The following is a 60,948-nucleotide window of genomic DNA, read 5'->3' on the forward strand; positions in this document are numbered from 1 at the left end:
CTAGTCATTAGTAATATACCTCTGGTGAACTAGTCCTTAGTTAGTAATACACCACTGGTGAACTAGTCCATAGTAATATACCCCTGGTGAACTAGTCCTTAGTTAGTAATATACCACTGGTGAACTAGTCATTAGTAATATATCCCTGGTGAACTAGTCCTTAGTAATATACCCCTGGTGAACTAGTCCTTAGTAATATACCCATGGTGAACTAGTCCTTAGTAATATACCCCTGGTGAACTAGTCCTTAGTTAGTAATATACCCCTGGTGAACTAGTCCTTAGTTAGTAATATACCCCTGGTGAACTAGTCCTTAGTTAGTAATATACCCCTGGTGAACTAGTCCTTAGTTAGTAATATACCCCTGGTGAACTAGTCCTTAGTAATATACCCCTGGTGAATTAGTCCTTAGTTAGTAATATACCCCTGGTGAACTAGTCCTTAGTAATATACCACTGGTGAACTAGTCCTTAGTTAGTAATATACCCCTGGTGAACTAGTCCTTAGTTAGTAATATACCCCTGGTGAACTAGTCCTTAGTTAGTAATATACCCCTGGTGAACAAGTCCTTAGAAATATACCCCTGGTGAACTAGTCCTTAGTCAGTAATATACCCCTGGTGAACTAGTCCTTAGAAATATACCCCTGGTGAACTAGTCCTTAGAAATATACCCCTGGTGAACTAGTCCTTAGTTAGTAATATACCCCTGGTGAACTAGTCCTTAGAAATATACCCCTGGTGAACTAGTCCTTAGTTAGTAATATACCCCTGCTGAACTAGTCCTTAGTTAGTAATATACCACTGGTGAACAAGTGCTTAGAAATATACCCCTGGTGAACTAGTCCTTAGTTAGTAATATACCCCTGGTGAACTAGTCCTTAGAAATATACCCCTGGTGAACTAGTCCTTAGTTAGTAATATACCCCTGGTGAACAAGTCCTTAGAAATATACCCCTGGTGAACTAGTCCTTAGTTAGTAATATACCCCTGGTGAATTAGTCCTTAGTTAGTAATATACCCCTGGTGAACTAGTCCTTAGAAATATACCCCTGGTGAACTAGTCCTTAGTTAGTAATATACCCCTGGTGAACAAGTCCTTAGAAATATACCCCTGGTGAACTAGTCCTTAGTTAGTAATATACCCCTGGTGAACAAGTCCTTAGAAATATACCCCTGGTGAACTAGTCCTTAGAAATATACCCCTGGTGAACTAGTCCTTAGTTAGTAAAATACCCCTGGTGAACTAGTCCTTAGAAATATACCCCTGGTGAACTAGTCCTTAGAAATATACCCCTGGTGAACTAGTCCTTAGAAATATACCCCTGGTGAACTAGTCCTTAGTTAGTAAAATACCCCTGGTGAACTAGTCCTTAGAAATATACCCCTGGTGAACTAGTCCTTAGAAATATACCCCTGGTGAACTAGTCCTTAGTTAGTAAAATACCCCTGGTGAACTAGTCCTTAGTTAGTAATATACCCCTGGTGAAATAGTCCTTAGTTAGTAATATACCCCTGGTGAACTAGTCCTTAGTTAGTAATATACCCCTGGTGAACTAGTCCTTAGTTAGTAATATACCCCTGGTGAACTAGTCCATAGTAATATACCCCTGGTGAACTAGTCCTTAGTTAGTAATATACCCCTGGTGAACTAGTCCTTAGAAATATACCCCTGGTGAACTAGTCCTTAGTTAGTAATATACCCCTGGTGAACTAGTCCTTAGAAAAATACCCCTGGTGAACTAGTCCTTAGTTAATATACCCCTGGTGAACTAGTCCTTAGTTAGAATATACCCCTGGTGAACTAGTCCTTAGAAATATACCCCTGGTGAACTAGTCCTTAGTTAGTAATATACCCCTGGTGAACTAGTCCTTAGAAATATACCCCTGGTGAACTAGTCCTTAGTTAGTAATATACCCCTGGTGAACTAGTCCTTAGTTAGTAATATACCCCTGGTGAACTAGTCCTTAGAAATATACCCCTGGTGAACTAGTCCTTAGTTAGTAATATACCCCTGGTGAACAAGTCCTTAGAAATATACCCCTGGTGAACTAGTCCTTAGTTAGTAATATACCCCTGGTGAACTAGTCCTTAGAAATATACCCCTGGTGAACTAGTCCTTAGTTAGTAATATACCCCTGGTGAACAAGTCCTTAGAAATATACCCCTGGTGAACTAGTCCTTAGTTAGTAATATACCCCTGGTGAACAAGTCCTTAGAAATATACCCCTGGTGAACTAGTCCTTAGAAATATACCCCTGGTGAACTAGTCCTTAGTTAGTAAAATACCCCTGGTGAACTAGTCCTTAGAAATATACCCCTGGTGAACTAGTCCTTAGAAATATACCCCTGGTGAACTAGTCCTTAGTTAGTAAAATACCCCTGGTGAACTAGTCCTTAGTTAGTAATATACCCCTGGTGAAATAGTCCTTAGTTAGTAATATACCCCTGGTGAACTAGTCCTTAGTTAGTAATATACCCCTGGTGAACTAGTCCTTAGTTAGTAATATACCCCTGGTGAAATAGTCCTTAGTTAGTAATATACCCCTGGTGAACTAGTCCTTAGTTAGTAATACACCACTGGTGAACTAGTCATTAGTAATATACCCTGGTGAACTAGTCCTTAGTTAGTAATATACCACTGGTGAACTAGTCCTTAGTTAGTAATACACCACTGGTGAACTAGTCATTAGTAATATATCCCTGGTGAACTAGTCCTTAGTTAGTAATACACCACTGGTGAACTAGTCATTAGTAATATACCCCTGGTGAACTAGTCCTTAGTTAGTCATATACCACTGGTGAACTAGTCATAAGTAATATATCCCTGGTGAACTAGTCATTAGTAACATACCTCTGGTGAACTAGTCCATAGTAATATACCCCTGGTGAACTAGTCCTTAGTTAGTAATACACCACTGGTGAACTAGTCATTAGTAATATACCCCTGGTGAACTAGTCCTTAGTTAGTAATATACCACTGGTGAACTAGTCCTTAGTTAGTAATACACCACTGGTGAACTAGTCATTAGTAATATATCCCTGGTGAACTAGTCCTTAGTTAGTAATACACCACTGGTGAAATAGTCATTAGTAATATACCCCTGGTGAACTAGTCCTTAGTTAGTAATATACCACTGGTGAACTAGTCATAAGTAATATATCCCTGGTGAACTAGTCATTAGTAAATATGAACTAGTCCTTAGTAATATACCCTGGTGAACTAGTCCTTAGTAATATACCCCTGGTGAACTAGTCCTTAGTTAGTAATATACCCCTGGTGAACTAGTCCTTAGTTAATATACCCCTGGTGAACTAGTCATTAGTAATATACCCTGGTGAACTAGTCCTTAGTTAGTAATACACCACTGGTGAACTAGTCCATAGTAATATACCCCTGGTGAACTAGTCCTTAGTTAGTAATATACTGGTGAACTGGTGAACTAGTCATTAGTAATATATCACTGGTGAACTAGTCCTTAGTAATATACCCCTGGTGAACTAGTCCTTAGTAATATACCCCTGGTGAACTAGTCCTTAGTAATATACCCCTGGTGAACTAGTCCTTAGTTAGTAATATACCCCTGGTGAACTAGTCCTTAGTTAGTAATATACCCCTGGTGAACTAGTCCTTAGTTAGTAATATACCCCTGGTGAACTAGTCCTTAGTTAGTAATATACCCCTGGTGAACTAGTCCTTAGTAATATACCCCTGGTGAATTAGTCCTTAGTTAGTAATATACCCCTGGTGAACTAGTCCTTAGTAATATACCACTGGTGAACTAGTCCTTAGTTAGTAATATACCCCTGGTGAACTAGTCCTTAGTTAGTAATATACCCCTGGTGAACTAGTCCTTAGTTAGTAATATACCCCTGGTGAACAAGTCCTTAGAAATATACCCCTGGTGAACTAGTCCTTAGTTAGTAATATACCCCTGGTGAACTAGTCCTTAGAAATATACCCCTGGTGAACTAGTCCTTAGAAATATACCCCTGGTGAACTAGTCCTTAGTTAGTAATATACCCCTGGTGAACTAGTCCTTAGAAATATACCCCTGGTGAACTAGTCCTTAGTTAGTAATATACCCCTGGTGAACTAGTCCTTAGTTAGTAATATACCACTGGTGAACAAGTCCTTAGAAATATACCCCTGGTGAACTAGTCCTTAGTTAGTAATATACCCCTGGTGAACTAGTCCTTAGAAATATACCCCTGGTAAACTAGTCCTTAGTTAGTAATATACCCCTGGTGAACAAGTCCTTAGAAATATACCCCTGGTGAACTAGTCCTTAGTTAGTAATATACCCCTAGTGAATTAGTCCTTGGTTAGTAATATACCCCTGGTGAACTAGTCCTTAGAAATATACCCCTGGTGAACTAGTCCTTAGTTAGTAATATACCCCTGGTGAACAAGTCTTAGAAATATACCCCTGGTGAACTAGTCCTTAGTTAGTAATATACCCCTGGTGAACTAGTCCTTAGAAATATACCCCTGGTGAACTAGTCCTTAGAAATATACCCCTGGTGAACTAGTCCTTAGTTAGTAAAATACCCCTGGTGAACTAGTCCTTAGAAATATACCCCTGGTGAACTAGTCCTTAGAAATATACCCCTGGTGAACTAGTCCTTAGAAATATACCCCTGGTGAACTAGTCCTTAGTTAGTAAAATACCCCTGGTGAACTAGTCCTTAGAAATATACCCCTGGTGAACTAGTCCTTAGAAATATACCCCTGGTGAACTAGTCCTTAGTTAGTAAAATACCCCTGGTGAACTAGTCCTTAGTTAGTAATATACCCCTGGTGAAATAGTCCTTAGTTAGTAATATACCCCTGGTGAACTAGTCCTTAGTTAGTAATATACCCCTGGTGAACTAGTCCTTAGTTAGTAATATACCCCTGGTGAACTAGTCCATAGTAATATACCCCTGGTGAACTAGTCCTTAGTTAGTAATATACCCCTGGTGAACTAGTCCTTAGAAATATACCCCTGGTGAACTAGTCCTTAGTTAGTAATATACCCCTGGTGAACTAGTCCTTAGAAATATACCCCTGGTGAACTAGTCCTTAGAAATATACCCCTGGTGAACTAGTCCTTAGTTAGTAATATACCCCTGGTGAACTAGTCCTTAGAAATATACCCCTGGTGAACTAGTCCTTAGTTAGTAATATACCCCTGGTGAACAAGTCCTTAGAAATATACCCCTGGTGAACTAGTCCTTAGTTAGTAATATACCCCTGGTGAATTAGTCCTTAGTTAGTAATATACCCCTGGTGAACTAGTCCTTAGAAATATACCCCTGGTGAACTAGTCCTTAGTTAGTAATATACCCCTGGTGAACAAGTCCTTAGAAATATACCCCTGGTGAACTAGTCCTTAGTTAGTAATATACCCCTGGTGAACTAGTCCTTAGAAATATACCCCTGGTGAACTAGTCCTTAGTTAGTAATATACCCCTGGTGAACAAGTCCTTAGAAATATACCCCTGGTGAACTAGTCCTTAGTTAGTAATATACCCCTGGTGAACAAGTCCTTAGAAATATACCCCTGGTGAACTAGTCCTTAGAAATATACCCCTGGTGAACTAGTCCTTAGTTAGTAAAATACCCCTGGTGAACTAGTCCTTAGAAATATACCCCTGGTGAACTAGTCCTTAGAAATATACCCCTGGTGAACTAGTCCTTAGTTAGTAAAATACCCCTGGTGAACTAGTCCTTAGTTAGTAATATACCCCTGGTGAAATAGTCCTTAGTTAGTAATATACCCCTGGTGAACTAGTCCTTAGTTAGTAATATACCCCTGGTGAACTAGTCCTTAGTTAGTAATATACCCCTGGTGAAATAGTCCTTAGTTAGTAATATACCCCTGGTGAACTAGTCCTTAGTTAGTAATACACCACTGGTGAACTAGTCATTAGTAATATACCCCTGGTGAACTAGTCCTTAGTTAGTAATATACCACTGGTGAACTAGTCCTTAGTTAGTAATACACCACTGGTGAACTAGTCATTAGTAATATATCCCTGGTGAACTAGTCCTTAGTTAGTAATACACCACTGGTGAACTAGTCATTAGTAATATACCCCTGGTGAACTAGTCCTTAGTTAGTAATATACCACTGGTGAACTAGTCATAAGTAATATATCCCTGGTGAACTAGTCATTAGTAACATACCTCTGGTGAACTAGTCCATAGTAATATACCCCTGGTGAACTAGTCCTTAGTTAGTAATATACCACTGGTGAACTAGTCCTTAGTAATATATCCCTGGTGAACTAGTCCTTAGTAATATACCCCTGGTGAACTAGTCCTTAGTAATATACCCCTGGTGAACTAGTCCTTAGTAATATACCCCTGGTGAACTAGTCCTTAGTTAGTAATATACCCCTGGTGAACTAGTCCTTAGTTAGTAATATACCCCTGGTGAACTAGTCCTTAGTTAGTAATATACCCCTGGTGAACTAGTCCTTAGTTAGTAATATACCCCTGGTGAACTAGTCCTTAGTAATATACCCCTGGTGAATTAGTCCTTAGTTAGTAATATACCCCTGGTGAACAAGTCCTTAGAAATATACCCCTGGTGAACTAGTCCTTAGTTAGTAATATACCCCTGGTGAATTAGTCCTTAGTTAGTAATATACCCCTGGTGAACTAGTCCTTAGAAATATACCCCTGGTGAACTAGTCCTTAGTTAGTAATATACCCCTGGTGAACAAGTCCTTAGAAATATACCCCTGGTGAACTAGTCCTTAGTTAGTAATATACCCCTGGTGAACTAGTCCTTAGAAATATACCCCTGGTGAACTAGTCCTTAGAAATATACCCCTGGTGAACTAGTCCTTAGTTAGTAAAATACCCCTGGTGAACTAGTCCTAAGTTAGTAATATACCCCTGGTGAAATAGTCCTTAGTTAGTAATATACCCCTGGTGAACTAGTCCTTAGTTAGTAATATACCCCTGGTGAAATAGTCCTTAGTTAGTAATATACCCCTGGTGAACTAGTCCTTAGTTAGTAATACACCACTGGTGAACTAGTCATTAGTAATATACCCCTGGTGAACTAGTCCTTAGTTAGTAATATACCACTGGTGAACTAGTCCTTAGTCCTTGAGTTAGTAATACACCACTGGTGAACTAGTCATTAGTAATATATCCCTGGTGAACTAGTCCTTAGTTAGTAATACACCACTGGTGAACTAGTCATTAGTAATATACCCCTGGTGAACTAGTCCTTAGTTAGTAATATACCACTGGTGAACTAGTCATAATTAATATATCCCTGGTGAACTAGTCATTAGTAACATACCTCTGGTGAACTAGTCCTTAGTAATATACCCCTGGTGAACTAGTCCTTAGTTAGTAATATACCACTGGTGAACTAGTCATTAGTAATATATCCCTGGTGAACTAGTCCTTAGTAATATACCCCTGGTGAACTAGTCCTTAGTAATATACCCATGGTGAACTAGTCCTTAGTAATATACCCCTGGTGAACTAGTCCTTAGTTAGTAATATACCCCTGGTGAACTAGTCCTTAGTTAGTAATATACCCCTGGTGAACTAGTCCTTAGTTCGTAATATACCCCTGGTGAACTAGTCCTTAGTTAGTAATATACCCCTGGTGAACTAGTCCTTAGTAATATACCCCTGGTGAATTAGTCCTTAGTTAGTAATATACCCCTGGTGAACTAGTCCTTAGTAATATACCACTGGTGAACTAGTCCTTAGTTAGTAATATACCCCTGGTGAACTAGTCCTTAGTTAGTAATATACCCCTGGTGAACTAGTCCTTAGTTAGTAATATACCCCTGGTGAACAAGTCCTTAGAAATATACCCCTGGTGAACTAGTCCTTAGTCAGTAATATACCCCTGGTGAACTAGTCCTTAGAAATATACCCCTGGTGAACTAGTCCTTAGAAATATACCCCTGGTGAACTAGTCCTTAGTTAGTAATATACCCCTGGTGAACTAGTCCTTAGAAATATACCCCTGGTGAACTAGTCCTTAGTTAGTAATATACCCCTGGTGAACTAGTCCTTAGTTAGTAATATACCACTGGTGAACAAGTGCTTAGAAATATACCCCTGGTGAACTAGTCCTTAGTTAGTAATATACCCCTGGTGAACAAGTCCTTAGAAATATACCCCTGGTGAACTAGTCCTTAGTTAGTAATATACCCCTGGTGAACAAGTCCTTAGAAATATACCCCTGGTGAACTAGTCCTTAGAAATATACCCCTGGTGAACTAGTCCGTAGTTAGTAAAATACCCCTGGTGAACTAGTCCTTAGAAATATACCCCTGGTGAACTAGTCCTTAGAAATATACCCCTGGTGAACTAGTCCTTAGTTAGTAAAATACCCCTGGTGAACTAGTCCTTAGTTAGTAATATACCCCTGGTGAAATAGTCCTTAGTTAGTAATATACCCCTGGTGAACTAGTCCTTAGTTAGTAATATACCCCTGGTGAAATAGTCCTTAGTTAGTAATATACCCCTGGTGAACTAGTCCTTAGTTAGTAATACACCACTGGTGAACTAGTCATTAGTAATATACCCCTGGTGAACTAGTCCTTAGTTAGTAATATACCACTGGTGAACTAGTCCTTAGTTAGTAATACACCACTGGTGAACTAGTCATTAGTAATATATCCCTGGTGAACTAGTCCTTAGTTAGTAATACACCACTGGTGAACTAGTCATTAGTAATATACCCCTGGTGAACTAGTCCTTAGTTAGTCATATACCACTGGTGAACTAGTCATAAGTAATATATCCCTGGTGAACTAGTCATTAGTAACATACCTCTGGTGAACTAGTCCATAGTAATATACCCCTGGTGAACTAGTCCTTAGTTAGTAATATACCACTGGTGAACTAGTCATTAGTAATATATCCCTGGTGAACTAGTCCTTAGTAATATATCCCTGGTGAACTAGTCCTTAGTAATATACCCATGGTGAACTAGTCCTTAGTAATATACCCCTGGTGAACTAGTCCTTAGTTAGTAATATACCCCTGGTGAACTAGTCCTTAGTTAGTAATATACCCCTGGTGAACTAGTCCTTAGTTAGTAATATACCCCTGGTGAACTAGTCCTTAGTTAGTAATACCTGGTGAACTAGTCCTTAGTAATATACCCCTGGTGAATTAGTCCTTAGTTAGTAATATACCCCTGGTGAACTAGTCCTTAGTAATATACCACTGGTGAACTAGTCCTTAGTTAGTAATATACCCCTGGTGAACTAGTCCTTAGTTAGTAATATACCCCTGGTGAACTCATTCTTAGTTAGTAATATACCCCTGGTGAACTAGTCCTTAGTTAGTAATATACCACTGGTGAACTAGTCCTTAGTTAGTAATATACCCCTGGTGAACTAGTCCTTAGTTAGTAATATACCCCTGGTGAACTAGTCCTTAGTAATATACCCCTGGTGAACTAGTCCTTAGTTAGTAATATACCCCTGGTGAACTAGTCCTTAGTTAGTAATATACCCCTGGTGAACTAGTCCTTAGTAATATACCCCTGGTGAACAAGTCATTAGTAATATACCCCTGGTGAACTAGTCCTTAGTTAGTAATATACCCCTGGTGAACTAGTCCTTAGTTAGTAATATACCCCTGGTGAACTAGTCCTTAGTAATATACCCCTGGTGAACTAGTCATTAGTAATATACCCCTGGTGAACTAGTCCTTAGTTAGTAATATACCCCTGGTGAACTAGTCCTTAGTTAGTAATATACCCCTGGTGAACTAGTCCTTAGTAATATACCCCTGGTGAACTAGTCATTAGTAATATACCTCTGGTGAACTAGTCCTTAGTTAGTAATATACCCCTGGTGAACTAGTCCTTGGTAACATACCTCTGGTGAACTAGTCCTTAGTTAGTAATATACCCCTGGTGAACTAGTCCTTAGTTAGTAATATACCCCTGGTGAACTAGTCCTTAGTAACATGCCTCTGGTGAACTAGTCCTTAGTAATATACCCCTGGTGAACTAGTCCTTAGAAATATACCCCTGGTGAACTAGTCCTTAGTTAGTAATATACCCCTGGTGAACTAGTCCTTAGTTAGTAATATACCACTGGTGAACAAGTGCTTAGAAATATACCCCTGGTGAACTAGTCCTTAGTTAGTAATATTCCCCTGGTGAACTAGTCCTTAGAAATATACCCCTGGTGAACTAGTCCTTAGTTAGTAATATACCCCTGGTGAACAAGTCCTTAGAAATATACCCCTGGTGAACTAGTCCTTAGTTAGTAATATACCCCTGGTGAACTAGTCCTTAGTTAGTAATATACCCCTGGTGAACTAGTCCTTAGAAATATACCCCTGGTGAACTAGTCCTTAGTTAGTAATATACCCCTGGTGAACAAGTCCTTAGAAATATACCCCTGGTGAACTAGTCCTTAGTTAGTAATATACCCCTGGTGAACTAGTCCTTAGAAATATACCCCTGGTGAACTAGTCCTTAGTTAGTAATATACCCCTGGTGAACTAGTCCTTAGAAATATACCCCTGGTGAACTAGTCCTTAGTTAGTAATATACCCCTGGTGAACTAGTCCTTAGAAATATACACCTGGTGAACTAGTCCTTAGTTAGTAATATACCCCTGGTGAACTAGTCCTTAGAAATATACCCCTGGTGAACTATTCCTTAGTTAGTAATATACCACTGGTGAACTAGTCATAATTAATATATCCCTGGTGAACTAGTCATTAGTAACATACCTCTGGTGAACTAGTCCATAGTAATATACCCCTGGTGAACTAGTCCTTAGTTAGTAATATACCACTGGTGAACTAGTCATTAGTAATATATCCCTGGTGAACTAGTCCTTAGTAATATACCCCTGGTGAACTAGTCCTTAGTAATATACCCATGGTGAACTAGTCCTTAGTAATATACCCCTGGTGAACTAGTCCTTAGTTAGTAATATACCCCTGGTGAACTAGTCCTTAGTTAGTAATATACCCCTGGTGAACTAGTCCTTAGTTAGTAATATACCCCTGGTGAACTAGTCCTTAGTTAGTAATATACCCCTGGTGAACTAGTCCTTAGTAATATACCCCTGGTGAACTAGTCCTTAGTTAGTAATATACCCCTGGTGAACTAGTCCTTAGTAATATACCACTGGTGAACTAGTCCTTAGTTAGTAATATACCCCTGGTGAACTAGTCCTTAGTTAGTAATATACCCCTGGTGAACTAGTCCTTAGTTAGTAATATACCCCTGGTGAACAAGTCCTTAGAAATATACCCCTGGTGAACTAGTCCTTAGTCAGTAATATACCCCTGGTGAACTAGTCCTTAGAAATATACCCCTGGTGAACTAGTCCTTAGAAATATACCCCTGGTGAACTAGTCCTTAGTTAGTAATATACCCCTGGTGAACTAGTCCTTAGAAATATACCCCTGGTGAACTAGTCCTTAGTTAGTAATATACCCCTGGTGAACTAGTCCTTAGTTAGTAATATACCCCTGGTGAACAAGTCCTTAGAAATATACCCCTGGTGAACTAGTCCTTAGTTAGTAATATACCCCTGGTGAACAAGTCCTTAGAAATATACCCCTGGTGAACTAGTCCTTAGTTAGTAATATACCCCTGGTGAACTAGTCCTTAGAAATATACCCCTGGTGAACTAGTCCTTAGAAATATACCCCTGGTGAACTAGTCCTTAGTTAGTAATATACCCCTGGTGAACTAGTCCTTAGAAATATACCCCTGGTGAACTAGTCCTTAGAAATATACCCCTGGTGAACTAGTCCTTAGTTAGTAAAATACCCCTGGTGAACTAGTCCTTAGTTAGTAATATACCCCTGGTGAAATAGTCCTTAGTTAGTAATATACCCCTGGTGAACTAGTCCTTAGTTAGTAATATACCCCTGGTGAAATAGTCCTTAGTTAGTAATATACCCCTGGTGAACTAGTCCTTAGTTAGTAATACACCACTGGTGAACTAGTCATTAGTAATATACCCCTGGTGAACTAGTCCTTAGTTAGTAATATACCACTGGTGAACTAGTCCTTAGTTAGTAATACACCACTGGTGAACTAGTCATTAGTAATATATCCCTGGTGAACTAGTCCTTAGTTAGTAATACACCACTGGTGAACTAGTCATTAGTAATATACCCCTGGTGAACTAGTCCTTAGTTAGTCATATACCACTGGTGAACTAGTCATAAGTAATATATCCCTGGTGAACTAGTCATTAGTAACATACCTCTGGTGAACTAGTCCATAGTAATATACCCCTGGTGAACTAGTCCTTAGTTAGTAATATACCACTGGTGAACTAGTCATTAGTAATATATCCCTGGTGAACTAGTCCTTAGTAATATATCCCTGGTGAACTAGTCCTTAGTAATATACCCATGGTGAACTAGTCCTTAGTAATATACCCCTGGTGAACTAGTCCTTAGTTAGTAATATACCCCTGGTGAACTAGTCCTTAGTTAGTAATATACCCCTGGTGAACTAGTCCTTAGTAATATACCCCTGGTGAACTAGTCCTTAGTTAGTAATATACCCCTGGTGAACTAGTCCTTAGTAATATACCCCTGGTGAAATTAGTCCTTAGTTAGTAATATACCCCTGGTGAACTAGTCCTTAGTAATATACCACTGGTGAACTAGTCCTTAGTTAGTAATATACCCCTGGTGAACTAGTCCTTAGTTAGTAATATACCACTGGTGAACTAGTCCTTAGTTAGTAATATACCCCTGGTGAACTAGTCCTTAGTTAGTAATATACCCCTGGTGAACTAGTCCTTAGTAATATACCCCTGGTGAACTAGTCCTTAGTTAGTAATATACCCCTGGTGAACTAGTCCTTAGTTAGTAATATACCCCTGGTGAACTAGTCCTTAGTAATATACCCCTGGTGAACTAGTCCTTAGTTAGTAATATACCCCTGGTGAACTAGTCCTTAGTTAGTAATATACCCCTGGTGAACTAGTCCTTAGTTAGTAATATACCCCTGGTGAACTAGTCCTTAGTAATATACCCCTGGTGAACTAGTCCTTAGTTAGTAATATACCCCTGGTGAACTAGTCCTTAGTTAGTAATATACCCCTGGTGAACTAGTCCTTAGTTAGTAATATACCCCTGGTGAACTAGTCCTTAGTAATATACCCCTGGTGAACTAGTCATTAGTAATATACCTCTGGTGAACTAGTCCTTAGTTAGTAATATACCCCTGGTGAACTAGTCCTTGGTAATATACCCCTGGTGAACTAGTCCTTAGTTAGTAATATACCCCTGGTGAACTAGTCCTTAGTTAGTAATATACCCCTGGTGAACTAGTCCTTAGTAACATGCCTCTGGTGAACTAGTCCTTAGTAATATACCCCTGGTGAACTAGTCCTTAGTTAGTAATATACTCCTGGTGAACTAATCCTTAGTTAGTAATATACCCCTGGTGAACTAGTCCTTAGTTAGTAATATACCACTGGTGAACAAGTCCTTAGAAATATACCCCTGGTGAACTAGTCCTTAGTTAGTAATATACCCCTGGTGAACTAGTCCTTAGAAATATACCCCTGGTGAACTAGTCCTTAGTTAGTAATATACCCCTGGTGAACAAGTCCTTAGAAATATACCCCTGGTGAACTAGTCCTTAGTTAGTAATATACCCCTGGTGAACTAGTCCTTAGTTAGTAATATACCCCTGGTGAACTAGTCCTTAGAAATATACCCCTGGTGAACTAGTCCTTAGTTAGTAATATACCCCTGGTGAACAAGTCCTTAGAAATATACCCCTGGTGAACTAGTCCTTAGTTAGTAATATACCCCTGGTGAACTAGTCCTTAGAAATATACCCCTGGTGAACTAGTCCTTAGTTAGTAATATACCCCTGGTGAACTAGTCCTTAGAAATATACCCCTGGTGAACTAGTCCTTAGTTAGTAATATACCCCTGGTGAACTAGTCCTTAGAAATATACACCTGGTGAACTAGTCCTTAGTTAGTAATATACCCCTGGTGAACTAGTCCTTAGAAATATACCCCTGGTGAACTAGTCCTTAGTTAGTAATATACCCCTGGTGAACTAGTCCTTAGTTAGTAATATACCACTGGTGAACAAGTGCTTAGAAATATACCCCTGGTGAACTAGTCCTTAGTTAGTAATATACCCCTGGTGAACTAGTCCTTAGAAATATACCCCTGGTGAACTAGTCCTTAGTTAGTAATATACCCCTGGTGAACAAGTCCTTAGAAATATACCCCTGGTGAACTAGTCCTTAGTTAGTAATATACCCCTGGTGAACTAGTCCTTAGTTAGTAATATACCCCTGGTGAACTAGTCCTTAGTTAGTAATATACCCCTGGTGAACTAGTCCTTAGAAATATACCCCTGGTGAACTAGTCCTTAGAAATATACCCCTGGTGAACTAGTCCTTAGAAATATACCCCTGGTGAACTAGTCCTTAGAAATATACCCCTGGTGAACTAGTCCTTAGTTAGTAAAATACCCCTGGTGAACTAGTCCTTAGTTAGTAATATACCCCTGGTGAAATAGTCCTTAGTTAGTAATATACCCCTGGTGAACTAGTCCTTAGTTAGTAATATACCCCTAGTGAACTAGTCCTTAGTTAGTAATATACCCCTGGTGAACTAGTCCTTAGTAATATACCCCTGGTGAACTAGTCCTTAGTTAGTAATATACCCCTGGTGAACTAGTCCTTAGTTAGTAATATACCCCTGGTGAACAAGTCCTTAGAAATATACCCCTGGTGAACTAGTCCTTAGTTAGTAATATACCCCTGGAGAACTAGTCCTTAGAAAAATACCCCTGGTGAACTAGTCCTTAGTTAGTAATATACCCCTGGTGAACTAGTCCTTAGTTAGTAATATACCCCTGGTGAACTAGTCCTTAGTTAGTAATATACCCCTGGTGAACTAGTCCTTAGAAATATACCCCTGGTGAACTAATCCATAGTTAGTAATGTATCCCTGGTGAACTAGTCCTTAGTTAGTAATATACCCCTGGTGAACTAATCCATAGTTAGTAATATACCCCTGGTGAACTAATCCATAGTTAGTAATATACCCCTGATGAACTAATCCTTAGTTAGTAATATACCCCTGGTGAACTAGTCCTTAGTAATATACCCCTGGTGAACTAGTCCTTAGTAATATACCCCTGGTGAACTAGTCCTTAGTTAGTAATATACCCCTGGTGAACTAGTCATTAGTTAGTAATATACCCCTGGTGAACTACTCCTTAGTAATATACCCCTGGTGAAATAGTCCTTAGTAATATACCCCTGGTGAACTAGTCCTTAGTAATATACCCCTGGTGAACTAGTCCTTAGTAATATACCCCTGGTGAACTAGTCCTTAGTAATATACGCCTTGTGAACTAGTCCTTAGTTAGTAATATACCCCTAGTGAACTAGTCCTTAGTAATATACCCCTGGTGAACTAGTCCTTAGTTAGTAATATACCCCTGGTGAACTAATCCTTAGAAATATACCCCTGGTGAACTAGTCCTTAGTAATATACCCCTGGTGAACTAGTCCTTAGTAACATGCCTCTGGTGAACTAGTCCTTAGTAATATACCCCTGGTGAACAAGTGCTTAGAAATATACCCCTGGTGAACTAGTCCTTAGTTAGTAATATACCCCTGGTGAACTAGTCCTTAGAAATATACCCCTGGTGAACTAGTCCTTAGTTAGTAATATACCCCTGGTGAACAAGTCCTTAGAAATATACCCCTGGTGAACTAGTCCTTAGTTAGTAATATACCCCTGGTGAACTAGTCCTTAGAAATATACCCCTGGTGAACTAGTCCTTAGAAATATACCCCTGGTGAACTAGTCCTTAGTTAGTAATATACCCCTGGTGAACTAGTCCTTAGAAATATACCCCTGGTGAACTAGTCCTTAGTTAGTAATATACCCCTGGTGAACTAGTCCTTAGTTAGTAATATACCACTGGTGAACAAGTGCTTAGAAATATACCCCTGCTGAACTAGTCCTTAGTTAGTAATATACCCCTGGTGAACTAGTCCTTAGAAATATACCCCTGGTGAACTAGTCCTTAGTTAGTAATATACCCCTGGTGAACAAGTCCTTAGAAATATACCCCTGGTGAACTAGTCCTTAGTTAGTAATATACCCCTGGTGAACTAGTCCTTAGTTAGTAATATACCACTGGTGAACAAGTGCTTAGAAATATACCCCTGGTGAACTAGTCCTTAGTTAGTAATATACCCCTGGTGAACTAGTCCTTTGTTAGTAATATACCCCTGGTGAACTAGTCCTTAGAAATATACCCCTGGTGAACTAGTCCTTAGTAATATACCCCTGGTGAACTAGTCCTTAGTAATATACCCCTGGTGAACTAGTCCTTAGTTAGTAATATACCCCTGGTGAACAAGTCCTTAGAAATATACCCCTGGTGAACTAGTCCTTAGTTTGTAATATACCCCTGGTGAATTAGTCCTTAGTTAGTAATATACCACTGGTGAACTAGTCCTTAGTTAGAAATATACCCCTGGTGAACTAGTCCTTAGTTAGTCCTTAATATACCCCTGGTGAACTAGTCCTTAGTTAGTAATATACCCCTGGTGAACTAGTCCTTAGTTAGTAATATACCCCTGGTGAACTAGTCCTTAGTTAGTAATATACCCCTGGTGAACTAGTCCTTAGTTAGTAATATACCCCTGGTGAACTAGTCCTTAGTAATATACCCCTGGTGAACTAGTCCTTAGTTAGTAATATGAACAAGTCCTTAGAAATATACCCCTGGTGAACTAGTCCTTAGTTAGTAATATACCCCTGGTGAACTAGTCCTTAGTTAAATATACCCCTGGTGAACTAGTCCTTAGTTAGTAATATACCCCTGGTGAACTAGTCCTTAGTTAGTAATATACCCCTGGTGAACTAGTCCTTAGTTAATATACCCCTGGTGAACTAGTCCTTAGTTAGTAATATACCCCTGGTGAACTAGTCCTTAGTAATATACCCCTGGTGAACTAGTCCTTAGTTAGTAATATACCCCTGGTGAACTAGTCCTTAGTTAGTAAATATACCCCTGGTGAACTAGTCCTTAGTTAGTAATATACCCCTGGTGAACTAGTGAATAGTCCTTAGTTAGTAATATACCCCTGGTGAACTAGTCCTTAGAAATATACCCCTGGTGAACTAGTCCTTAGTTAGTAATATACCCCTGGTGAACTAGTCCTTAGTTAGTAATATACCCCTGGTGAACTAGTCCTTAGTTAGTAATATACCACTGGTGAACTAGTCCTTAGTAATATATCCCTGGTGAACTAATCCTTAGTTAGTAATATACCCCTAGTGAACTAGTCCTTGAACTAGTTAGTAATATACCCCTGGTGAACTAGTCCTTAGTAATATACCCCTGGTGAACTAGTCCTTAGTTAGTAATATACCCCTGGTGAACTAGTCCTTAGTTAGTAATATACCCCTGGTGAACTAGTCCTTAGTTAGTAATATACCCCTGGTGAACTAGTCCTTAGTTAGTAATATACCCCTGGTGAACTAGTCCTTAGTTAGTAATATACCCCTGGTGAACTAGTCCTTAGTTAAATATACCCCTGGTGAACTAGTCCTTAGTTAGTAATATACCACTGGTGAATTAGTCCTTAGTAATATACCCCTGGTGAACTAGTCCTTAGTTAGTAATATACCCCTGGTGAACTAGTCCTTAGTAATATACCCCTGGTGAACTAGTCCTTAGTTAGTAATATACCCCTGGTGAACTAGTCCTTAGTTAGTAATATACCCCTGGTGAACTAGTCCTTAGAAATATACCCCTGGTGAACTAGTCCTATAGTGAACTAGTCCTTAATATAATATACCCCTGGTGAACTAGTCCTTAGTTAGTAATATACCCCTGGTGAACTAGTCCTTAGTTAGTAATATACCCCTGGTGAACTAGTCCTTAGTAAATACCCTGGTGAACTAGTCCTAGTTAGTAATATACCCCTGGTGAACTAGTCCTTAGTTAGTAATATACCCCTGGTGAACTAGTCCTTAGTTAGTAATATACCCCTGGTGAACTAGTCCTTAGTTAGTAATATACCCCTGGTGAACTAGTCCTTAGTTAGTAATATACCCCTGGTGAACTAGTCCTTAGTAATATACCCCTGGTGAACTAGTCCTTAGTTAGTAATATACCCCTGGTGAACTAGTCCTTAGTTAGTAATATACCCCTGGTGAACTAGTCCTTAGTTAGTAATATACCCCTGGTGAACTAGTCCTTAGTTAGTAATATACCCCTGGTGAACTAGTCCTTAGTTAGTAATATACCCCTGGTGAACTAGTCCTTAGTTAGTAATATACCCCTGGTGAACTAGTCCTTAGTTAGTAATATACCCCTGGTGAACTAGTCCTTAGTTAGTAATATACCCCTGGTGAACTAGTCCTTAGTAATATACCCCTGGTGAACTAGTCCTTAGTAATATACCCCTGGTGAACTAGTCCTTAGTTAGTAATATACCCCTGGTGAACTAGTCCTTAGTTAGTAATATACCCCTGGTGAACTAGTCCTTAGTAATATACCCCTGGTGAACTAGTCCTTAGTAATATACCCCTGGTGAACTAGTCCTTAGTAATATACCCCTGGTGAACTAGTCCTTAGTAATATACCCCTGGTGAACTAGTCCTTAGTAATATACCCCTGGTGAACTAGTCCTTAGTTAGTAATATACCCCTGGTGAACTAGTCCTTAGTTAATATACCCCTGGTGAACTAGTCAGTCCTTAGTTAGTTAGTAATATACCCCTGGTGAACTAGTCCTTAGTTAGTAATATACCCCTGGTGAACTAGTCCTTAGTAATATACCCCTGGTGAACTAGTCCTTAGTTAGTAATATACCCCTGGTGAACTAGTCCTTAGTTAGTAATATACCCCTGGTGAACTAGTCCTTAGTTAGTAATATACCACTGGTGAACTAGTCCTTAGTAATATACCCCTGGTGAACTAGTCCTTAGTTAGTAATATACCCCTGGTGAACTAGTCCTTAGTAATATACCCCTGGTGAACTAGTCCTTAGTTAGTAATATACCCCTGGTGAACTAGTCCTTAGAAATATACCCCTTAGTCCTTAATATACCCCTGGTGAACTAGTCCTTAGTTAGTAATATACCCCTGGTGAACTAGTCCTTAGTTAGTAATATACCCCTGGTGAACTAGTCCTTAGTTAGTTAATATACCCCTGGTGAACTAGTCCTTAGTTAGTAATATACCCCTTGAACTAGTCCTTAGTTAGTAATATACCCCTGGTGAACTAGTCCTTAGTTAGTAATATACCCCTGGTGAACTAGTCCTTAGTAATATACCCCTGGTGAACTAGTCCTTAGTTAGTAATATACCCCTGGTGAACTAGTCCTTAGTTAATATACCCCTGGTGAACTAGTCCTTAGTTAGTAATATACCCCTGGTGAACTAGTCCTTAGTTAGTAATATACCCCTGGTGAACTAGTCCTTAGAAATATACCCCTGGTGAACTAGTCCTTAGTTAGTAATATACCCCTGGTGAACTAGTCCTTAGTAATATACCCCTGGTGAACTAGTCCTTAGTTAGTAATATACCCCTGGTGAACTAGTCCTTAGTAATATACCCCTGGTGAACTAGTCCTTAGTAATATACCCCTGGTGAACTAGTCCTTAGTTAGTAATATACCCCTGGTGAACTAGTCCTTAGTTAGTAATATACCCCTGGTGAACTAGTCCTTAGTAATATACCCCTGGTGAACTACTAGTAATATCCTTAGTCTTGGTGAACTTAGTAATATACCACTGGTGAACTAGTCATTAGTAATATACCCCTGGTGAACTAGTCCTTAGTTAGTAATATACCACTGGTGAATTAGTCATTAGTAATATACCCCTGGTGAACTAGTCCTTAGTTAGTAATATACCCCTGGTGAAGAAGTCCTTAGTTAGTAATATACCCCTGGTGAACTAGTCATTAGTTAGTAATATACCCCTGGTGAACTAGTCCTTAGTTAGTAATATACCCCTGGTGAACTAGTCCTTAGTTAGTAATATACCCCTGGTGAACTAGTCCTTAGTTAGTAATATACCCCTGGTGAACTAGTCCTTAGTAATATACCCCTGGTGAACTAGTCCTTAGTTAGTAATATACCCCTGGTGAACTAGTCCTTAGTTAGTAATATACCCCTGGTGAACTAGTCCTTAGTTAGTAATATACCCCTGGTGAACTAGTCCTTAGTAATATACCCCTGGTGAACTAGTCCTTAGTTAGTAATATACCCCTGGTGAACTAGTCCTTAGTAATATACCCCTGGTGAACTAGTCCTTAGTAATATACCCCTGGTGAACTAGTCCTTAGTAATATACCCCTGGTGAACTAGTCCTTAGTTAGTAATATACCCCTGGTGAACTAGTCCTTAGTAATATACCCCTGGTGAACTAGTCCTTAGTTAGTAATATACCCCTGGTGAACTAGTCCTTAGTTAGTAATATACCCCTGGTGAACTAGTCCTTAGTAATATACCCCTGGTGAACTAGTCCTTAGTTAGTAATATACCCCTGGTGAACTAGTCCTTAGTTAGTAATATACCCCTGGTGAACTAGTCCTTAGTTAGTAATATACCCCTGGTGAACTAGTCCTTAGTAATATACCCCTGGTGAACTAGTCCTTAGTTAGTAATATAGAAATATACCCCTGGTGAACTAGTCCTTAGTTAGTAATATACCCCTGGTGAACTAGTCCTTAGAAATATGAACTAGTCCTTAGTAATATACCCCTGGTGAACTAGTCCTTAGAAATATACCCTGGTGAACTGGTGAACTAGTCCTTAGTTAGTAATATACCCCTGGTGAACTAGTCCTTAGTTAGTAATATACCCCTGGTGAACTAGTCCTTAGTTAGTAATATACCCCTGGTGAACTAGTCCTTAGTTAGTAATATACCCCTGGTGAACTAGTCCTTAGTTAGTAATATACCCCTGGTGAACTAGTCCTTAGAAATATACCCCTGGTGAACTAGTCCTTAGTTAGTAATATACCCCTGGTGAACTAGTCCTTAGTTAGTAATATACCCCTGGTGAACTAGTCCTTAGTAATATACCCCTGGTGAACTAGTCCTTAGTTAGTAATATACCCCTGGTGAACTAGTCCTTAGTAATATACCCCTGGTGAACTAGTCCTTAGTTAGTAATATACCCCTGGTGAACTAGTCCTTAGAAATATACCCCTGGTGAACTAGTCCTTAGTTAGTAATATACCCCTGGTGAAGAAGTCCTTAGTAATATACCCCTGGTGAACTAGTCCTTAGTTAGTAATATACCCCTGGTGAACTAGTCCTTAGTTAGTAATATACCCCTGGTGAACTAGTCCTTAGTAATATACCCCTGGTGAACTAGTCCTGAAAGTTAGTAATATACCCCTGGTGAACTAGTCCTTAGTTAGTAATATACCCCTGGTGAATTAGTCCTTAGTTAGTAATATACCCCTGGTGAACTAGTCCTTAGTTAGTAATATACCCCTGGTGAACTAGTCCTTAGTTAATATACCCCTGGTGAACTAGTCCTTAGTAACATACCCCTGGTGAACTAGTCCTTAGTTAGTAACATACCCCTGGTGAACTAGTCCTTAGTTAGTAATATACCCCTGGTGAACTAGTCATTAGTTAGTAATATACCCCTGGTGAAGAAGTCCTTAGTAATATACCCCTGGTGAACTAGTCCTTAGTTAGTGAAAGTATACCCCTGGTGAACTAGTCCTTAGTAATATAGTGAAATATACCCCTGGTGAACTAGTCCTTAGTATACCCTTGTGAACTAGTCCTTAGTTAGTGAACTAGTCCTTAATATACCCCTGGTGAACTAGTCCTTAGTTAGTAATATACCCCTGGTGAACTAGTCCTTAGAAATATACCCCTGGTGAACTAGTCCTTAGTTAGTAATATACCCCTGGTGAACTATTCCTTAGTAATATACCCCTGGTGAACTAGTCCTTAGTAATATACCCCTAGTGAACTAGTCCTTAGTTAGTAATATACCCCTAGTGAACTAGTCCTTAGTTAGAAATATACCCCTGGTGAACTAGTCCTTAGTAATATAGTCCTTAGTTAGAAATATACCCCTGGTGAACTAGTCCTTAGTTAATATACCCCTGGTGAACTAGTCCTTAGTAATATACCCCTGGTGAACTAGTCCTTAGTAATATACCCCTGGTGAACTAGTCCTTAGTTAGTAATATACCCCTGGTGAACTAGTCCTTAGTAATATACCCCTGGTGAACTAGTCCTTAGTTAGTAATATACCCCTGGTGAACTAGTCCTTAGTTAGTAATATACCCCTGGTGAACTAGTCCTTAGTAATATACCCCTGGTGAACTAGTCCTTAGTTAGTAATATACCCCCCTGGTGAACTAGTCCTTAGTTAGTAATATACCCCTGGTGAACTAGTCCTTAGTTAGTAATATACCCCTGGTGAACTAGTCCTTAGTTAGTAATATACCCCTAGTGAACTAGTCCTTAGTTAGTAATATACCCCTGGTGAACTAGTCCTTAGTTAGTAATATACTTAGAAATATACCCCTGGTGAACCCTATACCCCTGATGAACTAGTCCTTAGTAATATACCCCTGGTGAACTAGTCCTTAGTTAGTAATATACCCCTGGTGAACTAGTCCTTAGTTAGTAATATACCCCTGGTGAACTAGTCCTTAGAAATATACCCCTGTTACTAGTAATATACCCCTGGTGAACTAGTCCTTAGTTAGTAATATACCCCTGGTGAACTAGTCCTTAGTTAGTAATATACCCCTGGTGAACTAGTCCTTAGTTAATATACCCCTGGTGAACTAGTCCTTAGTTAGTAATATACCCCTGGTGAACTAGTCCTTAGTTAGTAATATACCCCTGGTGAACTAGTCCTTAGTAATATACCCCTGGTGACTAGTCCTTAGTAATATACCCCTTGAACTAGTAATATACCCCTGGTGAACTAGTCCTTAGTTAGTAATATACCCCTGGTGAACTAGTCCTTAGTTAGTAATATACCCCTGGTGAACTAGTCCCTTAGTAATATACCCCTGGTGAACTAGTCCTTAGTTAGTAATATACCCCTGGTGAACAAGTCCTTAGTAATATACCCCTGGTGAACTAGTCCTTAGTTAGTAATATACCCCTGGTGAACTAGTCCTTAGAAATATACCTCTGGTGAACTAGTCCTTAGAAATATACCCCTGGTGAACTAGTCCTTAGTTAGTAATATACCCCTGGTGAACTAGTCCTTAGTTAGTAATATACCCCTGGTGAACTAGTCCTTAGAAATATACCTCTGGTGAACTAGTCCTTAGAAATATACCCCTGGTGAACTAGTCCTTAGTTAGTAATATACCCCTGGTGAAAGTCCTAGTACCATTAGTAATATACCCCTGGTGAACTAGTCCTTAGTTAGTAATATACCCCTGGTGAAGAAGTCCTTAGAAATATACCCCTGGTGAACTAGTCCTTAGTTAGTAATATACCCCTGGTGAACTAGTCCTTAGTTAGTAATATACCCCTGGTGAACTAGTCCTTAGTTAGTAATATACCCCTGGTGAACTAGTCCTTAGTTAGTAATATACCCCTGGTGAACTAGTCCTTAGAAATATACCCCTGGTGAACTAGTCCTTAGTTAGTAATATACCCCTGGTGAACTATTCCTTAGTAATATACCCCTAGTAATATACCCCTGGTGAACTAGTCCTTAGTTAGTAATATACCCCTGGTGAACTAGTCCTTAGTTAGTAATATACCCCTGGTGAACTAGTCCTTAGTAATATACCCCTGGTGAACTAGTCCTTAGTTAGTAATATACCCCTGGTGAACTAGTCCTTAGTAATATACCCCTGGTGAACTAGTCCTTAGTTAGTAATATACCCCTGGTGAACTAGTCCTTAGTAATATACCCCTGGAGAACTAGTCCTTAGTTAGTAATATACCCCTGGTGAACTAGTCCTTAGTTAGTAATATACCCCTGGTGAACTAGTCCTTAGTAATATACCCCTGGTGAACTAGTCCTTAGTTAGTAATATACCCCTGGTGAACTAGTCCTTAGTAATATACCCCTGGTGAACTAGTCCTTAGTTAGTAAATATGGTGAACTAGTCCCCCTGGTGAACTAGTCCTTAGTCCTTAGAAATATACCCCTGGTGAACTAGTCCTTAGTTAGTAATATACCCCAGTCCTTAGTCCTTAGTATAATATACCCCTGGTGAACTAGTCCTTCGTAATATACCCCTGGTGAACTAGTCCTTAGTTAGTAATATACCCCTGGTGAACTAGTCCTTCGTAATATACCCCTGGTGAACTAGTCCTTCGTTTGTAATATACCCGTGGTGAACTAGTCCTTCGTTTGTAATATACCCCTGGTGAACTAGTCCTTAGTTCGTAACATTCCCCTGGCGAAGGAGATGCTGCCCTCTGCTGGTCAGGATGAGCCCCTACAGATGGCTGAGTCATCAGGAAGCAGAGACTTCCATCCTCCACTAACACACAGCTTGCTGGCAAAGCTTTGAGCAGGAAAGAAATCAAGACTCAAAACAAACATAGAAAAAAGCCTTTTAATCAGGGACCTTGTAAAAAATGATGACACTGATTTATCACCACATTGTGAAAACTACTATGTCAGACGGTTGGATTGAAGTAAAAACAGAGAAGGCAGGAAGTGCATTACTAAGGGAAGATCTCAACTGCACCCTCCGCCTCCAAACTAAACGCCCTTCACAATGTTCAGCATTCACACTTATGTCAGGCCTCTCTCAAGTTCCCACTCTGAGTTTGTAACCATGAGGGCATTTACCAGTGGGACCATTCATGTGATTTGAACTTGTTGAGAATTGTGGATTGGCTAACGGCCAACAAGCTGCGTCCTCCTCAAAGTACAGCTACCATGCTTTTAAACAAATTATAGTTCAAAAACCACTGCTATTTATAAATAATGTTTTGTTGCATTTAACTGCCTGAAAATGTCCTTCAGTAGGTGAGGTCAGCATGTGGGAGAAGTGGGAGCTCAAAATGATAGTTTTCCCACTAGTAATTACCAGTTGGAGGGACAGTGATGTAGATTTAACCCAGTCGTATGTGGCAACTTCCCAGTTGGTTCCAAACGCACCACGACACTGCCTCCAGCACTTTGGTAAAGGGGGCGTGTCTGTAGCATGGGACATCGCCTACTCCGGGGTCATGTGACAGGATGTCACCAAGCACAACACAGGGTACATTGGCCAATTCATTGAACACTTTGGCTTGCTTATATAACGTGGGTACTACCCGTTTTATGAAATGAGGGAAGTTGGTAACGTGGGTGTGGAGCAATTTGACGAGGTGCTGAAAGGCCCTATTCTCAACCCCTGAGAACGGACACATATCCACGCAATAAACCCAAGACTGTAAAAAATATAAACATTGCCTACCTATCGCTCTGAACTTTGGTCAGGTCAGAAACAGCTGAATGCAGATGGGAGGTGGTGTGAATTATTTTGTGTTAACGTCATGCTACACTATACTGGTGTGATGTGGGTGGCAACATGTTGGAGGTGCTCCGTCATGCTACACTATACTGGGGTGATGTGGGTGGCAACATGTTGGAGGTGCTCCGTCATGCTACACTATACTGGGGTGATGTGGGTGTCAACATGTTGGAGGTGCTCCGTCATGCTACACTATACTGGGGTGATGTGGGTGGCAACATGTTGGAGGTGCTCCGTCATTCTACACTATACTGGGGTGATGTGGGTGTCAACATGTTGGAGGTGCTCCGTCATGCTACACTATACTGGGGTGATGTGGGTGTCAACATGATGGAGGTGCTCCGTCATGCTACACTATACTGGGGTGATGTGGGTGTCAACATGTTGGAGGTGCTCCGTCATGCTACACTATACTGGGGTGATGTGGGTGTCAACATGTTGGAGGTGCTCCGTCATGCTACACTATACTGGGGTGATGTGGGTGTCAACATGTTGGAGGTGCTCCGTCATATCTACACATACTGGGGTGATGTGGGTGTCAACATGTTGGAGGTGCTCCGTCATTCTCCTATACTGGGGTGCGTGGGAGACATAGGTGCTGTTTACACTTTATCCACAACTCTGGGTCCATCACCTGGGGTGACGTGGGTGGTTAGGTAATCTACTTTCATGACAAAATGTTCCCAATACTGGGGAGATGTGAACGATGGAGGATCCTCCGGTTATGGCCCACCAATCACCATCGCACAGAACTAGTTCCCGGCTACTTTTTCATGTGGGTGTCAACATGATGGATGACAAAATGTTCCTAACTGGAGATGTGAACGATGGAGGATCCTCATGTTATGGCCCACCAATCACCATCGCACAGAACTAGTTCCCCGGCTGGGTGTCACAAAAGGACGGTTTTTGAAATGCGCCAATTACTGATGTGAATTTTGATTACAACATGTTGGAGGTGCTCTAGTTGTTTCAACGGAATAGACTGAAATGTTGCTCACATTTACTGCAGACACAGGCCTACAACACAGCAGACTATAGGACTGGTGCTGTTAATCCAGAAGTGCTCCCATGCTACACTAATGGTTCAGTATAAAACATGTTGGATTACTCCCCTCCTATACTGGGGTACATGTGTGTGGCAACATGGTGGAGGTCTTCCAGTGCAAAGTCGTATGGCTGGAAGTGGGTGTCAACATGTTGGAGGTGCTCAGACCATCCTCCTCCTCTGGGGTCTGTTTACACTGGGGTGATGTGGGTGTCTCATCCAGTCATGTTGGCAGCAGCTCTCCGGGATGTTCAGCAACGCCTTTCGACAAAATGTTCCCAACACCTCCCTGCACCAATCACAGAGACACACATAGAGACACAAAGATGTGACACGATGGAGTAACTGTTTTCAGTATGGCTGGAATGACCCATACTTTCATGACAAAATGTTCCCTGAATCAAATGTTGAAGATATGGAGCATCAGTCCAGGGACCCCTAACCGATCCAAAACGTAGCATCAGTCCAGGGACTAATCCAAACTGGAGATGTCCAGGGACCCCTAATGGATCCAATCAAACGTAGCATCAGTCCAGGGCCCCTTTCATCCAAAATGTTAGCATCAGTCCTGGGATGTGAACCGATGGAGGATCAGTCCAGGGCCCACCAAACCGATCCAAAACTAGCATCAGTCCAGGGACCCCTAACTGGAGATGTGAAAACGAGCATCCAGTCCATGGCCCCCAACCGATCGCACAAACTAGTTCCCGGCTACTTCATGACAAAATGTTAGCATCAGTCCTGGGATGTAACGATGGAAATCCTCATCAGTCCATGGCCCCTAATCACCATCCAAAACTAGCATCAGTCCAGGGACCCCTTTCATGACAAAATGTTCCCATCAGTCCTGGGATGTAACCGATCCAAAAGTAGCATCAGTCCAGGGACCCCTAACCGATCCAAAACGTAGCATCAGTCCAGGGACCCCTAACCTGGAGATCCAAAACGATGGAGCATCAGTCCAGGGATGGCCCACCAATCACCATCGCACAAACTAGCATCAGTCCAAGCTGGAATGTGAGCATGGAGTCCCGGTTATGGCCCACCAATCACCATCGCACAGAACTAGCATCAGTCCAGGGACAAAATGTTCCAAAAGCTGGAGCATCAGTCCAGGGACCCCTATGGCCGATCCAAAACATAGCATCAGTCCAGGACCCCTAACCGATCCAAAATGTTAGCATCAGTCCAGGGACCCCTGAACGATGGAAAACGTAGCATCAGTCCAGGGACCCTAACCAATCAAAACGTAGCATCAGTCCAGGGACCCAGATCCAAAACGTAGCATCAGTCCAGGGACCCCTAACCGATCCAAAACGTAGCATCAGTCCAGGGACCCCAACCGATCCAAAACGTAGCATCAGTCCAGGGCCTAGTTGTTTCAACGAATCCAAATGTAGCATCAGTCCAGACCAGGCCTAACAACACAAGACTATAGCTGGTCAGTCCAGGACCCCTAACAATGGTTCAGATCCAAAACGTAGCATCAGTCCAGGGACCCCTAACCAATCCAAAACGTAGCATCAGTCCAGGTCTTCCAGTCCAAAGTAGCATCAGTATGGCTAACCGATCCAAAGCATGTCCAGACCTCCTCCTCCTCTGGGGTCTGTTTACACATCAGTCCAGGGACCCCTAACCGATCCAGTAGCATCAGTCCAGGGACCCTAACCGATCCAAAACGGGATCAGTCCAGGGACCCTCGCTGGCCGATCCCGTAGCATCAGTCCAGAGACCCCTAACACAAAAGAGCACAGTCCAGGGACCCCTAACTGTTTTCAGTCCATGGCTGGAATCAGTCCAGGGACCCCTAATCAAATCCAAAACGAGCATCAGTCCAGGGACCCCTAACCGATCCAAAACGTAGCATCAGTCCAGGGATCAGTCCAGGGATCAGTCCTAACCGATCCAAAACGTAGCATCAGTCCAGGGACCCCTAACCGATCCAAAACGTAGCATCAGTCCAGGGACCCCTAACCGATCCAAAACGTAGCATCAGTCCAGGGACCCCTAAACGATCCAAAACGTAGCATCAGTTAGAAAATAGGTTCAATGGTCATGCTGGTTCACAATTTTTGTTTGCTAATATTACTTTCTTTCTAGCTTCTGAAAATATCTCTCATCTCAACTGCGTTGACAGTCATTGATCTCCAAGCATGGAACTGCGTTGACAGTCATTGATCTCCAAGCATGGAACTGCATTGACAGTCATTGATCTCCAAGCATGGAACTGCGTTGACAGTCATTGATCTCCAAGCATGGAACTGCGTTGACAGTCATTGATCTCCAAGCATGGAACTGCGTTGACAGTCATTGATCTCCAAGCATGGAACTGCGTTGACAGTCATTGATCTCCAAGCATGGAACTGCGTTGACAGTCATTGATCTCCAAGCATGGAACGGTGTTGACAGCCATTGATCTACAAGCATGTGCCCAGCTCCAGAAGCATAGTCAAACTAGGCACTATGCCCAGCTCCAGAAGCCTCATCAAACTGAGCACTATGCCCAGCTCCAGTAGCCTAGTCAAGCTGAGCACTATGCCCAGCTCCAGTAGCCTAGTCAAACTGAGCACTATGGCCAGCTCCAGTAGCCTAGTCAAACTGAGCACTGTGCCCAGCTCCAGTAGCCTAGTCAAACTGAGCACTATGCCCAGCTCCAGTAGCCTAGTCAAACTGAGCACTATGCCCAGCTCCAGTAGCCTAGTCAAACTGAGCACCATGCCCAGCTCCAGTAGCCTAGTCAAACTGAGCACTCAGCTCCAGTAGCCTAGTCAAACTGAGCACCATGCCCAGCTCCAGTAGCCTAGTCAAACTGAGCACTATGCCCAGCTCCAGTAGCCTAGTCAAACTGAGCACTATGCCCAGCTCCAGTAGCCTAGTCAAACTGAGCACTGTGCCCAGCTCCAGTAGCCTAGTCAAACTGAGCACTATGCCCAGCTCCAACTGAGCACTATGCCCAGCTCCAGTAGCCTAGTCAAACTGAGCACTGTGCCCAGCTCCAGTAGCCTAGTCAAACTGAACACTGTGCCCAGCTCCAGTAGCCCAGTCAAACTGAGCACTGTGCCCAGCTCCAGTAGCCTAGTCAAACTGAGATCTGTGCCCAGCTCCAGTAGCCTAGTCAAACTGAGCACTATGCCCAGCTCCAGTAGCCTAGTCAAACTGAGCACCATGCTCCAGCTCCAGTAGCCTAGTTAAACTGAGCACCATGCCCAGCTCCAGTAGCCTAGTCAAACAGTGCATATGCCCAGCTCAGTAGCCTAGTCAAACTGAGCATTTCATGCCCAGCTCCAGTAGCCAGTCAAACTGAGCACCATGCCCAGCTCCAGTAGCCTAGTCAAACTGAGCACTGTGCCCAGCTCCAGTAGCCTAGTCAAAACCTTTCCAAACTGATATGCCCAGCTCCAGTAGCCTAGTCAAACTGAGCACCATGCCCAGCTCCAGTAGCCTAGTCAAACTGAGCACTAATGCCCAGCTCCAGTAGCCTAGTCAAACTGAGCATATGCCCAGCTCAGTAGCCTAGTCAAACTGAGCAGAACCCAGCTCCATTGCCTAGTCAAACTGAGCACTGTGCCCAGCTCCAGTAGCCTAATCAAACTGAGACTGTGCCCTAATCTCCAGTAGATGTCAAACTGAGCACTGTGCCCAATCAGTAGCCTAGTCAAACTGAGCACTTTGCCCAATCAGTAGATGTCAAACTGAGCCTTTTGGCCCAGCTCCAGTATACTGTGGAGGTGGTAAATGTCTAGTCTCCTCAGGTTCTAATCTGATATTGGTAGTGGTGTGGTAGATGTCTAGTGCCTAATATGGTAGTAGACAGGGTAGATGTCTAGATCATGGCTCTAATCTGATATAAGATGTCTAGTCTCCGGACAGCATTGAAGCAACAGAAGAAGGAAGATGTCTAGTCAAATCTTCCAAACAGTCTAATCTCCATATTGGTAGTCATGTGGTAGATGTCATCGCTCCTTTTGGCTCTAATCAAATATTGGTAGTATGTACTAGATGTCTAGATAAATATTGATGCATTACTAATCAAACACTTGAAGGTGATTTAGATGTCAGAGTCTTTATGGCTCAAAAATCAGATATTGGTCCTAATCTGTAGATGTCAAGTCTTTTGGCCCTAATCTGTGATGTAGTCTCCTTTTGGCCCTAATCTGTAGATGTCAGTCTCCTTTTGGCCTAATCTGATATTGGTAGTATGTGGTAGATGTCTAGTCTCCTTTTGGCCCTAATATGATATTGTAGATGTCAAATCTCCCTTTTGGCCCTAATCTGATATTGGTATGTAGATGTCTAGTCCCTTTTGGCCCTAATCTGATATTGGTATGTGGTAGATGTCTAGTCTCCTTTTGGCTCTAATCTGATATTGGTAGTAGTGTGGTAGATGTCTAGTCTCCTTTATGGCTCTAATCTGATATTGGTAGTGTGTGGTAGATGTCTAGTCTCCTTTATGGCTCTAATCTGATATTGGTAGTGGTGTGGTAGATGTCTAGTCTCCTTTTGGCTCTAATCTGATATTGGTAGTAGTGTGGTAGATGTCTAGTCTCCTTTATGGCTCTAATCTGATATTGGTAGCAGTGTGGTAGATGTCTAGTCTCCTTTATGGCTCTAATCTGATATTGGTAGTAGTGTGGTAGATGTCTAGTCTCCTTTATGGCTCTAATCTGATATTGGTAGTAGTGTGGTAGATGTCTAGTCTCCTTTATGGCTCTAATCTGATATTGGTAGTGATGTGGTAGATGTCTAGTCTCCTTTATGGCTCTAATCTGATATTGGTAGTGGTGTGGTAGATGTCTAGTCTCCTTTATGGCTCTAATCTGATATTGGTAGTGGCTCTAATCTGATATTGGTAGATGTCTAGTCTCCTTTATGGCTCTAATCTGATATTGGTAGTAGTGTGGTAGATGTCAAGTCTCCTTTATGGCTCTAATCTGATATTGGTAGTAGATGTCTAGTCTCCTTTATGGCTCTAATCTGATATTGGTAGTGGTGTGGTAGATGTCTAGTCTCCTTTATGGCTCTAATCTGATATTGGTAGTGTGTGGTAGATGTCTAGTCTCCTTTATGGCTCTAATCTGATATTGGTAGTGGTGTGGTAGATGCCTAGTCTCCTTTATGGCTCTAATCTGATATTGGAAGTGTGTGTGGTAGATGCCTAGTCTCCTTTATGGCTCTAATCTGATAGTAGTAGGTGTGTGGTAGATGCCTAGTCTCCCTTCACTGTTGACGTTGAGACTGGTGTTTTGAGTACTATTTAATGAAGCTGCCTATTTCTCAAACTAGATTTGTTATTTTATTTTACCTTTATTTAACTAGGCAAGTCAGTTAAGAACATATTCTTATTTTCAATGACGGCCTAGGAACAGTGGGTTAACTGCCTGTTCAGGGGGCAGAACGACAGATTTGAACCTTGTCAGCTCGGGGATTAGAACTTGCAAACGTTTGGTTACTAGCCAAACACTCTAACCACTAGGCTACCCTGCCACCGGAGATAGTCTAATGTACTTATACTCTTGCTCAGTTGTGCACCGGGGCCTCCCACTCTTTCTATTCTGGTTAGAGTCAGTTTGCGCTGTTCTGTGAAGGGAGTAGTACACAGCGTTGTACGAGCTCTTCAGATTCTTGACAATTTCTCCCATGGAATAGTCTGAATTTCTCAGAACAAGAATAGACTGACAAGTTTCAGAAGAAAGTGCTTTGTTTCTGGCCATGTTGAGCCTGTAATCAAACCCACATGTTGATGCTCAAGATTTTACTGGCAACTGCAATTTTCAAAACTAAGTGCCTTGTTGATTTGTTAAGAAGGCAGAAACACCTAGGACTACTGTTACGACTGAACAGTAGTCAAGGTGAGACAAAACTTGTTGATAGAGTTGTTAGGTAGTCTGTAGGACCTGCCTTGTTGATAGTGTTGTTAAGAAGGTAGAAACTAGGGCCTGTAGGACCTGCCTTGTTGATAGTTGTTTGTTAAGAAGTTAAGAAGCCTTGTTGATAGTGTTGTTTAGAAGGTAGAAACTAGGGCCTGTAGGACCTGCCTTGTTGATAGTGTTGTTAAGAAGGTAGAAACTAGGACCTGCCTTGTTGATAGTGTTGTTAAGAAGGTAGAAACTAGGGCCTGTAGGACCTGCCTTGTTGATAGTGTTGTTAAGAAGGTAGAAACTAGGGCCTGTAGGACCTGCCTTGTTGATAGTGCTGTTAAGAAGGTAGAAACTAGGGCCTGTAGGACCTGCCTTGTTGATAGTGTTGTTTAGAAGGTAGAAGCTAGGGCCTGTAGGACCTGCCTTGTTGATAGTGTTGTTAAGAAGGTAGAAACTGTAGGACCTGCCTTGTTGATAGAGTTGTTAAGAAGGTAGAAACTAGGGCCTGTAGGACCTGCCTTGTTGATAATGTTGTTAAGAAGGTAGAAACTAGGGCATGTAGGACCTGCCTTGTTGATAGTGTTGTTAAGAAGGTAGAAACTAGGGCCTGTAGGACCTGCCTTGTGATAGTGTTGTTAAGAAGGTAGAAACTAGGGCCTGTAGGACCTGCCTTGTTGATAGAGCTGTTAAGAAGGTAGAGCAGCCCTTTATTATGGACAGACTTCTCCCCATCTTAGCTACTGTTGTATCAACATGTTTTGACCATGACAGTTTACAATCCAGGGTCTCCTCAACTTGCTCAATTTCCACATTTTTCATTTTGAGATTTAGTTGGGATTTAGGGTTTTAGTGAGTGTTTTGTTCAAAATACAATGCTTTTAGTTTTAGAAATATTTAAGGCTAACTTCTTCCTTGCCACCCACTCTGAAACTAATTGCAGCTCTTTGTTGAGTGTTGCAGTCATTTCAGTCACTGTAGTAGCTGACGTGTACAGTGTTGAGTCATCCGCATATATAGACACTCTGGCTTAACTCAAAGCCAGTGACATGTCGTCAGTAAATATTGAAACAAGTAAGGGGCCTAGACAGCTGCCCTGGAGAATTCTTGATTCTACCTGGATTATGTTGGACAGGCTTAAAGAACACACTCTGTGTTCTGATAGACAGGTAACGATTTCTCCTTGAAAGATGCACATCACTAGTTCCTAGGTTAGATCATATATGGTGTGTGTGTACATACCTGCCAAACTGCAGAGGGAAGTTTTTCTGAATGCGGTAGAAGAGTTTCTCTCCAGAGTCCAGCTCTACGTAGAAGTACGGTGTCCCTGGAGGAGCAATCTGATAGAAAAAAAATATTATTTATTAGAACCAAGAATTATCCGAAAATATGTAGAAGCAACTTACCAGTCCTGTTACAGTTAACTTCTGGGTGGTCCCGGGAATCCAACCCACTATCCTGGTGTTGCAAGCACCATGCTCTACCAAATGGCCTACAGACGACCAGTTTCAGCATTACCATTTCCCAGCATCACCATGTCCTAGCATTACCATTTCCCAGCATCACCATGTCCTAGCATTATCGTCTCCTGGCATTACAATGTCCTAGCATTATCATCTCCTGGCATTACAATGACCTAGCATTATCATCTCACAGCATTACAATCTCCCAGCATTACCATGCCCTGGCATTATCATCTCCTGGCATTACAATGTCCCAGCATTATCATCTCCTAGCATTGTTACCAACTAGCATTGTCATCATCAACTTAAAATGAAATACATGTTTTTAAACTTCAGTTCATCTGAAACATTCCTACAACATGTTCACTCATTAGATGGTGGTTCTCCAATGGAACGTGTTCCCACACATAAATACTGAGGCATTTGGATTGATATGGATTTGATGTTTAAAAATATATACACAGTACAAGTCAAACGTTTAGACACCTACTCATTCAAGGGTTTTTCTTTATTTTGACTATTTACTACATTGTAGAATAGTAGAAGACATCAAAACTATTAAAAAAGAAACATATGGAATCATGTAGTAACCAAAAAAACAAACAAAAAAGTCTTAAATATATTTTATATTTGATTACCTTCAAATAGCCACCCTTTGCCTTGACAGCTTTGCACACTTGGCATTCTCTCAACGAGCTTCACCTGGAATGCTTTCCCAACAGTCTTGACGGAGGTCCCACATATGCTGAGCACTTGTTGGCTGCTTTTCCTTCACTCTGCGGTCCGTCTCATCCCAAACCATCCCAAACCATCTCAATTGGGTTGAGGTCAGGTGATTGTGGAGGCCAGGTCATCTGATGCAGTACTCCATCGCTCTTCTTGGTCAAATAGCCCTTACACAGACTGGAGGTGTGTTTTGGGTCATTGTCCTGTTGAAAAACAAATGATAGTCCCACGAAGCAAAAACCAGATGGGATGGAGTATCGCTGCAGAATGCTATGGTAGCCATGCTGGTTAAGTGTGACTTGAATTCTAAATAAAATCACAGTGTCACAAGCAAAGCACCCCCACAACTCCTCCTCCATGCTTCACGCTGGGAACCACACATGCAGAGATCATCCGTTTGTGGCGAAATTCTACACGGAGCCTCCACCGTGCGCTGCCACTTTAAGAGAGCATCAGCAGTAAGGAAGGAGGAAATAAAGAGAGCTCATTCAGCTCTTTGGGGAGGAGCTCTTGGGTGGCGGGACAGTTTGATTGTGTGTGCTATGCTGCAGAAGTTTGGTTTATTTTCAGTGTGTGTAGTTTGTAAAGTATTTAACTCAATCATCGGTGATTGAAAAATTACATTATACATTTATTATTACATTTAAATTACATTTATTAGTATTATTGTATGAGGTATTATTGGTGGGGTTACCCCTGTGCTGTGATGTGGGTTTTATAGGGTGTGTATTCTCTTTTCTCTACACTGGCTATCTGGTAAACAGGCTACACTCCAGGCAGTCTCTTCTGCTGATGTGTCTGGTAGTGGTACTCTCTCTATTCTACTCTTTTCCTTTCGGTTAATACCTGCCTGGCGCCCCAACAAAATCTTTATCTTTACCCCTCTCAAATAAATACCACTACACGTTCACCTGCTCTGCGTCTCACAAAGACACAGCGGTTGTAACCACAAATCTTACATTTGGACAAAAGAACAGATTTCCTCCGGTCTAATGTCCACCGCTCGTGTTTCTTGGCCCAAGCAAGTCTCCTCTTCTTATTGGTGTCCTTTAGTAGTGGTTTCTTTGCAGCAATTCAACCACGAAGGCCTGATTCACACAGTCTCCTCTGAACAGTTGATGTTCAGATGTGTCGGTTACTTGAACTCTGTGAAGAATTTATTTGGGCTGGAATCTGAGGCTGGTGACTCTAATGAACTTGTCCTCTGAGCAGAGGTAACTCTGGGTCTTCCCAGTCATGATGGTTTTTGCGAATGCACTTGAAAAATGTTCCAAGTTCTTTACCTTTTCCCGGATTAATTAACTGACCTTCATGTCTTAAAGTAATGACGGTCGTTTCTCTTTGCTCATTTGAAATGTTCTTGCCAAAATATAGACTATTTTACCAAATAGGGCTATGTTCTGTATACCACCCCTACCTTGTCACAACACAACTGATTGGCTCAAACGCATTGAGGAAATAAATTCCACAAATGAACTTTTAACAAGGCACACCTTTTAATTGAAATGCGTTCCAGGTGACTACCTCGTGAAGCTGGTTGAGAGAATGCCAAGAGTGTTTCAAAGTGGTCAAGGCAAAGGGTAGCTACTTTGAAGAATCACAAATATATTTTGATTTGCTTAAACACTTTTTTGGTTTCAACATGATTCCAGATGTGTTATTTCATAGTTTTGATGTCTTCATTATTATTCTACAATGAAAAAATAGAAAATAGTAAACATAAAAATAAAATTAAAACTTGAATGACTAGGTGTGTCCAAACCTTGACTAGTACTGTATATGTATATACATACATACATACATACATGTATATATACGGCTGTAACAAAATGTGGAAAAAGTCAAAGGGTCTGAATACTTTCCGAAGGCAGTGTGTGTGTGTGTGTGTGTGTGTGTGTGTAACAGACACACACTGCCTTCTGAAAGTATTCAGACCCTTTGACTTTTCCACATTTTGTTACAGCCGTTTCCTAAAATGGATTAAAATAGTTTTTTTTCCACCTCAAGGTTTTTAGAAATGTATTCAAAAATAAATAAACTGTCCTCCAGAGTGGCACAGCGGTCTAAGGCATCACAGGGTTGCAACATATACATTTAAACATCCACAAGAGTGGAGCAAAAACCTGCAGACACTCAGCCCTCTGTGGGAAGAGTTTGACAGAATGTGCTACTCAGATGGTATTTTCTAACCTTAAATATCAAATCAAAAAAATCTAATCAAATCAAATTTATTTGTCACATACACATGGTTAGCAGATGTTAATGTGAGTGTAGCGAAATGCTTGTGCTTCTAGTTCCGACAATGCAGTAATAACCAGCAAGTAATCTAACTAACAATTCCTAATCTCCTGTCTTATACACAATGTAAGGGGATAAAGAATATGTACATAAGGATATATGAATGAGTGATGGTACAGAGCAGCATAGGCAAGATACAGTAGATGGTATCGAGTACAGTATATACATATGAGATGAGTATGTAAACAAAGTGGCATAGTTAAAGTGGCTAGTGATACATGTATTACATAAGGATGCAGTCGATGATATAGAGTACAGTATATACGTATGCATATGAGATGAATAATGTAGGGTAAGTAACATTATATAAGGTAGCATTGTTTAAAGTGGCTAGTGATATATTTACATAATTTCCCATCAATTCCCATTATTAAAGTGGTTGGAGTTGAGTCCGTGTCAGTGTGTTGGCAGCAGCCACTCAATGTTAGTGGTTGCTGTTTAACAGTCTAATGGCCTTGAGATAGAAGCTGTTTTTCAGTCTCTCGGTCCCAGCTTTGATGCACCTGTACTGACCTCGCCTTCTGGATGATAGCGGGGTGAACAGGCAGTGGCTCGAGTGGTTGATGTCCTTGATGATCTTTATGGCCTTCCTGTAACATCGGGTGGTGTAGGTGTCCTGGAGGGCAGGTAGTTTGCCCCCGGTGATGCGTTGTGCAGACCTCACTACCCTCTGGAGAGCCTTACGGTTGTGGGCGGAGCAGTTGCCGTACCAGGCGGTGATACAGCCCGCCAGGATGCTCTCGATTCTGCATCTGTAGAAGTTTGTGAGTGCTTTTGGTGACAAGCCGAATTTCTTCAGCCTCCTGAGGTTGAAGAGGTGCTGCTGCGCCTTCTTCACGATGCTGTCTGTGTGAGTGGACCAATTCAGTTTGTCTGTGATGTGTATGCCGAGGAACTTAAAACTTACTACCCTCTCCACTACTGTTCCATCGATGTGGATAGGGGGGTGTTCCCTCTGCTGTTTCCTGAAGTCCACAATCATCTCCTTAGTTTTGTTGAGTGTGAGGTTATTTTCCTGACACCACACTCCGAGGGCCCTCACCTCCACCCTGTAGGCCGTCTCGTCAATGTTGGTAATCAAGCCTACCACTGTTGTGTCGTCCGCAAACTTGATGATTGAGTTGGAGGCGTGCGTGGCCACGCAGTCGTGGGTGAACAGGGAGTACAGGAGAGGGCTCAGAACGCACCCTTGTGGGGCCCCAGTGTTGAGGATCAGCGGGGAGGAGATGTTGTTACCTACCCTCACCACCTGGGGGCGGCCCGTCAGGAAGTCCAGTACCCAGTTGCACAGGGCGGGGTCGAGACCCAGGGTCTCGAGCTTGATGACGAGTTTGGAGGGTACTATGGTGTTAAATGCCGAGCTGTAGTCGATGAACAGCATTCTCACATAAGTATTCCTCTTGTCCAGATGGGTTAGGGCAGTGTGCAGTGTTTTTGAGATTGTATCGTCTGTGGACCTATTTGGGCGGTAAGCAAATTGGAGTGGGTCTAGGGTGTCAGGTAGGGTGGAGGTGATATGGTCCTTGACTAGTCTCTCAAAGCACTTCATGATGACAGACGGGGCGGTAGTCGTTTAGCTCAGTTACCTTAGCTTTCTTGGGAACAGGAACTATGGTGGCCCTCTTGAAGCATGTGGGAACAGCAGACTGGGATAAGGATAGATTGAATATGTCCGTAAACACACCAGCCAGCTGGTCTGCGCATGCTCTGAGGGCGCGGCTGGGGATGCCGTCTGGGCCTGCAGCCTTGCGAGGGTTAACACGTTTAAATGTTTTACTCACCTCGGCTGCAGTGAAGGAGAGTCCGCATGTTTTCGTTGCAGGCCGTGTCAGTGGCACTGTATTGTCCTCAAAGCGGGCAAAAAAGTTATTTAGTCTGCCTGGGAGCAAGACATCCTGGTCCGTGACGGGGCTGGTTTTCTTTTTGTAATCCGTGATTGACTGTAGTGTGTACCTGTTTAAGGTGTGTGTGTACCTGTTTAAGGTATGTGTGTGTGTGTACCTGTTTGAGGTGTGTGTGTGTGTGTGTGAGTGTGTGTGTGTGTACCTGTTTGAGGTCAGTGTGTTGTGGTATCTGTTTGAGGTGTGTGTGTGTGTACCTGTTTGAGGTGTGTGTGTGTGTGTGTATACCTGTTTGAGGTCAGTGTGTGTGGTGTGTACCTGTTTGAGGTCAGTGTGTTGTGGTATCTGTTTGAGGTGTGTGTGTGTGTACCTGTTTGAGGTGTGTGTGTGTGTGTACCTGTTTGAGGTGTGTGTGTGTACCTGTTTGAGGTGTGTGTGTACCTGTTTGAGGTGTGTGTGTGTACCTGTTTGAGGTCAGTGTGTTGTGGTATCTCCATCAGCTCCTGTTCTGCTCCTGCCCTGGGGAGGGACAACTATCTTCAGTGGTACACTACCTGTATCCTCCTGAGGGGTGAGTGTGGGTACTACCTGGGGAGGGACAGACTGTTACAGGGGCTGTTCTACCTCCCTGGGGGGGTGTGTGTACTGTTACAGGGTACCCTGTACTGGGCAGGGCTGTGTGTCTACCTCCCTGGGGAGGGACAGACTGTTACAGGGGCTGTTCTAGTCTACCTCCCTGGGGAGGGACAGACTGTTACAGGGGCTGTTCTACCTCCCTGGGGAGGGACAGACTGTTACAGGGGCTGTTCTACCTCCCTGGGGAGGCTGGCCCTGGTGGTCTAGTCTACCTGTACAGACTGTTACAGCTGGCCCTGGGCTGTTACCTGTTCTGCAGGCTGGCCCAGGGGTGAGTGTGGGTCTACCTGTGCAGGCTGGCCCTAGGGTGAGGGTAGTCTAGTCCTACCTGGGCAGGCTGGGAGGGTGGTGACAGACTGTATTGGGCAGGCTGGCCCTGTGAGTGTGGTCTAGTCTACCTGTATCTGGGCAGGCTGGCCCTGAGGGGTGAGTGTAGTCTAGGGGATACCTGTTTGAGGCAGGCTGGCCCTGAGGGTGTGTCTAGTCTACCTGTATCTGGGAGGCTGGCCCTGAGGGGTGAGTGTGGTCTAGTCTACCTGTATCTGGGCAGGCTGGCCCTGAGGGGGAGTGTAGTCTAGTGGCTACCTGTATCTGGGCAGGCTGGCCCTGGGTGAGTGTGGTCTAGTCTACCTGTATCTGGGCAGGCTGGCCCTGGGTGAGCTGGCCCTGGTCCCTGAGGCTGGCCCTGAGGGGTGAGTGGTCTAGTCTACCTGTATCTGGGCAGGCTGGCCCTGAGGGGTGAGTGTGGTCTAGTCTACCTGTATCTGGGCAGGCTGGCCCTGAGGGGTGGTAGTCTAGTCTACCTGATCTGGGCAGGCTGGCCCTGAGGGGTGTGTAGTCTAGGCCCTCTGGGCAGGCTGGCCCTGAGGGGTGAGTGTGGTCTAGTCTACCTGTATCTGGGCAGGCTGGCCCTGAGGGGTGAGAGTCTAGTCTACCTGTATCTGGGCAGGCTGGCCCTGAGGGGTGAGTGTGGTCTAGTCTACCTGTATCTGGGCAGGCTGGCCCTGAGGGGTGAGTCTGGTCTAGTCTCTGTATCTGGGCAGGCTGGCCCCTGTAGTCTACCTTGGGCAGGCTGGCCCATCTGTCTACCTGTATCTGGGCAGGCTGGCCCTGAGGGGTGAGTCTGTCTTGTATCTGGGCAGGCTGGTGAGTGAGTGTGGTAGTCTCTGTATCTGGGCAGGCTGGCCCTGAGGGGTGAGTGTGGTCTAGTCTACCTGTATCTGGGCAGGCTGGCCCTGAGGGGTGAGTGTAGTCTACCTGTCTGGGCAGGCTGGCCCTGAGGGGTGAGTGTGTATCTGGGCAGGCTGGCCCTGAGGGGTGAGTGTGGTCTAGTCTACCTGTATCTGGGCAGGCTGGCCCTGAGGGGTGAGTGTGGTCTAGTCTACCTGTATCTGGGCAGGCTGGCCCTGAGGGGTGAGTGTGGTCTAGTCTACCTGTATCTGGGCAGGCTGGCCCTGAGGGGTGAGTGTAGTCTAGTCTACCTGTGGTCTAGTCTACCTGGGCAGGCTGGCAGGCTGGCCCTGAGGGGTGAGTGTGGTCTAGTCTACCTGTATCTGGGCAGGCTGGCCCTGAGGGGTGAGTGTAGTCTAGTCTGGGCAGGCTGGCCCCTGTATCTGAGGGGGCAGGCTGGCCCTGAGGGGTGAGTGTGGTCTAGTCTACCTGTATCTGGGCAGGCTGGCCCTGAGGGGTGAGTGTAGTCTAGTCTACCTGTATCTGGGCAGGCTGGCCCTGAGGGGTGAGTGTGGTCTAGTCTACCTGTATCTGGGCAGGCTGGCCCTGAGGGGTGAGTGTAGTCTAGTCTACCTGTATCTGGGCAGGCTGGCCCTGAGGGGTGAGTGTGTGGTCTAGTCTACCTGTATCTGGGCAGGCTGGCCCTGAGGGGGGTGAGTGTGGTCTAGTCTACCTGTATCTGGGCAGGCTGGCCCTGAGGGGTGAGTGGGTAGTCTAGTCTAGGCTGGCCCTGTGGTCTAGTCTACCTGTATCTGGGCAGGCTGGCCCTGAGGGGTGAGTGTAGTCTAGTCTACCTGTATCTGGGCAGGCTGGCCCTGAGGGGTGAGTGTGGTCTAGTCTACCTGTATCTGGGCAGGCTGGCCCTGAGGGGTGGGGTGAGTGTGGGCAGTGGCCCTGAGGGGTGAGTCTAGTACCTGTATCTGGGCAGGCTGGCCCTGAGGGGTGAGTGTAGGTCTAGTCTACCTGTATCTGGGCAGGCTGGCCCTGAGGGGTGGGGTGAGTGTCTGGGCAGGTCTAGTCTACCTGTATCTGGGCAGGCTGGCCCTGAGGGGGGGTGAGTGTATCTGGGCAGGCTGGCCCTGAGTCTACCTGTATCTGGGCAGGCTGGCCCTGAGGGGTGAGTGTGGTCTAGTCTACCTGTATCTGGGCAGGCTGGCCCTGAGGGGTGAGTGTAGTCTAGTCTACCTGTATCTGGGCAGGCTGGCCCTGAGGGGTGAGTGTGGTCTAGTCTACCTGTATCTGGGCAGGCTGGCCCTGAGGGGTGAGTGTAGTCTAGTCTACCTGTATCTGGGCAGGCTGGCCCTGAGGGGTGAGTGTGGTCTAGTCTACCTGTATCTGGGCAGGCTGGCCCTGAGGGGTGAGTGTGTGGTCTAGTCTACCTGTATCTGGGCAGGCTGGCCCTGAGGGGTGAGTGTGGTCTAGTCTACCTGTATCTGGGCAGGCTGGCCCTGGAGGGGTGAGTGTAGTCTAGTCTACCTGTATCTGGGCAGGCTGGCCCTGAGGGGTGAGTGTAGTCTAGTCTACCTGTATCTGGGCAGGCTGGCCCTGAGGGGTGAGTGTGGGCAGGTCTAGTCTACCTGTATCTGGGCAGGCTGGCCCTGAGGGGTGAGGTCTAGGCTGGTGTGGTCTAGTCTACCTGTATCTGGGCAGGCTGGCCCTGAGGGGTGAGTGTGGTCTAGTCTACCTGTATCTGGGCAGGCTGGCCCTGAGGGGTGAGTGTAGTCTAGTCTACCTGTATCTGGGCAGGCTGGCCCTGAGGCTGGCCCTGAGGGGTGTGGTCTAGTCTACCTGTATCTGGGCAGGCTGGCCCTGAGGGGTGAGTGTGGGGTCTAGTCTACCTGTATCTGGGCAGGCTGGCCCTGAGGGGTGAGTGTAGTCTAGTCTACCTGTATCTGGGCAGGCTGGCCCTGAGGGGTGAGTGTGGTCTAGTCTACCTGTATCTGGGCAGGCTGGCCCTGAGGGGTGAGTGTAGTCTAGTCTACCTGTATCTGGGCAGGCTGGCCCTGAGGGGTGAGTGTGTGTAGTCTAGTCTACCTGTATCTGGGCAGGCTGGCCCTGAGGGGTGAGTGTGGTCTAGTCTACCTGTATCTGGGCAGGCTGGCCCTGAGGGGTGAGTGTAGTCTAGTCTACCTGTATCTGGGCAGGCTGGCCCTGAGGGGTGGGTGAGTCTACCTGTGGGCAGGGTCTAGTCTACCTGTATCTGGGCAGGCTGGCCCTGAGGGGTGAGTGTGGTCTAGTCTACCTGTAGGCTGGCCCTGAGGGGTGAGTGGGCAGGCTGGCCCTGAGGGGTGAGTGTGGTCTAGTCTACCTGTATCTGGGCAGGCTGGCCCTGAGGGGTGAGTGTGGTCTAGTCTACCTGTATCTGGGCAGGCTGGCCCTGAGGGGTGAGTGTAGTCTAGTCTACCTGTATCTGGGCAGGCTGGCCCTGAGGGGTGAGTGTGGTCTAGTCTACCTGTATCTGGGCAGGCTGGCCCTGAGGGGTGAGTGTGGTCTAGTCTACCTGTATCTGGGCAGGCTGGCCCTGAGGGGTGAGTGTGGTCTAGTCTACCTGTATCTGGGCAGGCTGGCCCTGAGGGGTGAGTGTAGTCTAGTCTACCTGTATCTGGGCAGGCTGGCCCTGAGGGGTGAGTGTAGTCTAGTCTACCTGTATCTGGGCAGGCTGGCCCTGAGGGGTGAGTGTAGTCTAGTCTACCTGTATCTGGGCAGGCTGGCCCTGAGGGGTGAGTGTGGTCTAGTCTACCTGTATCTGGGCAGGCTGGCCCTGAGGGGTGAGTGTAGTCTAGTCTACCTGTATCTGGGCAGGCTGGCCCTGAGGGGTGAGTGTAGTCTAGTCTAGTCTACCTGTATCTGGGCAGGCTGGCCCTGAGGGGTGAGTGTAGTCTAGTCTACCTGTATCTGGGCAGGCTGGCCCTGAGGGGTGAGTGTAGTCTAGTCTACCTGTATCTGGGCAGGCTGGCCCTGAGGGGGGTGAGTGTCTGGGCAGGTCTAGTCTACCTGTATCTGGGCAGGCTGGCCCTGAGGGGTGAGTGTAGTCTAGTCTACCTGTATCTGGGCAGGCTGGCCCTGAGGGGTGAGTGTGGTCTAGTCTACCTGTATCTGGGCAGGCTGGCCCTGAGGGGTGAGTGTGGTCTAGTCTACCTGTATCTGGGCAGGCTGGCCCTGAGGGGTGAGTGTGGTCTAGTCTACCTGTATCTGGGCAGGCTGGCCCTGAGGGGTGAGTGTAGTCTAGTCTACCTGTATCTGGCTGGCCCAGGCTGGCCCTGGGCAGGGGTGAGTGTGGTCTAGTCTACCTGTGGGCAGGCTGGCCCTGAGGGGCAGGTCTGGCCTGTATCTGGGAGGCTGGCCCTGGGGTGAGTGTAGTCTAGTCTACCTGTATCTGGGCAGGCTGGCCCTGAGGGGTGAGTGTAGTCTAGTCTACCTGTATCTGGGCAGGCTGGCCCTGAGGGGTGAGTGTAGTCTAGTCTACCTGTATCTGGGCAGGCTGGCCCTGAGGGGTGAGTGTAGTCTAGTCTACCTGGATCTGTAGGTGTTGGCTGTGGTAGTTCCTCTCAAACAGAACACAGCGCTGTCCTTTGCTCTTATAGAAGGTCCTGACAGCCATCTTGTATCGGTCCAGTTCTTTAACCACCTCAGAGCTCAGTTCCACTACTGACTGGTAGTGACCGATGGGCAGTACCAACACATGCTGAGGGGTTAGACTGCCCTTAGCAAGGGCCAGGTAGCACTGAGGAAAAATACATCAACACAAAATGGTTAACTGGGGGCTTCAGAGCCCTTCAAACAGAACAACCTCTTTCTACTATTCGTTGTAATACTCAGACTGTGTGTGTGGAAACTCACATGTGTACCAATGCTGATGACCAGGTGTTTCTCTACCTGAGGGCTGGCCAGACAGAACCAACAGGGACCGCTGGGCTGAGCTGAACCAGACACACAGAGAGAGAGAGAGAGAGACATACATGAGAGGGTGGGAGACGGTGAGGGTGGGAGACGGTGAGGGTGAGGGTGTGTGTATAACGGTGTGGGAGGGTGTGTGTCTGTGAGAGCGAGGGAGGGAGGGAGACTCACGGGGCCTGCGGGGTTGTTTAGGCCTGTCTAGATCAAAGGGCAGTCTCTGACTCTGCCGGTCTGAATCCCACGGCTGTCCTTGATTCTGCCCGTCTCCGTCTGAGGGCCTCTTCCTACCACGCCCCCCCTGGCCACGCCCCCCTCCACGCTGCTTCTTCCCCAGGTCAAAGAAGAACTGAGATGCCGGCTCCTGAGAGAGATACACACAGTATACAAAACATTAAGAACACTTTCCATGACAGACTGACCAGGTGAAAGCTATGATCCCTTATTGATGTCACCTGTTAAATCCACTTCAATCAGTGTAGATGAAGGGGAGGAGATGGGTTGAAGAAGGATTTTTAAGCCTTGAGACAATTGAGACATGGATTGTGTATGTGTGCCATTCAGAGGGTGAATGGCAGAGGCAAGAGATTTAAGTGCCTCTGAACGGGTTATGATAGTAGGTGCCAGGAGCACCGGTTTGTGTCAGGAACTGCTACGCTGCTGGTTTTCACACTCAACAGTTTCCCGTGTGTATCAACCATCATCCACCACCTAAAGGACACCCGACGTGACACAACTGTGGGAAGCCTTGGAGTCAACATGGGCCAGTATCCCTGTGGAGAGCTTTCAACACCTTGTAGTCCACGCCCCGACGAATTGAGACTGTTCTGAGGGCTAAAGGGGAGGAGCAACTCAATATGAGGTAGGTGTTCTTAATGTTTTGTCCACTCAGTGTATATTTACCGTCTGCATTGTCAAAGCTGTGTCTGTTTTCAAGGCTTTTTTCTGATGATTATTCCTTATTGGAATTTGGACTTTAGATCATGTGTCCTTAAGTCTTGTTTTAAATGTCTATTCAGCCCCACGGTCTGGCTTGATGCTTTGGCACCGGAAGGACGAAACAGGAAGACGATTTAGAGTTGCCCTCTCCTCCGGAGGGGAGATGTGCTGCCGACCTCAAGGTAGAACGTGTTCCCATGTCCGTCTGTTAAACCTTTTATAGTTGTTGGCCTTCTACACTACATGACCAAAAGTATGTGGACACCTGCTCGTCCAAAATCTCATTGCGAAATCATGGGCACTAATATGGAGTAGGTCCCCCCTTTGCTGCTATAACAGCCTCCACTCTTCTGGGAAGGCTTTCCACTAGATGCTGGAACATTGCTGCTATAACAGCCTCCACTCTTCTGGGAAGGCTTTCCACTAGATGTTGGAACATTGCTGCTATAACAGCCTCCACTCTTCTGGGAAGGCTTTCCACTAGATGTTGGAACGTTGCTGCTATAACAGCCTCCACTCTTCTGGGAAGGCTTTCCACTAGATGTTGGGACATTGCTGCTATAACAGCCTCCACTCTTCCGGGAAGGCTTTCCACTAGATGTTGGAACGTTGCTGCTATAACAGCCTCCACTCTTCTGGGAAGGCTTTCCACTAGATGTTGGAACGTTGCTGTTATAACAGCCTCCACTCTTCTGGGAAGGCTTTCCACTAGATGTTGGAACGTTGCTGCTATAACAGCCTCCACTCTTCCGGGAAGGCTTTCCACTAGATGTTGGAACATTTCTGCGGGGACTTGCTTCCATTCAGCCACAAGAGCATTAGTGAGCATTAGTGAGGTCGGGCACTGATGTTGGGTGGTTGGACCTGGCTCACAGTCACCGTTCCAATTTATCCCAAAGGTGTTTGATGGGGTTGAGGTCAGGGCTCTGACCAGGACAGTCAAGTTCTTCCACACCGATCTCTAAAAAAACATTTCTGTATGGACCTCGCTTTGTGCTCGGGGGCATGGTCATGCTGAAACAGGAAAGGACCTTGCCCAAACTGTTGCCACAAAGTTGGAGGCACCGAATCATGTACAGTGCCTTCGGAAAGTATTCTGAACCCTTGACCTTTTCAAAATTCTTATGTTACAGCCTTATTCCAAAATAAAATAAAAACCTCAGCAATCTACACACAATACCCCATAATGACATAGCGAAATCAGGTTCAGAAATGTTTGCAAATGTATTAAAATAAAAAAACAGAAATACCTTATTTACATAAGTATTCAGACCCTTTGATATGAGACTCCAAATTGAGCTCAAGGTGCATCCTGTTTCTATTGATCATCCTTGAGATGTTTCTACAACTTGGAGTCCACCTGTGGTAAATTCAATTGATTGGACATGATTTGGAAAGGCACACACCTGTCTATGTAAGGTCCCACAGTTGACAGTGGATGTCAAAGCAAAAAGCAAGCAATGAGGTCAAAGGAATTGTCCGTAGAGTTCCTAGACAGGATTGTGTCGAGACACAGATTTGGGCAAGGGGACCAAAAAAATGTCTGCAGTATTGAAGGTCCCCAAGAACACAGTGGCCTCCATCACTCTTAAATGGAAGAAGTTTGGAACCACCAAGACTCTTCCTAGAGCTGGCCAGCCCAGCCAAACTGAGCAATCGGGGGAGAAGAGCCTTGGTCAGAGAGGTGACTGAGAACCCAATGGTCACTCTGACAGAGCTCCAGAGTTCCTCTGTGGAGATGGGAGAACCTTCCAGAAGGACAACCATCTCTGTAGCACTTCACCAATCAGGCCTTTATGGTAGAGTGGCCAGGCGGAAGCCACTCCTCAGTAAAAGGCACATGCCTGCTTGGAGTTAGCCAAAAAGGCACCTAAAGACTCTCAGAACTGTGGTTTGACGAAACCAAGATTCAACTATTTGGCCTGAACACCAAGCATCACGTCTGGAGGAAACCACCATCCCTACGGTGAAACATGGGGGTGGCAGCATTATGCTGTTTTTCAGCGGCAGGGACTGGGAGACTAGTCAGGAACGAGGGAAAGATGAACAGAGTAAAGTACAGAGAGATCCTTGATGAAAACCACCTCCAGAGGGCTCAGGACCTCAGACTGGGGTGAAGGTTCACCTTCCAACAGGACAACAACCCTAAACACACAGCCAAGACAACGCAGGAGTGGCTTCGGGACAAGTCTCTGAATGTCCTCGAGTGGCCCAGGCAGAGCCCGGGAATTTAACCCGATCGAACATCTCTGGAGAGACCTGAAAATAGCTGTGCAGCGATGCTCCCCATTCAACCTGACCGAGCTGGAGAGGATCTGCAGAGAAGAATGGGAGAAACTCCCCAAATACAGGTGTGGCAAGCTTGTAGCGTCATACCCAAGAAGACTCAAGGCTGTAATCTCTGACAAAGGGGCTTCAACAAAGTACTGAGTAAATGGTCTGAATACTTATGTAAATGTGATATTTCTGTTTATTTCATTATAAATTAGCAAACATGGAAACCCATTTCATGAAGCTCCCGGCGAACAGTTCTTGTGCTGACGTTGCTTCCAGAGGCAGGTTGGAACTCGGTATTCTGCAACCGAGAACAGACGGTTTTTACGCGCTACATGTTTCAGCACTCGGCAGTCCCGTTCTGTGAGCTGGTGTGGACCACCACTTCACGGCTGAGCCATTACTGCTCCTAGACTTCACAATAACACCACTTACAGTTGACCGGGCAGTTGACCGGGCCGCTCTAGAAGGGCAGAAATTTGACAAACTGACTTGTTGGAAAGGTGGCATCCTATGACGGTGCCACGTTGAAAGTCACTGAGCTCTTCAGTAAGGCCATTCTACTGCCAATATCAGTCTATGGAGGTCGCATGGCTGTGTGCTCTATTTTATACACGTCAGCAGCAGATAGAAATAGACGAATACACTCATTTGAAGGGGTGTGGACATACAGTGCCTTGCGAAAATATTCGGCCCCCTTGAACTTTGCAACCTTTTGCCACATTTCAGGCTTCAAACATAAAGATATAAAACTGTATTTTTTTGTGAAGAATCAACAACAAGTGGGACACAATCATGAAGTGGAGGTGGAGCTACAAAGTATTAACTTAAGGGGGCTGAATAATTTTGCACGCCCATTTTTTCAGTTTTTGATTTGTTAAAAAAGTTTGAAATATCCAATAAATGTCGTTCCACTTCATGATTGTGTCCCACTTGTTGTTGATTCTTCACAAAAAAATACAGTTTTATATCTTTATGTTTGAAGCCTGAAATGTGGCAAAAGGTCGCAAAGTTCAAGGGGGCCGAATACATTTCGCAAGGCACTGTATACTCGTCTCTATATAGTGTCTTAGTTGTTGGCCTTTGTTTAGCATGAAGATCAAACCCTGAGAGGTTTTCAGATCCTAAGAGTGTGTGCGAGTACCTGGACAGTAGGGTCAGACAGAGTGTTCTCTCTAACCATCCTGCTGTAAGGGCTCTCAGTGACATCCTGAGGCTGCTTGACCAGTTCTGATGCCTCCATGCTTTTCATCGGGATAATGTTGAAGGCATACAGGTACTGGAGAGAGAGAGAGACAATATTAACCCCTAAGCCAGCTCTGATGCCTCCATGCTTTTCATCGGGATAATGTTGAAGGCATACAGGTACTGGAGAGAGAGAGAGACAATATTAACCCCTAAGCCAGTTCTGATGCCTCCATGCTTTTCATCGGGATAATGTTGAAGGCATACAGGTACTGGAGAGAGAGAGACAATATTAACCCCTAAGCCAGCTCGGATGCCTCCATGCTTTTCATCGGGATAATGTTGAAGGCATACAGGTACTGGAGAGAGAGAGACAATATTAACCCCTAAGCCAGTTCTGATGCCTCCATGCTTTTCATCGGGATAATGTTGAAGGCATACAGGTACTGGAGAGAGAGAGAGACAATATTAACCCCTAAGCCAGTTCTGATGCCTCCATGCTTTTCATCGGGATAATGTTGAAGGCATACAGGTACTGGAGAGAGAGAGAGACAATATTAACCCCTAAGCCAGTTCTGATGCCTCCATGCTTTTCATCGGGATAATGTTGAAGGCATACAGGTACTGGAGAGAGAGAGAGACAATATTAACCCCTAAGCCAGTTCTGATGCCTCCATGCTTTTCATCGGGATAATGTTGAAGGCATACAGGTACTGAGAGAGAGAGAGACAATATTAACCCCTAAGCCAGTTCTGATGCCTCCATGCTTTTCATCGGGATAATGTTGAAGGCATACAGGTACTGGAGAGAGAGAGACAATATTAACCCCTAAGCCAGTTCTGATGCCTCCATGCTTTTCATCGGGATAATGTTGAAGGCATACAGGTACTGGAGAGAGAGAGACAATATTAACCCCTAAGCCAGTTCTGATGCCTCCATGCTTTTCATCGGGATAATGTTGAAGGCATACAGGTACTGGAGAGAGAGAGAGACAATATTAACCCCTAAGCCAGTTCTGATGCCTCCATGCTTTTCATCGGGATAATGTTGAAGGCATACAGGTACTGGAGAGAGAGAGAGACAATATTAACCCCTAAGCCAGTTCTGATGCCTCCATGCTTTTCATCGGGATAATGTTGAAGGCATACAGGTACTGGAGAGAGAGAGACAATATTAACCCCTAAGCCAGTTCTGATGCCTCCATGCTTTTCATCGGGATAATGTTGAAGGCATACAGGTACTGAGAGAGAGAGAGACAATATTAACCCCTAAGCCAGTTCTGATGCCTCCATGCTTTTCATCGGGATAATGTTGAAGGCATACAGGTACTGGGAGAGAGAGAGACAATATTAACCCCTAAGCCAGTTCTGATGCCTCCATGCTTTTCATCGGGATAATGTTGAAGGCATACAGGTACTGGAGAGAGAGAGAGACAATATTAACCCCTAAGCCAGTTCTGATGCCTCCATGCTTTTCATCGGGATAATGTTGAAGGCATACAGGTACTGGAGAGAGAGACAATATTAACCCCTAAGCCAGCTCTGATGCCTCCATGCTTTTCATCGGGATAATGTTGAAGGCATACAGGTACTGGAGAGAGAGAGAGACAATATTAACCCCTAAGCCAGTTCTGATGCCTCCATGCTTTTCATCGGGATAATGTTGAAGGCATACAGGTACTGGAGAGAGAGAGAGACAATATTAACCCCTAAGCCAGTTCGGATGCCTCCGGGATAATGTTGCTCCTCAGGTACTAGAGAGGAGAGACAATATTAACCCCTAATGTTGATGCCTCCATGCTTTTCATCGGGTACTGAAGCATACAGGAGAGACAATATTAACCCCTAAGCCAGTTCTGATGCCTCCATGCTTTTCATCAGGTACTGGAGAGGATAATGTTGAAGGCATCACAGGTACTGGGAGAGAGAGAGACAATATTAACCCCTAAGCCAGCTCTGATGCCTCCATGCTTTTCATCGGGATAATGTTGAAGGCATACAGGTACTGAGAGAGAGAGACAATATTAACCCCTAAGCCAGCTCGGATGCCTCCATGCTTTTCATCACTCAGATGCCTCCCTACTATGTTGATCCTGGAGAGAGAGAGACAATATTAACCCCTAAGCCAGCTCGGATGCCTCCTGCTCCTCACTATGTTGAACCCATCCTGGTACTGGAGAGAGAGAGAGACAATATTAACCCTAAGCCAGCTCGGATGCCTCCCTGCTCCTCTATGTTAAACCCATAATGTTGAAGGCATACAGGTACTGTTAAACCCATCCTGGAGAGAGAGACAATATTAACCCCTAAGCCAGCTCGGATGCCTCCCTGCTATTTCCATCACTATGTTTAACCCATCCTCGGGTACTGCTCCTCACTATGTTAAACCCATCCTGGAGAGAGAGACAATATTAACCCCTAAGCCAGCTCGGATGCCTCCCTGCTCCTCACTATGTTAAACCCATCCTGGTACTAGAGAGAGAGACAATATTAACCCCTAAGCCAGCTCGGATGCCTCCCTGCTCCTCACTATGTTAAACCCATCCTGGTACTAGAGAGAGAGACAATATTAACCCCTAAGCCAGCTCGGATGCCTCACTGCTCCTCACTATGTTAAACCCATCCTGGTACTAGAAAGAGACACAATATTAACCCCTAAGCCAGCTCGGATGCCTCCCTGCTCCTCACTATGTTAAACCCATCCTGGTACTAGAAAGAGACACAATATTAACCCCTAAGCCAGCTCGGATGCCTCCCTGCTCCCACTATGTTCACCCATCCTGGTATGTTAAGCTCGGACCCATCTATGTTGAACCCATGGTACTAGAGAGAGAGACAATATTAACCCCTAAGCCAGCTCGGATGCCTCCCTGCTCCTCACTATGTTAAACCCATCCTGGTACTAGAGAGAGAGACAATATTAACCCCTAAGCCAGCTCGGATGCCTCCCTGCTCCTCACTATGTTGAACCCATCCTGGTACTAGAGAGATCCTGGTACAATATTAACCCCTAAGCCAGCTCGGATGCCTCCCTGCTCCTCACTATGTTAAACCCATCCTGGTACTAGAGAGAGAGACAATATTAACCCCTAAGCCAGCTCGGATGCCTCCCTGCTCCTCACTATGTTAAACCCATCCTGGTACTAGAGAGAGAGACAATATTAACCCCTAAGCCAGCTCGGATGCCTCCCTGCTCCTCACTATGTTAAACCCATCCTGGTACTAGAGAGAGACAATATTAACCCCTAAGCCAGCTCGGATGCCTCCCTGCTCCTCACTATGTTAAACCCATCCTGGTACTAGAGAGAGAGACAATATTAACCCCTAAGCCAGCTCGGATGCCTCCCTGCTCCTCACTATGTTAAACCCATCCTGGTACTAGAGAGAGAGACAATATTAACCCCTAAGCCAGCTCGGATGCCTCCCTGCTCCTCACTATGTTAAACCCATCCTGGTACTAGAGAGAGAGACAATATTAACCCCTAAGCCAGCTCGGATGCCTCCCTGCTCCTCACTATGTTAAACCCATCCTGGTACTAGAGAGAGAGACAATATTAACCCCTAAGCCAGCTCGGATGCCTCCCTGCTCCTCACTATGTTGAACCCATCCTGGTACTAGAGAGAGAGACAATATTAACCCCTAAGCCAGAGCTCCTCACATGTTGAACCCATTAACCCCTAAGCCAGCTCGGATGCCTCCCTGCTCCTCACTATGTTAAACCCATCCTGGTACTAGAGAGAGACAATATTAACCCCTAAGCCAGCTCGGATGCCTCCCACTGCTCCTCACTATGTTAAACCCATCCTGGTACTAGAGAGAGAGACAATATTAACCCCTAAGCCAGCTCGGATGCCTCCCTGCTCCTCACTATGTTGAACCCATCCTGGTACTAGAGAGAGATACACAGATACATAGAGGTTCTACATACAATACATCCTGGTACACTACCGTTCAAAAGTTTGGGATCACTTAGAAATGTCCTTGTTTTTGAAAGAAAAGCAACATTTTTGTCCATTAAAATAACATCAAATTGATCAGAAATACAGTGTGGACATTGTTAATATAGTAAATGACTATTGTAGCACGAAACGGCTGATTTGTTAATGAATTATCTACATAGGCGTACAGAGACCCATTATCAGCCAATCAATAACATCCTCCACTACAGAGAGGGGAGTGGTCAATAACATCCTCCACTACAGAGAGGGGAGTGGTCAACAACATCCTCCACTACAGAGAGGGGAGTGGTCAACAACATCCTCCACTACAGAGAGGGGAGTGGTCAACAACATCCTCCACTACAGAGAGGGGAGTGGTCAATAACATCCTCCACTACAGAGAGGGGAGTGGTCAATAACATCCTCCACTACAGAGAGGGAGTGGTCAATAACATCCTCCACTACAGAGAGGGGAGTGGTCAACAACATCCTCCACTACAGAGAGGGGAGTGGTCAACAACATCCTCCACTACAGAGAGGGGAGTGGTCAACAACATCCTCCACTACAGAGAGGGGAGTGGTCAACAACATCCTCCACTACAGAGAGGGGAGTGGTCAACAACATCCTCCACTACAGAGAGGGGAGTGGTCAACAACATCCTCCACTACAGAGAGGGGAGTGGTCAACAACATCCTCCACTACAGAGAGGGGAGTGGTCAACAACATCCTCCACTACAGAGAGGGGAGTGGTCAACAACATCCTCCACTACAGAGAGGGGAGTGGTCAACAACATCCTCCACTACAGAGGGAGTGGTCAACAACACCCTCCACTACAGAGAGGGGAGTGGTCAACAACATCCTCCACTACAGAGAGGGGAGTGGTCAACAACACCCTCCACTACAGAGAGGGGAGTGGTCAATAACATCCTCCACTACAGAGAGGGGAGTGGTCAATAACATCCTCCACTACAGAGAGGGGAGTGGTCAACAACATCCTCCACTACAGAGAGGGGAGTGGTCAATAACACCCTCCACTACAGAGAGGGGAGTGGTCAATAACACCCTCCACTACAGAGAGGGGAGTGGTCAATAACACCCTCCACTACAGAGAGGGGAGTGGTCAATAACATCCTCCACTACAGAGAGGGGAGTGGTCAATAACATCCTCCACTACAGAGAGGGGAGTGGTCAATAACATCCTCCACTACAGAGGGGAGTGGTCAATAACACCCTCCACTACAGAGAGGGGAGTGGTCAATAACATCCTCCACTACAGAGGGGAGTGGTCAATAACACCCTCCACTACAGAGAGGGGAGTGGTCAATAACATCCTCCACTACAGAGAGGGGAGTGGTCAATAACATCCTCCACTACAGAGAGGGGAGTGGTCAATAACATCCTCCACTACAGAGAGGGGAGTGGTCAATAACACCCTCCACTACAGAGAGGGGAGTGGTCAATAACATCCTCCACTACAGAGAGGGGAGTGGTCAATAACATCCTCCACTACAGAGAGGGGAGTGGTCAATAACATCCTCCACTACAGAGAGGGGAGTGGTCAATAACATCCTCCACTACAGAGAGGGGAGTGGTCAATAACATCCTCCACTACAGAGAGGGGAGTGGTCAATAACATCCTCCACTACAGAGAGGGGAGTGGTCAATAACATCCTCCACTACAGAGAGGGGAGTGGTCAATAACATCCTCCACTACAGAGAGGGGAGTGGTCAATAACATCCTCCACTACAGAGTCAATAACATCCTCCACTACAGAGGGGAGTGGTCAATAACATCCTCCACTACAGAGAGGGGAGTGGTCAATAACATCCTCCACTACAGAGAGGGGAGTGGTCAATAACATCCTCCACTACAGAGAGGGAGTGGTCAATAACATCCTCCACTACAGAGAGGGGAGTGGTCAATAACATCCTCCACTACAGAGAGGGGAGTGGTCAATAACATCCTCCACTACAGAGAGGGGAGTGGTCAATAACATCCTCCACTACAGAGAGGGAGTGGTCAATAACATCCTCCACTACAGAAGGGGAGTGGTCAATAACATCCTCCACTACAGAGAGGGGAGTGGTACAGAGAGGGGAATAACATCCTCCACTACAGAGAGGGGAGTGGTCTATAACATCCTCCACTACAGAGAGGGGAGTGGTCTATAACATCCTCCACTACAGAGAGGGAGTGGTCAATAACATCCTCCACTACAGAGAGGGGAGTGGTCAATAACATCCTCCACTACAGAGAGGGGGGAGTGGTCAATAACATCCTCCACTACAGAGAGGGGAGTGGTCAATAACATCCTCCACTACAGAGAGGGGAGTGGTCAATAACATCCTCCACTACAGAGAGGGGAGTGGTCAATAACATCCTCCACTACAGAGAGGGGAGTGGTCAATAACATCCTCCACTACAGAGAGGGGAGTGGTCAATAACATCCTCCACTACAGAGAGGGGAGTGGTCAATAACATCCTCCACTACAGAGAGGGGAGTGGTCAATAACACCCTCCACTACAGAGAGAGGAGTGGTCAATAACATCCTCCACTACAGAGAGGGGAGTGGTCAATAACATCCTCCACTACAGAGAGGGGAGTGGTCAATAACACCCTCCACTACAGAGAGGGGAGTGGTCAATAACATCCTCCACTACAGCGAGACCTCACCTTTCTCTTCTCTGGGTTGTTGACAGTTGCCAGGGCGATAAACCTGCTGACGTGCTGAGTATTCTCCTGAAGAACAACATGATTCCTACACACACACACACACACACACACACACACACATTAACGCCCTCTACCACAGCAAAGTCATAGTATGGTAGTTTATTTACAGTGTGTATTACCCTGTAAGGTTGTGTTGTGTGTGTGATAGTGTGTACCTGTAAGGTAGTCTCTCATAGTGAACTGTTGTGTGTGTGATAGTCTACCGTAGTCTCTCATAGTGAAAAGTCATAGTATGGTAGTTTATATACAGTGTGTATTACCCTGTAAGGTTGTGTTGTGTGTGTGATAGTGTGTACCTGTAAGGTAGTCTCTCATAGTGAACTCCTTCTACCGCAGCAAAGTGGTAGCGAGGCTTCAGCTTGTAAGCCAGGTGGGAGATGGAGGTCGTTCCACAGAACTTAGTGTTGACTTCCTGAAACAAAGAAAAGTTTAGTTTAAAATAAATAAACAACAATGTTTAGCTGGGTCAAACACACAGCATCTGAGGCTGCTAGCTAATGGGTAGCGGGGCTAGTTAGAGGGTTGTTAGAGGGTAGTGAGGCTAGTTAGAGGGTAGCGGGGCTAGTTAGAGGGTAGCGGGGCTAGTTAAAGGGTTGTTAGAGGGTAGCTGGGCTAGTTAGAGGGTTGTTAGAGGGTAGTGGGGGTTGTTAAAGGGTAGCGGGGCTAGTTAAAGGGTAGCGGGGCTGGTTAGAGGGTTGTTAGAGGGTAGTGGGGGTTGTTAGAGGGTAGCGGGGCTAGTTAGAGGGTAGCAGGGCTGGTTAAAGGGTTGTTAGAGGGTAGCGGGGCTAGTTCGAGGGTTGTTAGAGGGTAGTGGGGGTTGTTAGAGGGTAGCGGGGGTTGTTAGAGGGTAGCGGGGGTTGTTAGTGGGTAGCGGGGCTAGTTAAAGGGTCGTAAGAGGGTAGTGGGGCTAGTTAGAAGGTAGTGGGGGTTGTTAGAGGGTAGCGGGGCTAGTGAGAGGGTAGCGGGGCTAGTGAGAGGGTAGCGGGGCTAGTGAGAGGGTAGTGGGGCTAGTGAGAGGGTTGTTAAAGGGTAGCGGGGGTTGTTAAAGGGTAGCGGGGGTTGTTAAAGGGTAGCGGGGGTTGTTAAAGGGTTGTTAGAGGGTAGCGGGGGTTGTTAGAGGGTAGCGTGGGTTGTTAGAGGGTAGCGTGGGTTGTTAGGTTAAAGGGTAGCGGGTTGTTGTTAGGGTAGCGGGGTTGTTAAAGGGTAGCGGGGGTTGTTAAAGGGTAGCGGGGGTTGTTAGAGGGTAGCGGGGGTTGTTAGAGGGTAGCGGGGGTTGTTAGAGGGTAGCGGGGGTTGTTAGAGGGTAGCGAGGGTTGTTAAAGGGTAGCGGGGCTAGTTAGAGGGTTGTTAAAGGGTAGTGGGGGGTTGTTAGAGGGTAGCGGGGCTTGTTAGAGGGTAGCGGGGCTAGTTGGAGGGTAGCAGGGCTTGTTAGAGGGTTGTTAGAGGGTAGCTGGGGCTAGTTAGATGGTAGTTAGAGGGTAGCTGGGGTAGGTTAGACGGAGGACGGGTAGTTAGGTTAGACAGGGACGGGTTAGGTAGGTTAGACGGAGGACGGGTAGTTAGGTTAGACGGAGGACGGGTAGTTAGGTTAGACGGAGGACGGGTAGTTAGGTTAGACGGAGGACGGGTAGTTAGGTTAGACGGAGGACGGGTAGTTAGGTTAGACGGAGGACGGGTAGTTAGGTGAGACGGAGGACGGGTAGTTAGGTGAGACGGAGGACGGGTAGTTAGGTTAGACGGAGGACGGGTAGTTAGGTTAGACGGAGGACGGGTAGTTAGGTTAGACGGAGGACGGGTAGTTAGGTTAGACGGAGGACGGGTAGTTAGGTTAGACGGAGGACGGGTAGTTAGGTTAGACGGAGGACGGGTAGTTAGGTTAGACGGAGGACGGGTAGTTAGGTTAGACGGAGGACGGGTAGGTAGGTTAGACGGAGGACGGGTAGGTAGGTTAGACGGAGGACGGGTAGTTAGGTTAGACGGAGGACGGGTAGTTAGGTGCTGATGAGGGTAGTTGGAGGTCTTACGGGGCTGTTGGCGTACTGCCAGACTCCGCGGGGCCACTGTGATGTCAGCAGGATGTCCACTCCTCTGAACTGGTTGTTGCTAATCAGTGGCTCCACCAGCTGAGTGAGGTCTTTAGGAGAGAAGCAGTGAGCTGGAGTCGGATCCTGCTGCCCCTCACGACCACTCACATATGCTATCTGCAGGCCTGACGCCCCAGTGAAAACACCACGACGACCTGACACACAGTGAGTGAGTGAGTTATATGTTGAGCCTGTGTAACAGCAGTGAAAATACAGAGCAGTATTACCAAGGTAGGGTCAGAGGTCAGTCTACTCTTACCCAGGTAGGTGATGTCAGTCTACTCTGGGTCAGGGTTAGAGGTCAGAGTCTACTCTTACCCAGGTTGGTGATGTCAGTCTACTCTGGGTCAGGTTTAGAGGTCAGAGTCTACTCTTACCCAGGTAGGTGATGTCAGTCTACTCAGGGTTAGAGGTCAGAGTCTACTCTTACCCAGGTAGGGTCAGGGGTCAGAGTCTACTCTTACCCAGGTAGCTGATGTCAGTCTACTCAGGGTCAGTGGTCAGAGTCTGCTCTTACCCAGGTAGGTGATGTCAGTCTACTCAGGGTCAGAGGTCAGAGTCTCCTCTTACCCAGGTAGGTGATGTCAGTCTACTCAGGGTCAGGGTTAGAGGTCAGAGTCAACTCTTACCCAGGTAGGTGATGTCAGTCTACTCAGGGTCAGAGGTCAGTCTACTCTTACCCAGGTAGGTGATGTCAGTCTACTCTTACCCAGGTAGGTGATGTCAGTCTACTCAGGGTCAGGGTTTGAGGTCAGAGTCTATTCTTACCCAGGTAGGGTCAGGGATCAGAGTCTACTCTTACCCAGGTAGGTGATGTCAGTCTACTCAGGGTCAGAGGTCAGAGTCTACTCTTACCCAGGTAGGTGATGTCAGTCTACTCAGGGTCAGGGGTCAGAGTCTACTCTTACCCAGGTAGGTGATGTCAGTCTACTCAGGGTCAGGGGTCAGAGTCTACTCTTACCCAGGTAGGTGATGTCAGTCTACTCAGGGTCAGGGGTCAGAGTCTACTCTTACCCAGGTAGGTGATGTTGTCTGCCAGCTCACAGCCGTCAGCACTGGGGAAGTAGCGGAGGGTTTCCTGGCTGGCTGCTCCCAGGATGTAGGTGTGGATGGGAGCTGAAACAACAAAGTCAAAACAATGCCGTTCCTAAGTCCAGACCCACAATGCCGTTCCTAAGTCCAGACCCACAATGCCGTTCCTAAGTCCAGACCCACAATGCCGTTCCTAAGTCCAGACCCACAATGCCGTTCCTAAGTCCAGACCCACAATGCCGTTCCTATGTCCAGACCCACAATGCCGTTCCTAAATCCAGACCCACAATGCCGTTCCTAAATCCAGACCCACAATGCCGTTCCTAAATCCAGACCCACAATGCCGTTCCTAACTCCAGACCCACAATGCCGTTCCTAACTCCAGACCCACAATAGGTTACCTTTCTTTGCTCCAGATTTGTACTCCTGCCATTCAGCCTGAGCTCCTGGAGACGAACCGAAGAAGTTTCCTACACACAGCAGCAGCTGCAGAGAGAATAGGAGATGACATACTGATAGGATGTGCGAGGGTGTTTGTGTGGTTAGGACTTACATCAAACTGCCCGCTCTTCTTCTGAATGGTCCGGACGCGGTTAAACACAGCATTAATGCTTCCTTCTACATCACCACATGCGAGGCTGGAATAGATGAAACATAATTGAAATTGTAGCTAGCTAGTTATGTGCATTATTTATTCAAACAGCAAGTGTACTTTCTCATGAAGAAACTGGACAACTTGACAATCGTAGCCATCTAGTTACCTACACGGCTTGTTGTGGTTTATTTTCACTGCTAGGTCGTTTTATTAGGTTATAACTTTGACCGTTACTAGCAAAAGTTAGGGGAAGATAATAAATAACTATGAATTATAACTGTAACTTACATCTTCAACGGTTTCTCCCCCATTACGGCAAAAGTAGACTCTTGTTGTGGAGTGTGCCAGCTCAGGTCAGGCAGCTGGAGACGCTGTGCGTCGACAATATTCCTCCCCCTTTGTTGCGGACAAAATAAACATCCCCATCTCCATAAAACAAATTCTGGTTATTAGTCAATTAACACAGAACCATGCAAACACAACGGTTATTATTGAGCAAATACGTGATTTGTATAGGCACTTTGCCCCCGACATGGAGTATTTTAAAACAAAGAAATTCCTTTATACCGGAAATGATTCTATTCGGATGGACGGACAATCCTCCGGGTAGCCAGATATTTAGTGTTGTCACGCTACAAAATCATAAAGAAATGTCATTTTGTGTTGTCCTTTGACATTTTGGAGACATGCTTTAGTTGGACACCTTCAGTTTTGAACTAAAGGGACTATACAACTGCCCTGTTGCCTCCCATATCTGGCAACCAGTGTCGTCACTAGTTACCACAGCCACAAAGTTAAATTGTCTATCGTAAAAATGAATACTTTTTGATCTTAATTTAAATTTAGATATGTGGTTTGCACTGAGGTTAACGTTAGGATTAGAATTTAAATGAGATGAATTTACCACAGCCACTGAATTTTGTGGCTGTGGTAACTAGTGATAACCGGACCAAATACTCTTCTCCTTCCTGAATCCTGGAATTTGACTCTTTCCCGGAGTAGGTGACCAAAAATAACATCTCAAATTCAAGGGAAAGGCTATCCGGACACCCCTGACCTGCAAAGAATGAGATGTATTTGATTTATCTCGCCAGTAAGCTGACGTGCTAGCTAGTGAACAGTATGTGCTATGACTAACGTTAGTTACAGGCACAGCGCCCCGGAAACCGCTCATAGCCGGTCTGTAATTTCATAATGGAACGTTGTGGCAGAGAACAGCCGTTAAACAACACAAACAACCTGCCTGAATACTTCGTGCTAGGACCACCATGACTGGGTGCATCTCATTCCTAGTAACGATAGCTAGTTGGCTTTCTTCACTGATCAGGGGCTAAACGCATTTACTGAGCGAGCTACCCCACATGATATTCACAGCTATCCCACATGATATTCACAACAAGCTACATAATATTCACAGCTACCCCACATGATATTCACAACAAGCTACATGATATTCACAGCTACCTCACATGATATTCACAACAAGCTACATGATATTCACAGCTACCCCACATGATATTCACAACAAGCAACATGATATTCACAGCTACCCCACATGATATTCACAACAAGCTACATGATATTCACAGCTACCTACATGGTATTCACAACAAGCTACATGATATTCACAACAAGCTACATGATATTCACAGCTACCCCACATGATATTCACAACAAGCTACATGATATTCACAACAAGCTACATGATATTCA

General features: G+C 44.9%; 1 protein-coding gene across 1 annotated transcript; it reads right to left on the reverse strand.

The window, feature by feature from the left end:
• Positions 1–33,580: 33,580 nt before the first annotated feature.
• cwf19l1 (CWF19 like cell cycle control factor 1) lies at positions 33,581–59,772 on the reverse strand. The gene is made up of 14 exons (XM_064962439.1): positions 59,524–59,772; positions 59,194–59,278; positions 59,042–59,126; positions 58,623–58,724; positions 57,549–57,763; positions 55,821–55,936; positions 55,465–55,549; positions 48,809–48,943; positions 44,626–44,815; positions 44,398–44,477; positions 44,072–44,281; positions 40,417–40,514; positions 39,156–39,210; positions 33,581–33,703 (listed from the first exon to the last, which is right to left on the reverse strand). The coding sequence occupies exons 1-14, from the start codon at positions 59,544–59,546 to the stop codon at positions 33,581–33,583; spliced, it is 1,602 nt and encodes a 533-aa protein (XP_064818511.1). The 5' UTR covers positions 59,547–59,772.
• Positions 59,773–60,948: the final 1,176 nt, after the last annotated feature.

This window comes from Oncorhynchus masou, unplaced genomic scaffold (assembly GCF_036934945.1).
Source record: "Oncorhynchus masou masou isolate Uvic2021 unplaced genomic scaffold, UVic_Omas_1.1 unplaced_scaffold_551, whole genome shotgun sequence".
Lineage (NCBI taxonomy): Eukaryota > Metazoa > Chordata > Actinopteri > Salmoniformes > Salmonidae > Oncorhynchus > Oncorhynchus masou.

Bases quoted from the DNA above. Each gene is read 5' to 3' on its own strand.
- cwf19l1 (XM_064962439.1), bottom strand. From the start codon at position 59,546: ATGGGGGAGAAACCGTTGAAGAT. The intron at 48,944-55,464 runs GTGAGGTCTCGC...CTCTCTCTCCAG, and splicing joins ACAACCCAGAGAAGAGAAAG to TACCTGTATGCCTTCAACAT. The intron at 44,816-48,808 runs GTACTCGCACAC...TATCTCTCTCAG, and splicing joins TGTCTGACCCTACTGTCCAG to GAGCCGGCATCTCAGTTCTT.